Below are 72,089 nucleotides of genomic sequence, written 5' to 3'. Positions count from 1 at the left end.
CCACTCCAAGTACTATGATAGTTACGCGTGAAGTGAGAGAACTTGGACTTCATCGTCGAGTGAATGACTGCTCATAAGCCACACATCATGCCGGTAAATGGCAAACGCCGCCTCACTTGGTGCACGGTGGGTAAACATTGGATGATTGAACAGTGGAAAAACATTGTGTGAGTGACTAATCACGGTACACAATGTGGCTATCCGATGGCAGGGTGTGGGTATGGTTAATGTCTTGTGAACGTCATCTGCCAGCGTGTGTAGTGCCAACAGTAAAATTCGGAGGCGGTGGAGTGTTGGTGTGGTCGTGTTTCTCATGGAGGGGGCTTGCACCACTTGTTGTTTTGCGTGGCACTATCAAAGCACAAGCCTACATTGATGTTTTAAACACCTTATTGCTTCACACTGTAGTAGAGCAATTCGGGGATGGCGATTGCATCTTTCAACCTGATCATAATGCACTGCCTATGGTAGAGTGGTTACATGACAATAACAACACTATAATGGACTGGCCTGCACAGAGTCCTGACCTGAATCCTATAGAACACCCTTGGGATGTTTTGTAACGCCGACTTCGTGCCAGGCTCACCGACCGACATCGACTCCTCTCCTCAGTGCAGCACTTCGTGAAGAATGGGCTGCCATTCCCCAAGAAACCTTCCAGCACTTGATTGAACGTATGCCTGCGAGAGTGGAAGCACTCATCAAGACTAAGGGTGGGACTCACCATATTGAATTCCAGCATCACCGATAGAGGGCACCACGAACTAGTAAGTCGTTTTCTGCCAGGTGTCCGGACACTTTTGATCACATAATGTATACTGGCTACGCCGAACGATGCAGAACATCTTGACGCTGGAACAGTTTTAACGAGATGTCAATGAAATCGGGGATGAGAAAGATAAGTGCATCACAAGTAGCCTTGTACGTGAGGAGAAAAAAAAAAGCTCACGGAGACTAGGCGCTTGGTGCACAGCTCTAAACTCATCTTTATGCACTGCACAGACCAAGTGATTGTCTCTGGTGATTTTTCTGTCACAGCAGATGTGGCGCAGTGGCACCATCAGGAAGGATCGAATGTTATCTCTTTACGTCTAATTTTAGAAAATATCGTTCAGTAATCACAAATTTGTATCTGTAAGCTTTACACAGTTCTTCCACTCATAAAATACCGGAAGTCATGCGACAGAAGAGGTACTTTGGTTTGTTGTTAGTAGACAACAAATGTACATGTCATAGCAATGGATATAGTGATCCAGTAGTAATTTAAGTAAAGTGGAGTGGTCACAATACGTGAAAATGGCAGTTACACTTGATATAAACATGCTTCATTATCATTTTGAGATGAAAGAATCATTATATGAAGGGGCTCTGCCGCAGTAACCAGCTGCATGAAAAATGGATGGTTGCTATTGATGTCCAGTTACGAAGAGCTTCCAATAGTCTGGTTAAAAAAAATGGCTCTGAGCGCAATGGGACTTAACATCTTAGGTCATCAGCCCCTAGAACTTAGTCTGGTTCGAACAGTGATTATCAGAGCGCCATTGTACTTTCTGGTGTAATTCAAGCATACAAAGATTTCTTTGACATCTCTGTGATCCGATGTTTACAGTAGAAATTACAGATGTTCAAAATACATGCATTGAGATTACCGCATCAGTTAACAGGTAAGCAAATGTAGAAACCTCTAAAGTGTTTTATTTGTGTTTCTTACTGCAAATTATATGGGTTTACTACAATTACTTCCTGAGTTTATTTCTTGAAAGGAAATTACTTGTTTTGTCAGCCGGCATTACCACCGATCTGGGTTTTCAAATTTCAGGATTAGAATTTCTAGACGCGGATACAGGTAGATAAGTTTCGAAATAAAGAAATACTAGAGCTACAAGACGACGAAAGAAGTAAATCCAAAACATTTCAGGAAGCACCGATACTTGCAAGTCCAACTAAGTAATATTGACTATTTCCTGTTGTGAGGGACCAGCAGAAAGGATGGACTACGATGCCGAAAAACACATTACCAAGAATGATCTGTCTGGGAAAGCTTACACCCAATTGGAAGAGATGTACACTATCATGAATGAGTGGAAGGACTGATTACTTTGACTGAAATTATTGAACTGTTCTCTAGCCCCCACTTACTAACGTACACATACAATTTGTCGATAATTCATGATCATAGCAACTTTCCTCTACAGCTGGAAGCTTTCTTCGCCCGTCGCAGTTTACCTCCGAAATAATCATTAGCTGTAGTAAATAAAAACGCTTTCTTACTAAAAATCGCCATAACTGCCATATAGTGATCTACAGCTTTCCAAGTTAGTTGCTTGTTATCATTTTTGGAAATAGTATTAGTAATGAACTTTGTCACTTCCGTTGCCTTCTACGTTCAAGTACATTATCATAAATGCGGTACACTAAACCCTACCATCGTTATGCGTTCTTAAAACGAGACATTTGAATGATTACGTATTTCCTCAGTAGTCACGCAGTACTGAAAAAGGTCTGTCCATGTCGAGATAAAGTAGCAACATTCTTTCCTTTGCTGTGTAGATATCAAACAATGTTATTTGTTTCCAGTTAGACGGAGATTTAACTGAAAAGTTAACATTTCAAATGTAGTCATTGGCGGACCTTAGCCACACATTTGCATTTATGTGAGCCCTAGTGTACAAGAACGTTTTTGGTCATGTTACTGTATACATTCATTGTTTATCACAATAAACCACATAGTTCCCTAGATCAGACTATCGAAAACTATGATGTCGACTTCCAGCTTTTCCTCTATTTCTAATTGTTACACACGAAATCGTCTGTAATTCATTTTGTGCATTGTACTTTTGATCTACCATTACGATTTTCCCCTCAAATTTTTCTATTCTGTGTTATTTTATATCTATACACCTCCTTCCTTGCCCTTTCTTTTTAATACTTCTTTTGGCACCACATATCGATGCCACCCCACAGGTAACTTAGCAACGGAATTGAAGTTTCCATCTGACGCCGATAGCGGTTACACAGGACCTGGTGGACTCAGTCGTGCGCACCAGCTGCGCCACACCTCCAGTGGCTCTGTACCAGGAGTGACCTCTGCTGCCGCCATATTGGACGGCCGGTGGCAGCCGCTCAGCCTTGGAGCCCCTTTGCTATGACACCTCCGTCCTTGCCTCATCCTTGTGGACGTTGTGATAGTTGGGCACTCTTTCCTGCAGTATTAAATGTAATAAGGTTTCATGCCGTTTGGGCTATACCAGCTAAGTAAATCTTCTGTTTATTGTGTTACTTGTCAGCTAATCCATTCTGCTCCTGTCCCTCTGTTCTGCGACAACAGTTGTCGCACCACTGTGTGACCCACTTTACCTTATCATTGCGTACGCAGTATTACACATTATTTCTTAGACATAAAACTTAGATCTGAGATGTCAGATAGAAGATCAAATTCTTATGATAGCCAATCCAAGTAACTTTCATTAAACTAAGTTTTCTGCCCAAGAGAAGCTTATACATAAACCAGTGTTTGAACATGAAACAAATACTTCTTACAGAAGAAGAGAGAAGGTAAACTGTGATCCGCGAACGTCGACGACGATGTTATCATAGAGGACGGGAGACTACTAGCATCGATACGCCAGACAGTCAGGGACGTCTTTCTAAGTAAACGGTTATAGCAGCTGCCTTGCGTTATTTATATAAACCAGGGAAAATGAAATAAGGAGGGCCTGATGTTGATCTGAAACCTGTGTCTGCCGAGTGCGAGTCCAGTGCCGTAACTGCTGCTCCCCATAGACGGCTGTGAGGGTAGATTTTCGGCTTTACTTCATTGACTGAATGAGACATGTTCCGAATGGTATGCTAAGATTTTGATTATTGTTTTGATGTGAAGCAGAAGACTCCTAAAGTGAGAAGTACTTATACGATTTTAGCTAATCCACTTTAATTAGGGCCTGTTACCTAGAACAAGTTACATACACTCCTGGAAATTGAAATAAGAACACCGTGAATTCATTGTCCCAGGAAGGGGAAACTTTATTGACACATTCCTGGGGTCAGATACATCACATGATCACACTGACAGAACCACAGGCACATAGACACAGGCAACAGAGCATGCACAATGTCGGCACTAGTACAGTGTATATCCACCTTCCGCAGCAATGCAGGCTGCTATTCTCCCATGGAGACGATCGTAGAGATGCTGGATGTAGTCCTGTGGAACGGCTTGCCATGCCATTTCCACCTGGCGCCTCAGTTGGACCAGCGTTCGTGCTGGACGTGCAGACCGCGTGAGACGACGCTTCATCCAGTCCCAAACATGCTCAATGGGGGACAGATCCGGAGATCTTGCTGGCCAGGGTAGTTGACTTACACCTTCTAGAGCACGTTGGGTGGCACGGGATACATGCGGACGTGCATTGTCCTGTTGGAACAGCAAGTTCCCTTGCCGGTCTAGGAATGGTAGAACGATGGGTTCGTTGACGGTTTGGATGTACCGTGCACTATTCAGTGTCCCCTCGACGATCACCAGTGGTGTACGGCCAGTGTAGGAGATCGCTCCCCACACCATGATGCCGGGTGTTGGCCCTGTGTGCCTCGGTCGTATGCAGTCCTGATTATGGCGCTCACCTGCACGGCGCCAAACACGCATACGACCATCATTGGCACCAAGGCAGAAGCGACTCTCATCGCTGAAGACGACACGTCTCCATTCGTCCCTCCATTCACGCCTGTCGCGACACCACTGGAGGCGGGCTGCACGATGTTGGGGCGTGAGCGGAAGACGGCCTAACGGTGTGCGGGACCGTACCCCAGCTTCATGGAGACGGTTGCGAATGGTCCTCGCCGATTCCCCAGGAGCAACAGTGTCCCTAATTTGCTGGGTAGTGGCGGTGCGGTCCCCTACGGCACTGCGTAGGATCCTACGGTCTTGGCGTGCATCCGTGCGTCGCTGCGGTCCGGTCCCAGGTCGACGGGCACGTGCACCTTCCGCCGACCACTGGCGATAACATCGATGTACTGTGGAGACCTCACGCCCCACGTGTTGAGCAATTCGGCGGTACGTCCACCCGGCCTCCCGCATGCCCACTATACGCCCTCGCTCAAAGTCCGTCAGCTGCACATACGGTTCACGTCCACGCTGTCGCGGCATGCTACCAGTGTTAAAGACTGCGATGGAGTTCCGTATGCCACGCCAAACTGGCTGACACTGACGGCGGCGGTGCACAAATGCTGCGCAGCTAGCGCCATTCGACGGCCAACACCACGGTTCCTGGTGTGTCCGCTGTGCCGTGCGTGTGATCATTGCTTGTACAGCCCTCTCGCAGTGTCCGGAGCAAGTATGGTGGGTCTGACACACCGGTGTCAATGTGTTCTTTTTTCCATTTCCAGGAGTGTATGAAGTCAGGAGCATAGTATTCACACTATCTGTACTAGAACCATATCTGGATGAAGAGACTTTGTCTAATGGGTAATTACTTTGTACAATCGTATGTCATTTTTATGTTGTTAATGAGCTCTTTAAATCATGTAACAACTTCAGTTTCCATACAGAGTGGTTTCGTAAGAGCGTGAAAAAATGCAAAAGGACATAGAGAATGCTCCACTGAACAGTCCGAGGTACATAACTTGGGGTCGGATAAGCTAGCTTAAGGAGTTATGGAAGTAAACTTGTCTATCGCTTTGGCTCTCATTGCTACCTTTCAGGTTATTTACAAGTAACATGTGAAAAAGTTTACATGTACTGTGTGTACTGTGTTATTTTATTTATATGTACATCCTTTATTTTCTGCAAGGAAACAATGAGGACTAGCCTTGTTAGTAGGAAGTCATGATGCAGGTTTGTTTGCTTTACTTGTAGATAAATTTGAGCTGTTGTATCGTATTTACGTTGTCCCGCGACAGAACATGCTAAGAATCAGAAACATGTTGGTATACACCTCACTTCAGTCTGGATGTACGCAACCATCTAAATTCTGTATTTACTGATCGCAGGATTGGAAGGGGGCCCCAAGGAACACTGCATTGTACTTCTGAACAACACAGGCACTAAAACACTTCATTGTATTCGCTTGTACAATTTCTCCAAGATTATTAACTTCAACAGAACTTTCTATTTAATCTTTTTGTCTGGCCTGTAATCTGATTTTTCAGGTTAAAGTCTTAGATCTGTTGCGTCTACTTTCTTCTCTGACTGATTTCCTTGAGTTACTTCTTTCTTAGTTTTGCTGAACGTATGACAAATTCATCTGCCAAAGCTCGGCAATGGGCAGTTAACCTTAAGTCGATTTCATGTTCTTCCAAAAATAATTGAATCATTTATTCATTTCATTGTACTGCTTTATTTTTCACAACAACTTTTGTTTCAGCCTACACAGTCCGCGATATCTGTTGTAAGGGATTTTGAAGAAGAGACAGGAGGCTCCATACGTACGGGGGAAGTGCACACATAGACACAGTCCGGCCACAGAGGAAGGTCGTAGAATACTGAACACGACGCAGGGCGCCGTAATGTGCCAGTATCACTTGCGCCTACGCACTTTATGCTCCTCGGGTGGGGCTCTCCGCCCGCTTCTCCCATCTCGAGAGCGTCCCTGTCGTCATGCATTATGGACGACCGAGGTCGCATACCACTTTATGATCACATCATCGTGCGGCTACCTGAACTGTAGCGAAGCTCGTTGCTAAAACTATGCTTACCACAAATGTTACTGTCCTTTTACGATCCTTACGATTTTGAGACTAAATACCGAAATGCGACAGTTAAGATCTGTCTCTTGTACGGAAGCCTCTAGCCGATTACTTTATATAGCAAAATATATCATTTAATAACTCAAAAATAGAAATTTTAATAGAAGTTTTAAGACATGTTTATGAAATTAAATATTTTCTTCGTCGTTGAAGGCACTGTTAAGTTCAAGGCTCTGTAATAAACAAGAGTAACATCAGGTGAGAGATCGTAGTGCTTAGTTAGCTTGAACACTCTCTAATATTTGCAGTGCCGTTTAGAGCTTATAACTGTACACAATACTACCACTTGAGTTATAGTTAACGTAAGAAGTATACCGTCGCAGAGAAATGCTCTAGTTCGTACCAAAGTATCACTTAAAATTATTGTTCTTAATGAAATCAGTGATACCTTCGAATTTTATTTCGGGATCTGCACAAAATAAGGACGAAAGAAATATTATTCACAAGTGACAGTGCGCCATTGGTCGACTATAATCGATATTGTTTACAACCGTGTATTTTTAGACTTTTAAATTTTAGCTATTTGACTCTCGATGGTTCAAAACTGTCTATACCCAGTGACCTCCTAAATCAAAATTTAAAGCATTTTCAAAAATAAAATGTTAGTCGTGTAGGCTGTATATTCTGACAAGTATACGTAAAACTACTGTAAATGTATAAATAGTCTGTTTATTGAAGTTATTTATCAAGAGCCTGAAGTACCCATCGACGGGAATCTTACCGCATTTATAAGTGTCTTTTCCGTAAACTGGCCTATCGCTGCGAGGCTCTTGTATGAGGGGTGAACTTGTTCCATTCGTCGTTACATGGTAATCACCACATCGTCGAGTACTAGTCTGACACTAGTTATATCATTCTTAATTATTGAGACCCCCATGAACCATGGACCTTGCCGTTGGTGGGGAGGCTTGCGTGCCTCAGCGATACAGATAGCCGTACCGTAGGTACAACCACAACGGAGGGGTATCTGTTGAGAGGCCAGACAAACGTGTGGTTCCTGAAGAGGGGCAGCAGCCTTTTCAGTAGTTGCAAGGGCAACAGTCTGGATGATTGACTGATCTGGCCTTGTAACAATAACCAAAACGGCCTTGCTGTGCTGGTACTGCGAACGGCTGAAAGCAAGGGGTTGGTTGGTTTGGGGAAGGAGACCAGACAGCGTGGTCATCGGTCTCATCGGAATAGGGAAGGATGGGGAAGGAAGTCGGCCGTGCCCTTTCAGAGGAACCATCCCGGCATTTGCCTGGAGTGATTTAGGGAAATCACGGAAAACCTAAATCAGGATGGCCGGACGCGGGATTGAACCGTCGTCCTTCCGAATGCGAGTCCAGTGTCTAACCACTGCGCCACCTCGCTCGGTAAAGCAAGGGGAAACTACGGCCGTAATTTTTCCCGAGGGCATGCAGCTTTACTGTATGATTAAATGATGATGGCGTCCTCTTGGGTAAAATATTCCGGAGGTAAAATAGTCCCCCATTCGGATCTCCGCGCGGGGACTACTCAAGAGAATGTCGTTATCAGGAGAAAGAAAACTGGCGTTCTACGGATCAGAGCGTGGAATGTCAGATCCCTTAATCGGGCAGGTAGGTTAGAAAATTTAAAAAGGGAAATGGATAGGTTAAAGTTAGATATAGTGGGAATTAGTGAAGTTCGGTGGCAGGAGGAACAAGACTTCTGGTCAGATGACTACAGGGTTATAAACAGAAAGTCAAATAGGGGTAATGCAAGAGTAGGTTTAATAATGAATAGGAAAATAGGAATGCGGGTAAGCTACTACAAACAGTATAGTGAACGCATTATTGTGGCCAAGATAGATACGAAGCCCACACCTACTACAGTAGTACAAGTTTATATGCCAACTAGCTCTGCAGATGACGAAAAAATTGAAGAAATGTGTGATGAAATAAAAGAAATTATTCAGATAGTGAAGGGAGACGAAAATTTAATAGTCATGGGTGACTGGAATTCGAGTGTAGGAAAAGGGAGAGAAGGAAACGTAGAAGGTGAATATGGATTGGGGCTAAGAAATGAAAGAGGAAGCCGCCTGATAGAATTTTGCACAGAGCACAACTTAATCATAGCTAACACTTGGTTTAAGAATCATGATAGAAGGTTGTATACATGGAAGAACCCTGGAGAGACTAAAAGGTATCAGATAGATTATATAATGGTAAGACAGAGATTTAGGAACCAGGTTTTAAATTGTAAGACATTTCCAGGGGCAGATGTGGACTCTGACCACAATCTATTGGTTATGACCTGTAGATTAAAACTGAAGAAACTGCAAAAAGGTGGGAATTTAAGGAGATGGGACCTGGATACACTGAAAGAACCAGAGGTTGTACAGAGTTTCAGGGAGAGCATAAGGGAACAATTGAAAGGAATGGGGGAAAGAAATACAGTAGAAGAAGAATGGGTAGCTCTGAGGGATGAAGTAGTGAAGGCAGCAGACGATCAAGTAGGTAAAAAGAAGAGGGTTAGTAGAAATCCTTGGGTAACAGAAGAAATATTGAATTTAATTGATGAAAGGAGAAAATATAAAAATGCAGTAAATGAAGCAGGCAAAAAGGAATACAAAAGTCTGAAAAATGAGATCGACAGGAAGTGCAAAATGGCTAAGCAGGGATGGCTAGAGGACAAATGTAAGGATGTAGAGGCTTATCTCACTAGGGGTAAGATAGATACTGCCTACAGGAAAATTAAAGAGACCTTTGGAGATAAGAGAACCAAATGTATGAACATCAAGAGCTCAGATGGAAACCCAGTTCTAAGCAAAGAAGGGAAAGCAGAAAGGTGGAAGGAGTATATAGAGGGTCTATACAAGGGCGATGCACTTGAGGACAATATTATGGAAATGGAAGAGGATGTGGATGAAGATGAAATGGGAGATACGATACTGCGTGAAGAGTTTGACAGAGCACTGAAGGACCTGAGTCGAAACAAGGCCCCCGGAGTAGACAAAATTCCATTGGAACTACTGACGGCCTTGGGACAGCCAGTCCTGACAAAACTCTACCATCTGGTGAGCAAGATGTATGAAACAGGCGAAATACCCTCAGACTTCAAGAAGAATTTAATAATTCCAATCCCAAAGAAAGCAGGTGTTGACAGATGTGAAAATTACCGAACCATCAGTTTAATAAGCCACAGCTGCAAAGTACTAACACGAATTCTTTACAGACGAATGGAAAAACTAGTAGAAGCCGATCTCGGGGAAGATCAGTTTGGATTCCGTAGAAATACTGGAACACGTGAGGCAATACTGACCTTACGACTTATCTTAGAAGAAAGATTAAGGAAAGGCAAACCTACGTTTCTAGCATTTGTAGACTTAGAGAAAGCTTTTGACAATGTTGACTGGAATACTCTCTTTCAAATTCTAAAGGTGGCAGGGGTAAAATACAGGGAGCGAAAGGCTATTTACAACTTGTAAAGAAACCAGATGGCAGTTATAAGAGTTGAGGGACATGAAAGGGAAGCAGTGGTTGGGAAGGGAGTAAGAGAGGGTTGTAGCCTCTCCCCGATGTTATTCAATCTCTATATTGAGCAAGCAGTAAAGGAAACAAAAGAAAAATTTGGAGTAGGTATTAAAATCCATGGAGAAAAAATAAAAACTTTGAGGTTCGCCGATGACATTGTAATTCTGTCAGAGACAGCAAAGGACTTGGAAGAGCAGTTGAACGGAACGGATGGTGTCTTGAAGGGAGGATATAAGATGAACATCAACAAAAGCAAAACGAGGATAATGAAATGTAGTCGAGTTAAGTCGGGTGATGCTGAGGGTATTAGATTAGGAAATGAGACATTTAACGTAGTAAAGGAGTTTTGCTATTTGGGGAGCAAAATAACTGATGATGGACGAGGTAGAGGGGATATAAAATGTAGACTGGCAATGGCAAGGAAAGCGTTTCTGAAGAAGAGAAATTTGTTAACATCGAGTATAGATTTAAGTGTCAGGAAGTTATTTTTGAAAGTATTTGTATGGAGTGTAGCCATGTATGGAAGTGAAACATGGACGATAAATAGTTTGGACAAGAAGAGAATAGAAGCTTTTGAAATGTGGTGCTACAGAAGAATGCTGAAGATTAGACGGGTAGATCACATAACTAATGATGAAGTACTGAATAGGATTGGGGAGAAGAGAAGTTTGTGGCACAACTTGACCAGAAGAAGGGATCGGTTGGTAGGACATGTTCTGAGGCATCAAGGGATCACCAATTTAGTATTGGAGGGCAGCGTGGAGGGTAAAAATCATAGGGGGAGACCAAGAGATGAATACACTAAGCAGATTCAGAAGGATGTATGTTGCAGTAGGTACTGGGAGATGAAGAAGCTTGCACAGATAGAGTAGCATGGAGAGCTGCATCAAACCAGTCTCAGGACTGAAGACCACAACAACAACAACAACAATTTTTGAGATGTTGCAACGTTGAGTCTTTAAGGATATACAGTTGTTTCTGCAGAACGTTGACTTTACCATTCAGTTTTAATACTGTCTATCGCTTAAAAACTTTTTTTTTTCCAGAGCTCGAATTCGCAACCTTAGTACTTCTCGGGAAAATGCTCTATCTCCCGAATTCCACCTCCTCAGCACTTCTCTCCTAATTTCCTAACATCGAAAGGTACTACATACTTCCGCTTCTGCGGTTAATTCATAACAGTCGTTGCTGATTCCCAACAATCGTATATTGAGAATGAAACTCACTCATACTCTCATAACTATTAAATAAAGGGACAGAAAAACTAATAGAAAATATTTTGAGTTTTAATGGGGAATGTGGTTACGTTATTATTGAAAAAATGGAATAATATCTTTCTATTTTAGCTTCTGCAGAGCTTATATGAGGCACCAGAACGTATTCTCTTTTCGATTAGGAATTGTCACAGCTTTAACGTGGTTCAAATTCGATGGAACTCATGTGAGTCTTCTGATATCTTCTTCCGTACTTACAACAATCCTACATACGAAGCTGTGTTGTAATATTTTTCTATTCGCGTTATCTAATTCTGAGGCATGTGGAAATATAGCACGCTAGTTCGACAAAATTTTGTGTCTACTAAAAAATCACCTCAAGTCAATCTAGCATCCGTGCGCAATCAAGTGAGTGACTTCGATTCGAAATGAAAAGGTGGATGTGAGTAACAGATTCTGAAAACATGAGGTTGTCATTTTACCGTGCTAAGAGACCATGTGCCACATATCAAAACACGAGAATTACGAGATCCACACTGTATACTTTGACCGCCGAAAGACTGTACGGTAAAATAAAACGGATATCCTGATCCAGCAAAGGACTGCAGAGCTCCCAATCTCCTAGAGTCCAATCAGCGGCCCTTTTCAGTGCCCCAGCGCCAAAAGCAATACCGTCTCGCTACAAAAAGACGAGGCTTTAGGTGCGGGGTTGTGGAATTGGAAAGAAAGAGTCTTTATTTCACACGGTCCGCCTAACTTCAAAGACACAGTGTCTGTAATAGGAGAGCCTACCATCAGTCTCTGATGGACAATCTCCAGCTCGCTCCTGAAATGCTGCTGCAAGCTGTGCAGGTGGGCTTCGCAGAAATTCCATCATATGCTGTCGGGGTAAACACCACTTTATCAGTGCCCTCTCAGATGAATATAATATACGTTTCAGCTTTTTGAAAACCACGAGTCTGATATTCTGGAAGCATTCTTTATGCGATAAAAGCCCAGTTAATATTGCGAGATCAGAATTTTTGTCTTACTCGTTTCATAGTTGCACAATAATGTATACAGAATGCAGGTAGCTTCCTCTTTGCAATATTATTTCATTCCTTGAACAGATTTCTGAAGAGTTTATTGTGTCTGGTTACAAGCGTTTGAGTTCCTATAAAGTAGCACATACTGTAGGAATCATAATATACGACGTTAAAAGTGTAATTTGACTTCAGTGATGATAGGTGAAATACACAGAGAGATCCATAACTCGTAGGTCTCGAAATGATTCAGCTGATCTAGTTAAATGCAGGAGTACTTAATAAATCGAAAGGTTATTACATTCTTCGTTTACTGTCATAACGAGTGACAAATGCGGCGCAAGAATTATCAGGATTGTAACACTGTAACTGTAACAGTAATTTTTATACCGATTTATGACACGTTTGTTACGCCAATGTCTTGCTCCTAACCGTGTATGAATTAACATATCCTCACCTTAATGACGTAGTGAGCCTCCGGCCCACTCCGCAGATGCTCTGCACTTCTACATCTACATCTATACTCCGCGAGCCACCTTACGGTGTGTGGCGGAGGGTACTTATTCTGCTACATCGCCAGGATTGCGAGGTGTGGCCTACGCCACCCTGTCATGGGTAGACGGGTCTTTTGATGAGATCGGCACACCAATGCCTTAGCGCCCGTCGGCTGCACATGCAGTAGTAGACTTGATATTTCATCAGTAGAGGCGGCAGTAAGGCACTAATGCTCTGTGAAAACATTGAAGGCACACTTGTCCAGTAGAAGATACGTGCCTCACAACAGCGAAGATTAACAATTGCTTATAGCCCTTAAGATACGCACTTTAGGGGCCATGCTTATAGAACATTTTGTTGTTATTTTCGTTCATACTACCACCTTTCAAAATATGGAAATCGAAGAGCTTGCAGCAGAAGTGATGTGCTTCACAGTACCGAAGTCATGTTTACCTGATATTTTGGCTTTGAATGACCGTTTCTCTCATACGCCTGAATATTGACCACTCGTCCTACTACGTATACAGCAAGAAACAGGTAATCCAAAGAGAAATTCTAAAGGTAATTCAGAGTGACTGAAATGAAATCGTTATCTTAAACTTCTTAAAAATACTGTGGCATAGGTCCCATTAGAGACATTTTCCAGTATTTTATTCTACATGAATCTGTAGATTATTAACATCTGCCTTTGTCGTAATTCCAGCAGAGACGGCGTAGGACTTTGAAGATCAGTTGAATATAACTGATGATATCTTGAAAGGACCTATGATGAGCATCGACGAAAGTAAACCAACGGTATTTCATTGTAATCGAATTCAGCCAGATGGTGCTGAGGAAATGTGACGTTATATGTAGAATACGACTCTTCCTACACGAACAGCAAAGTAACTGTGTCCGAAGAAGAGTTGATATATAAAGCCGATTCGTGATAGGAAGGAAAGATTTGCTGAAAAAGAGAAATATGTTAACACCTGGTGCCGCCTGGTATAGAAGTGAAACGAGGACAAGAACAGTATAGACAAGAGGAGAGTATAAGGTTTAGAACCGTGGAACATGAGAAAAGCTGAATATTAGGTGAGTTGTTTGAATATTTAATGATGAGATATTAAATGGAAATGAAGAATGAGCGGAAATAAGAGAAGGAATAGCTTGATGTGAGACAACCAGAGGATTCAAGGAACATATAATTTGGTAATGAACTGTAGTGTGGTTGGAAATAAACTATAGAAAGAGGTTAGGAGGTCAGCAGAGTAAGATGTTTAAAGTGGAAAAAGCTGTGGTAGTTTCACTGGGACTTGTAGAAGACGGACTGGAGTGGGCAGCTGCAATAAATCAGCCTTTGAAATGAAGGCCACAACAAAAATAACAACAACATTCACTCGAAAATACTCTCCCAACAAACCAGGCTCATAACTAATAGGAGCTCAGTAACTTCGTTAGAGTATGAGTGGTATCTCCATTAGCGTGCTGTAGAGATCGGGGATCAGTTCCCGAACTAATTCAAAGTGCCGCAGCCTTCTGCAGGGTGAGTGATCAGTGACTCAGAAGAAGGTCAGTCTCCCTCCAGTGACATCAGTGAGTAGGACGAAGATTCTAGGAGAGGCTGTTGCAACAATGTCCCCTTCAATATTCTGAGCTAGACGCTATGACACGAAACAAGCGGCAGAAAAATACGCTATAGACGAAGTGTTTCTTTGTATGCCTCACTGTTGTAAGCAGCTTTTGTCAACCTTGGAAAGAATAACAAGCAAGGAAAGAATAGTCCATCATAACGCTGCATTAGTACAGAAAACACTTATCAGCTCTTATTTCTGATGGTTCGAAACAGCTTTAAGAAGCCGTTGTTCCAGCCCGCCCGACACTTCACCGTGAGAGGTAATAATCTGTGGAGTAGATGCACTTGGCAGCTCTCTTGAAAACAAACCGTTTAGTGGGAAGTGACTCAGGAACACAAAGCTCTTTACAATTTTTGCTCACTGGCTTATTCTGTTACTGTCAGCTGCTCACTACACTTCTGCTTCCCTGCTGCTCACTGCTTCTCTCTCCCCTATTGTTTCATCACTTTGCTGCCACTCACTGCTTCCAACTCACTCACTGATTCTAAACGCAGTACTTTCAGCTCGTTTGCTGATTCAGCTCACTGTTCAACTTGATTCTTTCTTGACCTAGCGCTCTCCACCTTAGTTCTACTCGCTATGCATATTGTTCTTTATGACGATAATGGTATTTATATTACAGTATTAAACTTCACATATATATTAGTGCATCAGCATTTTGTAGAAAAATTTGTGTGTAACATAGTTCTCCCTTTAATATGTGCATGTTAATAGTAAGTGTTCTACTTTTTCCATGCAACTTGATTTCCACTGCTGAAGGATATAAGTTGCACTCAGCTCAAAGATCTTGAAGTGACGCATGCATAATTTTATCAGACTAGGTTCAAAATAGTTCATATGGCTCTGAGCACTATGGGACTTAACTGCAGTGGCCATCAGTCCCCTAGAACTTAGAACTACTTAAACCTAACTAACCTAAGGACATCACACACATCCATGCCCGAGGCAGGAATCGAACCTGCGACCGTAGCGGTCGCGCGGCTCCAGACTGTAGCGCCTAGAACCGTCAGACTAGGGAAAAAACAGGAAAATACCATTACAGTCAGCAGAAAAGCTCATGTTTTCCTGGCTGCTAATAAATCCCGAAGAGACATCTAAATAAAACACACAACAGTTCTCGATTGGTGTGCGTCAGGAGGTCAATCAAGAGCGCAGTCATCTAACGATTCTCCTGCCGAAGTTCGAGAAATTGTTTCTCATGACGCAAGCTTCCACTTTAGATGAAATTTTGCTTCCAGGAAGTGAAAGTGTGTCTTGGTCAATATCCACTCACCCAGCCTCATTTGGTTCCAAAGCAGATCCTAATTAATTTTCTTTTGTGACACTGTCTCCCCAACCGATTTTCGTTTGCAGCAACCTATAAGTACCCATAAATCCATCAGTGTTATCAGCTCAACCAAATTAAATAAAATTATGATATTAGAGCTACAGAATTATAAAAATATCAAAAACATTAATTACACAAATTATAATTAACTAATTTGAAAAACGTTACTAAACTTCCTTACACCCAGTTATCTGATAAAATTAAAAATGACTTGGCTGCTACAATGGTAATGACAGATGGAAAACTATAAATAGTATTAGTATCTATACACTCACTTCATATTCTATAAATGGGAAGGCTATCATCGTACTTTATAGAGTGCTTCCAATCTGAAGAAAGATACAATGCAGAATATACCACCAAATATAACATTAAGCTTAAAATCTCTACTGTAATAATGGATAATAACACATACATGAATTCAGGTGGCATGCTTCTGAACACACCACATTGCTGGTGCGTTGCACATTTTCTAAAAGCCGTTGTGCAACACACAATTCAAAAGACAATACGGAAAACTGATTGTGAGGTCTAGTGACCAGTTATGTTTTCAAAACAGTCAGTTTGCCCTTAGAAAAATTTCTGAAATGAAAGGAGATTAAAGAAAAGACCAATCACCAACAAATTACTACCGTAATGCAGAGGAATTATTTAATTTGCGAGGAGTAGGAAGACACCATCATTTCGTTCCAATGAAGTGATGACGCAAAGAGTTTGCCCAGCTAGAATCATTACTTTCATTATCAGACATATGTTATCACAATCAATTAAAAGAAGAGGACAACGGCAATAAATAGAGGCCCCAAGTTATGAGAAACTATTTACTCTTAAGGGTTAGAATTTTCTGGCAATATCAGTCAATTTCATTTATATGTACTTTTTTTCTACATAGTCTCCATAACGCTCTACTGGCCTTCACTAGCTTTCTGTACAGACCTGTATTTCCTGTTGATTGAAGCACTTGTCCTAGCCATGTTTTCACACCATGAATTACGCTCTTATCACCTTATTACCTCATATAGCCAAAGAAGATGGAAGTTTGAAGGCGGCAGGTCTGTGCTGTAGGGTGCATGAGGCTGAAACATGTCCAGATCGTGGCCGACTGCGGAGCTCAATTTCTGCACTCTCGACGCTTTCTTTGACTCTCTTTACCCATCGCCCAATAGTGGTGTCAATAGTATCATCACCATACACTGTATGCGTATGTTAATGGATGTTCATTGTGGTTTCTTTCTCCGCAACCAAGAATTCAATAAGAGCAAGCTGCTCGTGACGACAGTCTTGCGTAGACGCCCCTTTGGTGTTTCACTATATCTGTGTTATCTCTCGGAATTGTTCGAATTTTCGCGAGTGCACTTCAGAGGACTTTTTCTATATACACTGCTGTGAAAATAAATTTTGGAATGTATGTATTGAACGATCATCGTAAATAATTTCAGGAAGCAGGAAATTAATTACAAATACATTGTAATGTTGGTATTATTTACCCTGAGACATAAAAAACTGTGAAACACGAAGGAATCATCCGTAGATGTGATGTACATGCACAGACGAAAAACCGGATGATTTATTCAAGAGAAACAGCTACTCTAATTTAGCCAGTCAGTAAGTCGCTGATCCATATCTGGCGCTTATGCAGGCAGTTATTCGGATTGTCATTGATTTATAAGGTTGTTGCATGACTCCCAGAGGGATATCGTGCCAAATTCTTTACAGCTGGCGCGTTACCTCGTCAAAATCCCGAGCTGATAGAAGGGCCCTGCTCATAATGCTCCAAACGTTTTCAATTGGCGAGAGATCCGGCGACCTTGATGGCCAAGGTAGGATTTGTCAAGCAGGAAAACCAGCCCTGTGCGGGCGGGCATTATCTTACTGAAATGTAAGCTCAGGATGGCTTGCCACGAAGGGCTACAAACGGGGCCTAGGGTATCGTCGACACACCGCTGAGCTGTGAGGGTGCTGCGGATGACCAACAAAGGGGTCCTGCTATGGAATGAAATGTCACCCCAGACCATCACTACTGGTTGTCGGGCCATATGGCGAGCTGTAGTCAGGTTCGTATCCCATCGCTATCCGGGGCATCTCCAAACACATCTTTGCTGGTCATTGGAGCTCAGATCGGTGCAGGCCTCATCACTGAAGACACTTCTACGGCATGAAGTGAGTTTTCAGGACGAATGTGCTCCATACCACTGCAAACAGGCTTGTTGCTGCATAGATTTCAACGGTGATAGGCTCAATGTGCATCATGAACACACCCCCTTTCTGTGAGCCGCCTATTAATAGTCCTTGTGGTCCTTCAAGCAGCAGTTGTACATCGAATTCATGTTAACTGTTGTGACTTGGCAAGACAGCCGAGCCACTAGGAGGCGAAGCCGAAAGGCACGCGTTTAAACTCACGCAGGCTGGCGTGAGGTCTGGAACAGGTCATGGATATGAGACTAGCAAAAATAGTACGTATCTGTTGGAATACTTAACTTTAATCCATAATTGGCGAACATCGGTCTGACGGTACATGCATCACAAGATAAATAGCAATTGATAATGGCGCCTTGCTAGGTCCTAGCAAATGACGTAGCTGAAGGCTATGCTAACTATCGTCTCAGCAAATGGGAGCGTAATTTGTCAGTGAACCATCGCTAGCAAAGTCGGCTGTACAACTGGAGCAAGTGCTAGGACGTCTCTAGACCTGCCGTGTGGCGGTGCTCGGTCTGCAATCACTGATAGTGGCGACACGCGGGTCCGACGTATACCACCGGACCACGGCCGATTTAAAGGCTACCACCTAGCAAGTGTGGTGTCTGGCGGTGACACCACATTAACGATGGGTCCGGGTCTGTGACCGCCGCTCTGACAGTTCTGATGTTCTGTCGTCCCTCTAGATCGACCACTTCCTTCTAGACACAATATTCTGCCATGGTTTAACCAGTCCTGTCAACAGCATCGAATTGTGACATCGCTCTTATTGAAATGTCGTGTAATTCGCCAATTACTCCAATCGGCTTCTTTGAGCATAAGTATACATCCTCTCAGAAAAACTGACATCTGCGTACATTGTTCACGCACCTGTCTGCAAAGCATAGCTACTGTCCAACTGAGTACATGGAATGAAATTCACAAAGGCGTAATGCCCCGGAATCGGCTTGTACCTGTTCAGTACCATTGCTAGCGCGCAGTGAAACTGCACTGCAGCATCACACATTCATCCATCGGACGCAAAAGTTTACAGTGTTGCATTTCCTGTCGATACTGTATGAATGTTTTCAGTAAAATTGTGAAAAAAATCTAAAATGAGTTTAATTTTGGTAATTTGGAATTTGATAAATGTATTCAGAATTTTCTTTTGATAGTTTTAATTTTAAGGACTTTATGGTAATCCCATGTTGTTCCAAAAAAGGTAAAATAAGGTAAAATTATAGTTACAGTGAACTTGAATTCAAGGAGCAAAGCGCCTTCCCTTCATTTATTTTAGTAATTAAGTGGTGCTTGTTGAGTCATAAAAATGGGTAAGTTCATTCTATTGAGTGAGTCGTACTCATCCGATGGCTGAGAACAGCGGTTTTTCTCAACCGTAGTCCACCGCTCCATTACTTACCTACACCGTTTTTGAGTGCTCTACAGCAGTGATTTTTCTACGATCTGCTTCCAGTGCACCCGTAATAAGATAAAAATATGTCGTCCATTAGGAGCCTCGGGATGACGCCATTCTGTTGCTACCATTTCACCGTTCTCTTCCGGTGAGGTGTGTCGGAAACAGCACGAACCGCCCTAAAAGTGTTGCAAGGTAGATGTGCTGAGAAATAATTGTTCAGAAAAATTTTTCTATACGTTGTGCTGTTCCGGGTTTATTAGCATTGAAATTGGGCAGTCAGGTCGTTCCGCGAGCAAATCAGAACGGCCCGTCATATACGGTTAGTTTAGTTGTTCTCCTGGAGCAGAAGATAGCGCTCGTGATTGCCCAGCCTTTGGCTCGGGTTCGATCCTTACTATCGTCCCAATTCCAATTTTTGTACCATTCTCCTTAGATTTTATGAAGCCAAACGAAGAACACATTTGGCGACACCGTCTCTGCGAGCGCAACGTCCTGATTGGCTAACTTTAATGGCAATTATCTGAGAAACGGCGCAAGTATCTAATTTTTTCTTAACAATTTCTCCTCAGCATAACCTATCCTGCAACACTCTTAGCTTTTCAGAGTTTTTCTGACCTTCGTGCTCAGAGTGTAAACGATAACTGTTTAAAATGTATGAGTACTTCAGTTTTGTCGAGGAAGAACGGAACCAAGACTCTGTTACAGGACACTTGCGCTTAATCAGTTCGGGAAACTAATTCAAACTGGCCTACAAAAGTCCCTAAGCTATATCGCTGGTGCGCTGCGCAATATTTTGAATATCTTCCCTCTTTCTTTCGCCATTGTTATTGTTCATGCACTGCTACAGAATTTTATCATTCTTTTCTCGCAACGGAATGTCGCAGGATACGAGGGGCCCTCTAGCGGTCACGTTCCTGTAACCACTTCTGGCTTATGCGTAACACTGGCTTTAGCGCTAACAGAGGGAACTGATTATGTGCAGCTCTATGTTTTCTATCATTGGGGGCTTCCTTAGTTATTTCTTATATAGTTTTTATATTATTTTCTGCACTATAAACAATGTTTATTACTTATGTCATTATCTAGAATATTGGCACCTGAGCGTATGTCAATTACTGTCTCGTAACTCTTCCCCTTTTTAAAAGTCTAATTTTTGTCATGTTCTATTTTATTGCTTTTTATTACTGTGTTGCCTTTTATACCTTATAAGCTCATTACATATTACGCTGTTCAATTAATCACTGACAACTAGTGTATGCCTGCAGTAGCGACATCTGGTGAACTTTCAACACAAACATCTTGTGGCTACTGTACGGCAGCTTGTTTTGAACAGTAGTTCTACTGACAACAAGACTCGTACATTTGCTGTTACATATATTTGACGATGCTGGTGCTGACTCCGCATTTGACATTGGACGATGCCACTATGGATGCAGTACATTAGGACATTGTTTTTATAAAGCACAGGTATGTCTCTTCATACGTAAAGCGCACAAATGCATATATATGTCACTCGTACTTTTCATTATGGTCTGCTTATTGTTTTTAAGCTGTAGACTATCTGCGAGTGTATTTATGTTTTTCCCATGTTTTTTGCTGCAGATCTGAAGATGGTAATTATAGACCGAAACCGGTAACCTTTGGACAAAAAGTTTGTGACCATAGACGTAAATTAAAGGACATTTCTTGGCTTAGTCGTTCAGATTTTTGAAATTTCTTATTTCGTTAACGTTAGTGATTTAAATTGACCTGTGACGGTAATGGAAAAAATTCAGACTTTTGTAAACGTTATGAACCCTTACAAGAAAAGTAGCTTCGTTGTTAGCAAACAAGAGAAATGAAATTATTTAACTGTTAATTTACGCTGTGAAAATTTATAGAATTTTGAGGTGTAGTTTACGCGATCTCCCTTTTCGCAATTTGAATGTGGAGGAACAGAGTGCGTTTAATATTTAGGCATGATTTTAGCCTGAAATGGAAATAAGCTTCAAACGGTTAACGCTGATTAGGCCTCTGGCGTAAAAGGGCGAGAAGGTACAGAAAACTCCCTCGGCACGCTTGCGCTATAGCTTATTTCGCTTTCGTAGCCAATTCGGGGTTGTTTCCCAGGTTGACAGAAGATAAGTATTCATTATCGTCTAGTTTCCTCTACACCACTGTGGTACGTTTCAAACATTACAGGCTGCGCCCTGTATATTGTATGTACACTTATGTTGCGTATAGTTGTATTGTGGTGGCTGAATCAAAACACGATGCTTGTGTTCTTCACATGGCAACTTCAGCGTGTGCAGCGTACGGATAACGTATTGCAGGAGCAGTCGACTGGCACAGCTGCGGTCGAAGGCCGCAGGGGACCATTCTGCTGCTCTGCTGTTCAGATACACGGCGGCTTTTATTGGCGACGGGACAGCACGGCCATTTGCGGTAGCCCCGGCGCTGTGTGCAGAGTGGTGGCGGCTAACCGCGCGGCATTCGCTCGTGAACAGGCGTACACAAAGCGACGGCAATAGCTGTCAGGTACTCTGTATTAGCACGTCAGCCATTGAAATGCGTGTAGAGCTACTGTCATAACAATACCTCTCACTTTCTTGCACCCCTACAGGCGATCACTGGAAGAAATCACAACGAAGAGAAGGATACTGAAAGTGTAATAAGGAAACCAAATGCTAAAGGACTAGCTCGGGCGTTAATGTCAGAGGACGCTTCTTTGTTTATATTCTGTTCGACCAACAATTTGAGAAATAATGTCATGAAAGATCCATATATCTCTTGTTTCCCTATATACAGGGTAAGGCAGCTATGAAAAGCCACTTTAAAAGTATCCAGAATGAATATATACTTCGAGGTGCGGTTTTCGCCAAGTTATAGCAGGTAATATGACGAATTAATACTGTTCGTAAATAATTTTTGTCGTTTGTGGTCAACGAATTAGCACGTCAACTTTGTTTTGTTGCAACGGAACTGCGAATTTTATTCTGTGGCATCTGATCGAAGCTTTTAAGAGAATTTCGATGATATAACTTGAATGATGAGACTATACCAAATAGTATAGTATAGTAAGATAACAGCACAGCAAACCACTCTCCAGTCGTTAGCATAAGGGGTTCAACAAACGACTAACATGTTATACAAAATGTAAGCAAACAAAAAAATGGTTCTAATGACTCTGAGCACTATGGGACTTAACATCTGAAGTCATCAGTCCCCCAGAACTTAGAACTACTAAAACCTAACTAACCTAAGGACATCACACACATCCATGCCTGAGGCAGGATTCGGACCTGCAATCGTAGCGGTCATCCGGTTCCAGACTGAAGCCCACAGAACCGCTCGGCCACATCAGCCGGCATAAGCTAACAGGTAACTCAGTTACGATTCGTATGCTTATTATCACTGCCGTCGAACTAAGTGCTCAAAATTCTGCCTTCGAGTATGACTAAACTCTATCAAGTAATTATGAAGAAACAATACTGCACGTTGGATTTCATATGGAGTTAATGGCAGCACAGGCTCATGTTGTAAAGCATTTCATGCCATCGGGAATCCTCGATGTTTCTTAACAGACCTCATCTGCTGTTAAGCCACGTTAAGCCCACGTTACAAAGCACTTCATGCAATCGAGAATCTTCGGTGTGTTGCTAATAGACCTTCCCTGAACACACCCATTCATTCGTTTTATAATTCCGAGAAGGAAAAAGAAGAACACATATAATGGTATATGCACTGAGGCATTGTAAATATGCGTGTGGTTCTCACAGAAGTAGCCAAACCTAATGGCTTTTTCACAAGTGTATCTGAATTAGGGAATTAGTAGAAAATGTTAGTATAAAATATGAAAAGCATGTAAACTGTGGCTGATATTAAAGCACGCAGCTGTTCACTATTTTTGTACCGGAAGAAATTCGCCAATTGCGCCGTAAATTCAGGTTCCAGAGATACTAAGATGAGGTTACTGCAAATAAAAGCTAATGAAGAGGCTCGCATAGAGACCCTTCAACTGCGTGCCTAGTGTTAAAGAATATCCTGAGAATATTTTCTTCCTCCGAACTTTGAACTGACTTACTCATTCAGTTATCAGGGGCCGGTAGCAGTCGCCGATCGGTTCTAGGCGCTTCAGTCTTAAACCGCGCGACCGCTACGGTCGCAGGTCGCAGGTTCGATTCCTGCCTCGGGCATGGATGTGTGTGATGTCCTTAGGTTAGTTAAGTTTAAGTAGTTTTAAGTTCTAGGGGACTGATGACCTCAGATGTTGAGTCCCATACTCTTCAAAGCCATTTGAAATTTATTTTTTTTTTTGGTCAGTTATCAGGGATCTGATACCTCACCAAGCCCTAAAAACATCGCAGCTTGGCACTTTTCACAGTACCAAACATTACCAGAAGTGAAAAAGGTGAAGAGTGATAGATAAACGTTCTAGGAGTGGCTGGAGATTGTAGATTATTATTCGCAGTAGCTCTGTTATTAAGACACTCATAAAATCTGCTCAATTAACAGCTTACATTTTACGCACATGCGTTTACTCATATTAAGTCTAGAGCTTTAATAACATCAGCATGATTATACATAAATATATGTGTGTATAAACTGTGAGAAATACGTCAAAACATCGCACACAAACAAAGTTGAATTTTACAATCTACACAGAATAGTATAGTACGACACTATTTAATTGTTATTAGTTCTGTGTTTACCGAACTATTTATTTTACTTCACTAGACGACATATGATTACTATTGGGTGTTGAGTTTTTGTTATGGCTATGAATTAACTTAACCATATTTTTTTAAGACAGTAAACATTACAAAGAATTGCATAAATCTCGGAGTCATACAACTTAGCCAAAAAGAACATCATAAATAAATAGTTGTGATATTACTATTTTATACAGTTTTTGTTACTTTTAGAAATAATGAATTTGAAGTACTTAGAAATTGTTAATAAAACAGTAAATAAAAAAGTACGAACACACTGGAGCCCTACTGGTCGAAGACTACTGCGGGATTGTAATGGGACATTGGAATACTGTGATAACGGAAGGTAGTGAAAAAAGTAGTGTAGTAAAATATGTAGAGGGAAGACGAAACGAGAGAGGTGAAAGGTTAACTGAATTTGGTCGGGGGAAAAGAAATGTTGACTGAAAATACATGGTTTGCAGACCACGAAACACAGCTTTATACATAGATCGCACCAGCAGATAGACGTAAATGCCAAACAGATTATATTTTGATGGATAATGTACCTGGTCTACCAGAAGCTGCCATTAATAACGCTCACGTATTAGTCATGTTGGAAGTACATGTAATATCAATAATAATGGAGAAAGATTACAAAGTGAAACATGTAACTTAGAAAGAAGGAGCAATTTAAAGACTGGGAGAGAAGATAGCTGAAACCACAAAATAAGGACGGATGAAGTAGAGAATAGGGAGACTAAAATGAAAAAGATCTATAGGCAAAACAGCAGAAGAATGAACAGGATACTTCTAAGTAAACGTAGCAAAAAAACCAAGCATAACAACAGAGACGATAAAGAAAATAGGTGAAAGACGAAAACAAAGCCAGAGGAAACCAGAATAATTAAAAGAGAAAGTAGACAGAGAAAGCGAGGAAACATCGGTTAGAAGAAGCATGCGGTGGCATACAAGCCCAGGATAGTAATGGGAAATATGACCTACTTTATAAGAAAGTGCGAAGGGTTAATTTGGGTGTACGGACCACGAATTGTATGGGTTGAGAATTTTAGCAGCAATGTGGTAAGATACTGCACAGGGAGGAAGAAACAAGAAAGAGATGGAAGGGGTACATGGAAGGCCTACATAGAGCAAACGAGAAACCATACATGACCGATGAACTTCTTAAGTACGGGGAGATACAAGAAGAGGAAAAATTAGCTTGAGTTCTGACATTCGAAGTAGAAAAGGTCATAAAGGATATGAAGAGAGGTACATGTGCTGGATTGGATGTCCTTCTCATACAATAATTTAACTGTCTGGAGGGAAATGGGATAACAGTAATGAAATATTTGTGCGATCTGCTATTCAAAATTGGTAAATGATCAGAAGACATCGTGAAGGTAGTGATGGCTCCATCGCCAAAGAATTGGGTACTAAGAAATGCACTGGATACAGAACCATAAATATAACGTCTTACGCCGCCACAATTTGTTTAAGGTTTTGAATCCTAGATTGGTACGTACCTTGAAAGATAACGTGGGAAAGGGAATTTATTCAAAGAAAAAATAGATACAACGGATGCTATCGGACTAATAAGACTGATTGACGAAAGAATTATAGAAAAGAGAAAAGGAATAAGTTTGTACTTTATAGATCTAAAAAGAGCCTATGACCGAGTGCAAATGGACAAGACGATGCTAATTCTGAAACTGTGGAAAATGAACTGAAAGAGCAAAGGGCTAATCAAGGAGTTACATGGAAGGCAGAAAGCAACAATGAAGATGAGAACAGGTATGGCCGACTTGTTTGAAGAGTGAGATGGGTGAAGATCGGTACAAGCGAAAACTGTTTATTTAGTAACAAATGCTCTCTCTGCTCATGGTGGAACGTTAGTTATAATAAATAACATAATACCTTTCAGTATGCTTTCTCCTCTGTGGAAATCAGTTATAATAATCAATGTCTCCAGGACAAACGTTTTTAAGAACAGTTTGCAGATGACCTGGGATGAAATTAATAGTGAACCAAAGGATAACAAAATATGTAATCTATATCATGAAGTGCTGATATCATTATTGAAAATAGCTTTCCACAAAATCTAATCAGAAAGGCCATTAAACAGCCATGTAAAATCTATTGTTACCAAAGGATTAAAATGCCTTGTGAAAAGGAAAGGGAAATGTATCTATTGGCAAAAAGAAGCAGAGATCATGCAGTAGTTGTACACTACAAAAGCTACTCAAAACTTCTAAGAAACGTTATTATAAAATGAAGGAACATTCACATTATGTCAGAAATTTCTAATTCCGGTAACTGACTTAAGGCTACGTGGAATACAGTGGAACGAGAGACAGGGCTATAAATGATAAATCACAGGAAGCAAACATATTCACCATCATTTCGTATACAGAGTAGAAAGTTTATGTTCAAAGTATTCAAAGGAAAAATCACAGAACTATGTTTAAAAAACAGCAAATCAGCCAAATGAATGTATCACCAGCTTCTCCTTCTGCTCTTTCTCAAATAAAAGGTCATCTAGTTCTGATAATTTTTTGGCTCGAGCACTCAAGTCTTGTTCTTTTGTAATAAGCGCTATCCTACCTGAAATACACTCCTGGAAATTGAAATAAGAACACCGTGAATTCATTGTCCCAGGAAGGGGAAACTTTATTGACACATTCCTGGGGTCAGATACATCACATGATCACACTGACAGAACCACAGGCACATAGACACAGGCAACAGAGCATGCACAATGTCGGCACTAGTACAGTGTATATCCACCTTTCGCAGCAAAGCAGGCTGCTATTCTCCCATGGAGACGACCGTAGAGATGCTGGATGTAGTCCTGTGGAACGGCTTGCCATGCCATTTCCACCTGGCGCCTCAGTTGGACCAGCGTTCGTGCTGGACGTGCAGACCGCGTGAGACGACGCTTCATCCAGTCCCAAACATGCTCAATGGGGGACAGATCCGGAGATCTTGCTGGCCAGGGTAGTTGACTTACACCTTCTAGAGCACGTTGGGTGGCACGGGATACATGCGGACGTGCATTGTCCTGTTGGAACAGCAAGTTCCCTTGCCGGTCTAGGAATGGTAGAACGATGGGTTCGATGACGGTTTGGATGTACCGTGCACTATTCAGTGTCCCCTCGACGATCACCAGTGGTGTACGGCCAGTGTAGGAGATCGCTCCCCACACCATGATGCCGGATGTTGGCCCTGTGTGCCTCGGTCGTATGCAGTCCTGATTGTGGCGCTCACCTGCACGGCGCCAAACACGCATACGACCATCATTGGCACCAAGGCAGAAGCGACTCTCATCGCTGAAGACGACACGTCTCCATTCGTCCCTCCATTCACGCCTGTCGCGACACCACTGGAGGCGGGCTGCACGATGTTGGGGCGTGAGCGGAAGACGGCCTAACGGTGTGCGGGACCGTAGCCCAGCTTCATGGAGACGGTTGCGAATGGTCCTCGCCGATACCCCAGGAGCAACAGTGTCCATAATTTGCTGGGAAGTGGCGGTGCGGTCCCCTACGGCACTGCGTAGGATCCTACGGTCTTGGCGTGCATCCGTGCGTCACTCCGGTCCGGTCCCAGGTCGATGGGCACGTGCACCTTCCGCCGACCACTGGCGACAACATCGATGTACTGTGGAGACCTCACGCCCCACGTGTTGAGCAATTCGGCGGTACGTCCACCCGGCCTCCCGCATGCCCACTATACGCCCTCGCTCAAAGTCCGTCAACTGCACATACGGTTCACGTCCACGCTGTCGCGGCATGCTACCAGTGTTCAAGACTGTGATGGAGCTCCGTATGCCACGGCAAACTGGCTGACACTGACGGCGGCGGTGCACAAATGCTGCGCAGCTAGCGCCATTCGACGGCCAACACCGCGGATCCTGGTGTGTCCGCTGTGCCGTGCGTGTGATCATTACTTGTACAGCCCTCTCGCAGTGTCCGGAGCAAGTATGGTGGGTCTGACACACCGGTGTCAATGTGTTCTTTTTTCCATTTCCAGGAGTGTATGTACTGACTCACTAACTCAAGGTATTTTTCCTGAGAAGCTGAAATATTCTCAAACCCCACCATAAGAAAGGTGATAGAAGACTAGTCAATACCTACTGAACTGTTTTACTCCTGACATCATTCTTCAAAATATTTTAGAAAGTTATGTATTCCAGAATAGTATCTCACATCAGAAACAATAATATCTTTAGAAAATCACAGATGGTATTTCAGAAGAGTTGTTCTACTGAGAATGCCTTTTATATGTTCTCACCAAATTTTAAAGCACTAGCTAATAAAATAGCGGCAGTTGGTATTTTCGGGGACCTGTCTAAAGCACTAGGCTGTATGAATCAAATATTATCTTGATGAATTGAAGTTTATGTAATTGATGGTATAGTCAGCCAGTGGATAATGGCTTATCAGACCAGAAGAATGTAGGAAATTGTGTTCAGTAATTCATAAGATGTAGTCTAGAGATATTATTCTGACTGGGGAGAAATCACAAATAGGGTTCCCCAAAGCTCAATCCTAGATCCATTATGGTTCCTCATGTATTGTTCCTCATGTACACAACAAGCAGAATTAGTTCCTTTTGCATACGATACTAGCATAGTAATCAAGCCAAGCATATATACAGAATCAGAAGAAATAGTAAAGCGTTATTAAAAGTATCATTGACAGGTTTTCTGTAAATGGTCTCGCTCTCAACTTCAAAAAGATACAATATATTCAGTTCTGCGCTTCTATGGGTACTACATCAGTGATAAGTGGAGCACATGACAAGGAGACAAAAACAGCGTGGGAACTTCAAAATTCTTATATGTTCATATTGATAAGAATTTAAACTGGAATGAGTCCATTTTGTATCTTCTCAAAACAACAATGTCACAAATTTCCAGCAAACCGGTTGCAAATATAATTTAAAATTCTTTAACTAGTTTTCATCGCCAACTAGGGGCGCCTGTTGAGAAGAAACTGCCCCCTTACCTAACAATATCACAGGAAGGTACATTAATAGTAAAATAGGCATTAGAGCAAACATTTAATTTTTACAAATTTAATTTCATAAAAATACTCACATGTTGCTAAAAGGAAATTTTAGCAACATCGCCCTAGTCAAAACATTAAAACTACAATTAAAACATATTCCACCTGAATACATAACAGGTATAGTCAAAATATTAGAAAAATATACAAACATGCAGCTAAGGGCACTACTGTAGAATTGGACACGAGTAAGTTACAGCGACTGCGCGAGCGGGCCGTAGCAAATGACGACGTGAACATCATACAGCTTATATTCGTTATTAACTGCAATGGTTTTTAACAGATTTATCTCAGTTGCAATATTTTCGGCGGACAGTGGTGTGGAAACAGCTCTATGGATAGCTGAGTGAAAAAAGGCTTTTTTATTGGTTTCAGGATGCGCTAAAGAGGCTGGAACAATCTGATATGATTCTTTGTGAAAAAAGTTAAAGGATATTCTATCGTCAGTTATCGTGTATGTTAAATCCAAGTAGTTTAACTGACGATGTTCATTTTCGCGCTCACATCTGAACCTAATTTTTTCGTGCAGTTCATTGAAGATTTTAAACAAATAGTCAATACCAGATTCAGGCCCTTTGTAAATAATCAAAATGGCATCAACGTATCGGCAATAAGATAAAAAACCTGATGTTGAAGCTGAAAAACTTTTAAAGAAATTTTCTTCTAAGGAATTTATGAAGATATCGGCTAAGACACTTGCTAAAGGATAGCCCATAGCGAGTCCGTCATGTTGTTGGTATAACTGTCCATTAAATTCGAAAGGATTATATTTCAACGCGATATGTAGTAAATTTATGACAACGGTAATGTGAGTATTTTTATGCAATTTAATTTGTAAAAATTGGTGTTGGTTCTAATGCCTATTTTGCTATGAATTTCCTGTGATATTGTTAGGTAAGGTAACAGTTTCTTCTGAAGAAGGCGCCCCTAGTTGACGTTGAAAAATAGTTAAAAAAATTTAAATTATATTTGCAACCGGTTGGCAGGAGATTTTTTGACACAGTGATTAATTACGGTTGCTGATCACAGCTATGTTCAAAACATTGAAATTCTCAAAACAACTTAGTGTAGCCACCTTTGCACTTAGAATCACTGAAACTCTTAGGGAGAGACAAATCACGACTCACTAAACTGATATATTGTCCTTATTTTCATTCAATAATGTCATACAGAATAGTGCTCTGGGATAGTTCATCATTAAGAAAGAAAGTCCTAATTTCTCAAAAACGTGCTGTGAGAATAATATGCACTGAACACCCACGATCATTTTGTGAACATCTTATACGAACGCATGATGTCGTGGTGTTATCTCAATGGGCTATGAATCTACCTTCTGCGCGAATGCACAATCGCGTTCGACCTCCTGTGGGAGTCCCAAACGAACGAACAAGAAGGACATGGACGGGGATCAAATGGTTCAAATGGCTGTGAGTACTATGGGACTTAAATTTTGAGGTCATCAGTCCCCTAGAACTTAGAACTACTCAAACCTAACTAACCTAAGGACATTACAAACATCCATGTCCGAAGCAGAATTCGAACCTGCGACCGTAGCGGTGTCGCGGTTCCAGACTGTAGCGCCTAGAACCGCTCGGCCACCCCGGATGGCGGACGGGGATCCCCCTGATAGGTGGTTCAAGGCGGGAGTGTGGGTCGGCCGAGGAGGCTACCGGGAAGTCCGCTCATATGCGATAAACACTGTCTTCAGATGGTCAGTGGTTAACGCAGCTGTCAAGTAAGCAGGAGAGCCCGATTAGAAATCACGGTCTGACGCTCGGAGCCGCTGACTCCGCGTAAGGTCCCGATGCAGCTGCAGTCATCAGTTCCTTCCTTTCGCTCTCCTTTCTACCGCCTCCATTAACAGTTTACGTAATTGTAGACGTCTGTTTAAGGAGTGCGCACTCTCACTACTGCTTCACAGTAAGTTTACTCTCTCATGTAGTTTGTTGGAAATATTCTGCTGCGATCCAAAGGGAATAATAATGTGCATATTACAATGGCAGAAGGAAAAATGACATTCATTATTCTACACTGATGTTATCTTTAGCGCCAAAGGGGAGGGGGGGGGGTGGTTACAGGGTACAATGCTGCAGCTTTTACTGTAAAAGTAGTAACCACTAACACACATCTGTAGATAATTGAAAATACTTTTATAAATGTTCAGCGTGTAGCCATATTTAAGAATGCAACATAACTTGGTCCGCATCACTACCACACCTATGGTCAGAAAAAAGAGCTCGTTGACCGATTAGAGGTAAGAAATTCATATTTACAGGACATGCACATTATTATGTTCTGCAGAAATGATTAGCGTTTGAACCATGTCGGCCCGAAGGTTCAAGGTCAATATCAATATCGTGGCGCAACACCACCTACTAGTAAAATGTGCGTGCGACTGTAGTTATTGCTACAAACCGAAGATAAAGCTTCAGTGTGACTTGAGCGGACTTCCTGAATACCTCGAAGACGTGTGCGCGAACCGTACAGTCAAATCAGCAAGTTTGAGAAAGGCCCATTATTGGCATGAAATGATGTGCTGCATCCAGTCCTGATATTGCTGCTCACGTGGGATGAAATGTTTCGGCAGTGCAACGGGTGTGTGCAGAATGGTTCACAGAAGGCCGTAGAACACAACGAGATGTCGGGTCGTACGAACCACACCACCCCCGAGAAGATCGACATCACATCCGAATGGCATTGCACGGCAGATCTGTGTGCTTCTCTGATCTAGTGGAACAGTGCCATTCTAAGTACACTATCAGTGGTGACCGTCCATCGCAATTTATTAGAGCATGGGTTATGTGCACGTCGTCCACTTCTTTGCTTATCTTTGAAGAATGTACAGAGACTTGCTAGACGGCAGTGGTGCATGGAATGACGTCACTGGGGACAGGAATAACATCAGAAATGTTTTGAGACGAAACCAGGTTCTGTTTCTTTGAAAATTATGACCACATTTTTGTTCGCCGCAGGCAGATGGCATGGCATCGCAGTGACTGCATTCACAAAAGACATACAGTGCTAACTCAGGGTGTTATGGTGTGGAATGCTATTGGTACAACCTAAAATCACAGTTTTTTCGTGTCCAGGACATCGTGAACAGTGTGACCTGCGTGAATGACATCCTGCGACCCGTAGCCATACTCCTTCTGCACAATATCTCAGACGCCATTTTTGAGCAAGGTAACACACTACCACATGATCGTGTTACAATAACATACACGGGCAAATGTACGGTATTGGAGGCCATTACGCCCACGCAACATTATACTTTCACACACCTTAACTCATGGGCTAATAAATCGATCATGTTCGATATGATTATGAAAGTTCAATTATATAGCGAGAGAGGATAATGGCGATGACGTTTGGTTTGTGGGGTGCTCAACTGCGCGGTTACCTGCACCCATACAAATTCCCAATCTTTACACCGTCCTATCTGGCCATTTTCACGAATGATGATGAAATGATAAGGACAACACAAACACCCAGTGCCGGGCTGGGGAAAATCCCCAACCCGGCCGGGAATCGAATCCGATACCCCGTGATCCAGAGGCAGCAACGCTAACCACACCGCGAGAGTTGGAAACATTTAACGCGCTCAGGAACACTGTAGAAGATGATCGTTTTGATAGTTCAGCCGACATGATGAAGTATAAACGTACTGAACTTCAAATCATTCGATGGATTAGAATCAGTCAGCCTTATAGTGACACTGTAATCTTTCCCTACGTTCACCGTTTCAGGGGTGCATTCGGTCATTTATGTAGATGACAATCTGCGACAGCTTCGAAGTGCACAGTAGAGGAGTTCTTGAAATGAAAATATGCAACGAATGGGCTGGCTTACGCTTTCCGCTGCTTAAATCCCTTCGAGCACGTGAGGGATGCTTTGGGGAGACGAGCTGCAGACACGTCCACATCCACGAGTTGTCAGCTGCGACGGTACAGGAATGGGAAGTACTTCCACAAGAACTCCTTTCCACACTTGTGGCCAGCGCAAGAGTGCGTTGAAGGGCGAGCTTTGTTGCCTGTGTTGCTCACATACCCTATCAAGTGCCATGTCCTGCCTTTTCTCTATCATAAATCGTGATGACTGCAATATAGTTATTCTGTTTGAGCGTTAGTGTCGTTTCTTTTCATCTCATTGTATATTTCTTTGACTTACCTTCGGAACTATACTGTGGCAATTATTTCCCTGTATGACCCAAGTTTCATCCAGCTACACCGACAAAAAAATCGCAACATCAACGAGGAGTTGTGCGACGTAAACGAAAGTGTTTCACATCTGAAAAATTATATTCAAATTTCACGCCAATCGCGTAAGAACGGCGGCAGTAGCGCCACTATGAGAATGCACATCAGGTTTGCCTTAAATACACCTTTGAGACTGGACGTGAGTCAAGAATGCCTTAAGGCGACAACAACGCCTTTATCAACAGCTCACTGAGTTTGAGAGAGATCATGTATTAGGGCTACGAGAAGCAGCATGTTCCTCCTGCGATACTTCAGAAAGACTTAGTGGGAATGTACCACTGTACAAGACTACTGGCAGCGGCAGACACGGGAATGTACGCTCGCAAGAAGACTGTGCTCCATACGGCCATGTGGCATTACCGAGAGCGAAGAGTCTCGTGTTGGCCGTATGACTCTGGCGAAACTAACTGTATTTGCAACAGCAATACGAGCAGCAGTTAACATCACAGTAATATAACGAACTGTACAAATCAATCAAACGATAGCCCCGAGCTAACGCACTTAGCTTTCATTCCACTGACCCCCAAACCATCACCATTTACAAATTCGGTGGTGTCAAGCGAGAGCTCATTGAAGGGCAGAGTGGAAATCTGTTGTGTTTTTATGACGAAAGGTGCCCTGCATCGATGACAGTGATGGGCGTGTGTTGGATAGATGAACGCCAATTGGGGTCCTGCTACCAACCTGTTGGCGTGCTAGGAACATTGGCCTACACCTCGAGCTATGGCTCTGAGCACTATGGGACTTAACTTCTGCGGTCATCAGTCCCCTAGGACTTAGAACTAATTAAACCTAACTAACCTAAGGACATCACACAGATCCATACTCTGGGCAGGATTCGAACCCGCGACCGTAACGGTCGTGCGGTTCCAGACTGTAGCGCCTAGAACCGCTCGGCCACCCCGGCCGGCGGAGTTATGGTCTGGGGTGCGATTTCGTGCGACATCAGGAGCACTCTCGTGGTTATGCCACGCACCCAGATAGCAAATTTGTACGTTACTCTGGTGATTGGACCTGTTGTGCTGCCAATCATGAACAGCATTCCAGTGGGTGTTTTCCAATAGGATAACGCTTGACCATATACTGCTATTGTAGCCCAACATGTTGTACAGAGTGTCACCTTGTTGCCTTGGTCCGTTGAACACCATATCTGTCTAAGATAGGATGGAAATGGGACGTCATCGGACGACAACACCAGCGTCAGCCACAACCTGCGTAATCCGTCGCTGTATAGATCGACTAAGTGCCACAGGCATGGAGCTCCACCCCACAAAGTGACATCCGTCACTGTTCAACACAATTCATGCCCGTTTGCATGCTTGCATTCAACATTCTGGCGGCTATACCGGTTATTAATGTACCAGCATTTCGCATTTGCAATGAATAATTTCGCGCTTACATTGACTTGTAAACTTACTATGATAATAACTTGAATACGCTTCCTAGACAAACGTATTCCCGAAATTTCGTTACTATGAATTAATTAGTTTTTGATGTTGCAATTTTTTTCCTTCAGTGTATTAACTTGTCCATGACACATCAAGCGGCGGAAGTTACCTTCGGCCTTAAAGGGGAGGTTTACTATCTTTGGCCCAAAAAAAGCATGCTCTTTGCCTTTTTTTTCTCTTGGTGTGTTATAGTTACTACTCTCATATTTGGTCTAAATGTTTATTGATATTTCCTCTACAAACTGAATTTTTTTCGACCGGAAATGTCGAAGAGCACAGGCGGAAGTGGCGTCGGAACGAAACAAAATTGGGATTTAGACCTCCACGCGCGATATGTCACAGGTCAGCCGCCTCGTCTGAAATCAAAATTGAGTTGACGTTAGCGAATTTTATAAGATTCTTTTAGGAGCTGTACGGCGCTCAAGTTATTTGGACCATAGGAAACATAATGGTGGCCGTTTGAAAAAACAAAAAATAGGGTCTTCTCATCGATTTTTCGACGTCGTCGGTGAAGTAAAAATATTTATAGTTGATGGATCGGAATAAAAGTGGTACAACTCTTAGACAATTTAATTAGCTTCGTCGGAAACAACGATTCATGCCAATCGGTTCAGTAGATTTGAAGTTACCATACCGAGCGATTAAAAAAAAAAAGTCATCTCGAGAAAAGGTCGTTTGAAGCTTTGACTACATATAAATGCAATATAATGTAACATACGTTCAATACGATATTCCAGGTCCATAAACTAGTCCTTCTACTTCCTCACAGAGGGCGTTCTGTTCGATCTGTGCCATCTTGCGCTGCTCCAGAGCCGATCATAAGGCCGGTGACAAGCAGTTTTCGGCTGCTTGAATCCGGTGGTCGCCCTAATCCTTGGCGAAGTGCGTCGAATAGAGTCTCAGGGTGTTTTCCATAGTTGTCATGGCCTTCAGAATTGCTGAATACCCTTCGTTGAAGCTGCGCACTTCCAGGAAAGTCGCAACATCCACTGTCTTCGCACCAGAATGCAAATACTTAGGGGCTAACTTCCAAACACAGCTTTCAGACTTTCGTTTGAATTTTGTGTGTTTCCTCCCAAGCACCGATACAATAACTCATCCTCCGAAAGAAAAAGCTAGTGCGTGAAAAAGACCGATTTCAGGCAGGTGCAGTTTTTGTTTAACCACGAGTTACAAACATTTCCGTTCCGTATTCGGAAAAACCGTAACAGGGGTGGATTCTAAACACTTGTGTAAATGAATATATGATCGTTTCCAAACATAGGACATCATCGTCAAATGTTACGGTATATCATACCATCTGTGATACTCATATGTTTGTAAGCTCTTTTTATGTATCAAAACATGTGGTGCGTGGTAGAAATGATCTCAACGACAAATCTAAAGTGTTCCGTGAGAACTATTTACGTGTGCAACAACGAGGATGCAGTGGGAATGCATTTACATCTGTTGGACGAATGTTAAGAAAACAAACACTCGAAACCGACGTTTCACGTAAGTCACATGCAACGAAAATCTGTAACGCAGCCATCTGTGTGTGGCGTGTTTATAATTATGTATTATTTATATTTTAGGACAATTAATCTGTAAAAACACACCACATATCATAAAGAAAGCGTGTATACCGTCTGAGGATGAATCACAACGATTCTAAACCGGTAACGGATCCTGTGAATAAAGGAACTGAAAGTAAATTTGCGGCTGGTTGCTCTCCTAACACCATCAACATTTGTCTTCAAACAACAGCCACAGTCTCCATCATGTCATCATATGACAAAATTGCAATATGTAATACCTACTGTCTTACCAGAAAATTAGAAAATTTATCTCTTGTCTATAAAACGAAAGTCTTTCACCATTGCGACATTCAGTAATAATTTCGGTGGGAAGTTTTGTCATAGTCACTACATAAAGCTCTTGTTATGAGTGACTGCAAGTGTTCCCACAGCGGCTAGAAGTAAGTATCACCTTTTAGAAGGGCTCTCCTTACCCGGTGACTGCCAGAGAGACGGCTCTGTGAGACTGAAGCCCTACTCTGGTCTGCTGTTAGCACTGCCGCGGCGTGTTTCCACAAGTGGTGCGACGCCTTACTCTCGATGGTCAACACTGCGAAGGAGAACTTGCCGTAGGCGTGGCTAGCTACAGCACCACCGTTTGGCCACGACTGTTCCTAATCTCCCGGCTTACATTCTGCTGCACTCCCACGGCGGAGTTGCAGAAAGTGCTTCCTGCTAGCTCTGTCGATGTTCTGAATAGTTCACTACTAGTGCTGTTAGTTTCCGCGGCTGCCACTGTAACCTCTGGTTTACAAATGTAAGTCTCCTAGCCTCGTGCGCCTTGCTTTAAAAATCGCTGATATCCTTTTCCACATTGTGGTACGCTTAACTTTCCTTTTGAATAATGCCATAGTTATAAAGGTCGCTAAGGCAACAGGAAATGAATAACTCTATACACAGTACATATTAAAATAATACAGCTTTAAAGGGTCATCGTTTTGGTCCCTAAGGTATCACTACTTCTCTGTTGAGGTGACATACCACAAGAACGTTGTTTGGTCCACAAACACGTAGTACGTGCTCAGGAGAAGGGAAGCTTAGGTATCTCAACGCCGGAGTTCAAATTGTCGAGAAAGTTTCTCATATTTATGATTTTTCGTATACACGTCATTCGTTGTAGCTGTTCCATGCTATCGGGTGGCATGGTAACAAATGAGCTAAGAATTCGAAAGTTGTATAGCTTTGCAACTCATTATTCTTAGGGGGGGGGGGTGTTTGTTTTGGGGAAGGAGACCAGACAGCGAGGTCATCGGTCTCATCAGATTAGTGAAGGACGGGGAAGGAAGTCGGCCGTGCCCTTTGAAAGGAACCATCCCGGCATTTGCCTGGAGCGATTTAGGGAAATCACGGAAAACCTAAATCAGGATGGCCGGACGGGGGATTGAACCGTCGTCCTCCCGAATGCGAGTCCAGTGTCTATTATTCTTAGGTCAAAAGGAAAGAGCGTAAAAGGAATATGTAAAATAGGCATCCATATACATTGTTTCTTTTTCTCATCGTTAAAACCATTGCAGAGTTCAGAGAGTATTATTTCATGCTTCTGTCAATATTTTTTCGGAGCTGTATCGAATATGGACTGAGTGTATGAAAGATTATATTCCAGGTCTTCTTACACCACTTCACAAAAAGCGTTGTAAGAACTTCAGTCGCACTCTTTGACACCAAGTGACAGAGCCGTATCACGGTATCGTGTAGTACCATGTGTAAAGCAGAGGAAACTTCCATTTCACACTGCATCAAAGCTGGAGTGTAATTGGAAGAGCAAATCTAGATTACGGCTTCAGGAGCTTCCGTGGACCGTCCCCACAACATAAAATAAACGAGACTGCTCACATTATTAACGGACTGCTTCCCGTGAAATACTGGAGTGCACAAGATTCATAAAAATCGTTTGACATAGTGGTACTGGACTACTAGCATTTTACCGAGAGATTCTTACGCTCCCCTGGAAGGCAAATAAATGGCATAATGCTTGGATAATGACATTCAGAAAAGCAGTGATCGGGGAGCACATTTCATGAAACAGCTGTCCCCTTCTGTGACACGGCTGATCCATCGATGCGGCGCTGACTATCGGCAAATTACCAAATTTCGCTGTGGCGGTATACATGAAAAAAGACTTTCAGGGTTTCTCTTCATAATGACATATGTATGATATCTGTAAAATATTTGGTTCTTGTGCAATGAATAAATGAAAGTGTTCAAATGGCTCTGAGCACTATGGGACTTAACATCTGAGGTCATCAGTCCCATAGAACTTAGAACTACATAAACCTAACTAACCTAAGGATATCACACACATCCATGCCCGAGGCAGGATTCGAACCTGTGACCGTAGCGGTCGCGCGGTTACAGACTGAAGCGCCTAGAACCCCTCAGCAACAACGGCCAGCAATGAAAGTGTTCCCGAACTTAATGTACACCCTGTATACCTAAAAATACTTAACAAACTCTAGCTGAAACTAAGTACATGCCAACCTGTATTGTCCTGATTGCCTATAAATTCTAACTAAAAACGTGTAAAACAATTTACGTACATATACTTTGACTTAAATACATGGTGACGTGTATGGGCCCAATTTGCCTATAAATTCTATTTGGAACCCTTAAGACACCCTTGATACTGATAACGTATGCAGCCAACGGATGTAAATTGGTAGTACCTCACATGACTGTGAACTGGTTATAGTAAACGAGCACACCTGTTATAGCTGAATGGTTACGTATGTATAAGGGTGTTTCACAATTCCTGTTACAAATTTCTATGGGTTGTAGAGGGGTCTTCGCAGCAAATATTTTTATGAGGAATATACATCCGGAAATATACCATTAGGATGTAAAATAAATTCGAAGTTTATTTGCTTATTGTGATGTTCCATTTGCACGATAAATGCATTCATGTTTAGAAAAAGCAGAAAACCTTGAACCACTAGAGATAGGACGTTCATATTCGTAGGAAATGTATATTAGTATGTTCTGCAGAAATGATTAGTATTTCAATCACCTCGTCTCAGCATGTGTCCCATTGCCTAGTGGGCACAGGGTCTGCATGGTCCCTAATAACCTGTTCCCTGTGTGATGGCATCGACGCGTACAAGGGGCGAATGGCATCTTGTGGTACAACCATCCATACTGCATTCACCTGGTTCCAAAGTTTACATCTGGTGGTTGGCATTGGGTCGCAGCGATGCACCCATCGTTTCACCATAGCTGAGTGCTAATGTGTTTGCCTCACACGCAGCGGGCCCAGGTTCGATTCCCGGGTACGTTGGAGATTTTTCTCCGCTCTGGGACTGGGTGACGTGCTGTTGTCGTCCTCCTCTCATCATCACCTATACGCAAGTCGCCCAGTAAGGTGTCAACTGAAATAAGACTTGCAACGCGGTGGCCGCACTTCCCCGTATGGTGTTTCCCAGACATGAATGCCACACGTTCATTTCATTTACTGCTTCCCTCACGTGCGTCTTTTCAGTAGTGCACTCGGAACTGACCTAATTTTTATGGACCACACTGCACGACCACATCGAACAGCGCTGTTGGACGAGGTCTTGTAGTGAACGGATTGCTGTTTCGTGGGATTACACCTACTCCCCCAACAACACATATTATAGCCACGTTACAGGAGGAGCCGGCCTTCTATCAGACGACAGCGCTTCAGACGGCCATGAGGCGGTGACCTAATTGCCACCGACATCACTGGCACAACAGATCTCTTCCTTATACCGGCCACGTGACAGAAAGTAAGACCGACACTATCCTGGGCAGGGGGCTGCACTTGGGCCAACGGACGATCCTGAGAGACCACTCAGAGTGAGCTCGTTGGCAGGTGTCAAATGCTTTTCATCTATCAGGAACTCACTCAGAGCCAGCACGACACTGGTCATCGCCTCGCATGGTGGCCGCGTGGTTTGAGGCACCATGCCAGGGATCACGCAGCTACCCCCGTCGGAGGTTCGAGTCCTCCATCGGGCATTGATGTGTGAGTTGTCACTAGTGTAAGTCAGTTTAAGTCAGATTAATTAGTGTGTAAGCCTAGGGACCGATGACCTCAGCAGTTTGGTCCCAAGGAACCTTACCATAGAACCTTACACCACCGGTCACTACTATCTGTGCTAATCTCTGATAACCTGGACCTATGATGTGGCCTTCCCGGTAGAAGATGCGGACACCATCGCTGTCACCAGCGATCGGGCTCCACAATATTTTGTCAGACTTAGACTTTGTCATACCTTCCACACATTGACTATGGCTCAACTTCTCCATCTTTAAAAAAGCATATGTTTCTTACTGACTATGGTAGTGTCATAATTACCTGAATTCCTTGAATGCAAAGTTCCATTGATCAAAGATACTGTGACTGTCTCAGTCATAGTAACATTGTATTTTTCAGTCACATGAGAAGTCGTTTTGGTTTCATAAATGTTTCGCCACAAATTTACATGAAGGTAACTGCTGGCCTTCAGCCTTATGTTCTTTTGTGAAGAACAATACCTTAAGAACATTTGGCGTATAGACTGGCCTACCTGTTTCCATGAAGCACGTGTGGGATCTGTTGGAAACACGAATTTCAACACGTCCACATGCTACAATGACCATGCAATAGATGTCAACTGCGCTCATGAAGGAATGAAAGGCCTTACGACGGGAACCCCATGCTAACCTCATGGCAAGGACGGGAACACGTTGCGCAGCGTGCATTGCCGTCCATGTTCATCACACACTGTTATAAGAACCACGTTCCCCCTTCTATACTGTCCAAGGCACCATCTAAATCGCGGTAAGGTCAGTTTAATTATTCTCTTTCCATAAAAATGTCATTTCTGAACGCCTGACAGCGCATTTTTTTCAGTTACCTTGTGTACAATACTATAGCAGTTCCGTCTTTGTATGGTCGCAAATTGCATTCAGCTATGTCACTTGCCCGTGACACACCTTCTGAAATTCCTGTCATCCCTAAGTTTTGCACACCAGTGTATTTTTTCTTATTTTTCTTTTGGACATAAAGTTATTTTAGATGGATAAGGTAAATTGCGAACTCTACATATGTCTGTTTCTGTGATGATTGATTCAGTTACGTCAATATGAAATTTTCTTTTGACAGGAAAAGAGAAGTACTAGCCGTTCCCCTAACCCTACTATGGTGTTCGCATCCAAAAAGTGGTTCAAATGGCTCTGACCACTATGGGACTTAACATCTGAGGTCATCAGTCCCCTAGAACTTAGAACTACTTAAACCTAACTAACCTAAGGACATCACACACATCCATACCCGAGGCAGGATTCGAACCTGCGACCGTAGCGATCGCGTGGTTCCAGACTGTAGCGCCTAGAACCGCCCGGTCACCCCGGACGTCCTGTTCGCATCCAACATACACACAAGATGTTCGGGTCGAAAAAGACCCGTGTTCTTCTGCTTTCTGTAGGTATGCTTTTACTCATTTGCGTACTGAGATCATAACTAAAGTTATAATATGGGTAGTTTAATGTATTATTGATTCAAACTCCATAATGGAATAGTGCAACAATACAATTTTAGAATATTATTATTTTGTGTGTGTTTATGGTACTTCACTATGTGTAACTTCAACGAAAAGTTTTTACATGTGTGTAAGATGTATCTTCCAAGTGAATTTTTTTACACTTAACGCATTTCACTGAACTTTTGTTGTCAGTGTTTCCAACATATATGACATCTTCCTCTCTTCTTTCTCCTAGGACCATTTCCTCCCGATTTGAAGGTCGTGGATTCAGATGGTATTCTCCTCACTACACCTTCTCTTACAGCATTTTCTCTCGGAAAATGTCCTAGTCTCTTTATATCCCTATCAATTAGCTGCTCGCCAAGAGTTTCTAGGAATAGCTGTAGGGTACCTGGTTCCAATGTGCGTAAGTTGTCTTGTGTAAAACATTAGAGTTACATACAGATACGTCGATGATATTTGAGAACACAACAATAAGCCTGAACCGTTGCCCGATCGATAGGTCGCGCCACGGTCTCTAATAGAACATCTTTGCTTTAGGAGGGTGGAGATCGGATGCGTGAGGGCAGTGACAGGGAGACCGGGGTGAGACGGTCGAGTTCGAACATGGCAGCGAGGCGAGTAGCCTGCCGGCAGTTGATGGCTATTAGAGGTTTGGCAGTTGACAGTTACTGGCTCTGAGCATAGTAGCAATACGAGAAAGAGACGGTCAGGCGGGATCCTACTTGGTGAGCCATTATTACCTCGGTTGTGGCTGGCTGCAAACCTTAGTACATGTGAGGCGCGTAGAGAGGGAAGAAATTGTTGGGTACTTCAGCGACCAACTGGTCCTGGAGGCTTGTTGAAGTTGTGTGTTGGCTACACGCTGTCCTTCCCGGATGGTTGTACCGATATGCCTGGTTTATTGGATATGAGTGAGCCGATCATCGGCAGTAACCATAGCTATAATTACCATTTCTCGTAGCAATACTGTGACCGTCTAGTTCGGTAGTTTTCTCGTTGTTTGTTCGAGGTTCACGTCCGGTTCCATACCATACTTCTGATAAATGAGCCCGCTTCTTTCTCTAGACAGGAAAGCTGCGTGTGTATTCCTATAAAACCGCTGAAATTGTTTCTTTATTTAATGTTACATTGTGAGTATTTGCGATACTGGGACTCAACTTCCTAGTTGGCTGCATAAGGCGTCGGATTTGTGGCGGCTTGCATTTTTATACAGGGAGATTATAATTAATGTTAATCTTTCATACCGCTGTAGAAATAACACCACTGCTCAGAACGACGTCAAATGGCTACGGAATATTATCGGAGAAGGGGGAAAAATTATGGCAGAAGGAAAATAAATATTTACAAAATGTAGTAATAGATGGAGCTGTAAGCATCATAATTTAATAGTGGTCTACTACAAATGACTAAAATATAGCATACTACAATGCCTAAGGCGTACGTTTGACGTTAAACAAACTGTACTACTCAATGTACATGGGTGTACAGGTGTGATACTGTTAGTCACGTACGCCGATCCACCACGGCATGTCACATCGTATGGGAAAAATCGGTTATTAATTGTCCTAAGGGCAAAAACTGCATAAAAAGCATCACTGAAATTGGTTTTTGGTTGTTCTGAGGCCAAAAACCGAATAAAAAGCATTTATCGAAATCAGATCGGGTATTAATTTCCGTGTGACTGGCGCAAAACATGTTCAGGATGCTCTCCACCGTTTTCTGCAACAGGTTGAAATCGAGAAACAGTATTTTCCACAACTGATCGAAGCTTTTCCAGGGTCACGTTCAGAATGTGTTGCGCAATGCGTGCAGCTAAGTTTGCAATCGGAACACTGAAAACAACTTCTCTCACACAGCCCCACAGCCAGAAGTCACAAGGATTAAGATAAGGTGATCGTGACGGCCAGGCTGTAGGGAAATGGCGTCTAATAATTCTATCATTTCCTAAATGGTGCTTCTGCAGCTGCTTAATTGGATTCGCAATGTGCGGAGGTGCGCCATCTTGCAAAAAAATGATCCCATCCACACATCCACGCTGTTGGAGAGCTGGAATGACGTAGTTGCGCAAAAGACACTCATAGGTTTTACCAGTGGCGGTACAGGTAACAGGACTGGAAGAACGTGTCTCTTCGAAAAAATATAGCCTATGATAAATGATGCCGTAAACCCGCACCACACACAGATTTTTTCAGGATTAAGTGGTAGTGTTTGATTTGCGTGTGGATTTTTCGTTGCCCATATTCGACAGTTCTGTGGATTGACATATGCTGTCAGATGGAAGTGGGTTTCGTCTGTCCACAAAATCTTCCAGTGCCAGTCATTGTCCACTTCCATGCGAGCAAGAAATTCTAAACCAAAGGTCTCTCTTGCTGGCAGGTCAACAAGAAGCAACCCGTGCACATGGGTAATTTTGAATGGATAGCAAAGAAAGATGTTTCTTAAGATTTACGCACCATGCTCACGGGTATGTCCAATGTTGGGGCACTTCTCCGTGCATTACGTCTCCTCCTGCATTGGTGTGGCCACTACCTCCACTGACGTCGAATCAATTCGTTTCCTCTCTCTACCAGGTTGCACACCAAAAGAACCTTCCTTTTCGAATTTCCCAATCATTTTCTCCAGACCCACAGCAGACATCGGACCAACGCCTTTTTTTTCAAACCCTTCAGTGTCCGCAACTTCTGCAGAGCGACATGTGCACAGTCATCATTCTTGACATACCAACTTCAGTGGGTTGTGCTCAATATAGATGTTTTCTTTTACGTATTATGACACATACAGTGCCATCTATTGATCAATTTTCATACTATTTTATTCTTCTGCCAAACGTTTTCCCCATTTTTCGATAATATTCCGTTGCAATATGACGTCATTCTGACCAGTGATGTTATTCCTACAGCGTTGTGAAAGTTTAGTATTAATTATAATCACCCCGTATTAAGTGGCTGCATTTCAAGTTCCACGCCCTGCATGTCGTACTATTGGAGAGCACAGTTTCATTAACAGTCTTATTGGGTGTTTATACTACCAAGTTTGACTGTGTTTTTGCTATTGTTTGTCTATCTTAAATATTAAGTCTCCCTCAGTGAGGACATTATTTTGCGTTTGTTACTACTGCTTTATATGTGGCTGTAAAGTTATTCAAAATACTGTGTTCCATCTGCAGGTGTTTTGAGGTTAGTTAGCCAACCGAATGCGTTTTCGTGGGGTTTAGTGCTTCGCTTCGCATGGCGCTTATTTGCTTACCGCTTGCCCACGCGTCGCGAGTTTCGTACAATTTGTGGTTGGTAGTGGAACTTCCTACTCGGTAACTGTATTTTGAAATGTGTTTAGATTTCGGCCGTCTTACAAATTTCATTGAATTGACTCCGTGAACTCACTGAAAAATTATTTACTTGTTTCACTTGTTGCTGTAATTTTGACTGTCATGTGGCTGCGTTAGACCCATAGTAGCCCCTGATCTAATTTCTGTACTGAATTCTGTACTCGTCTGTTAATTAGGCTACCATTTGTGTTTCATTTGGTGGGACTTCGGCGCAATCTGCCTCGTATATAGAACAGGCGCAGCGTCCGAAAACAGAGCCAAGTCCGCGCTCGACCGGACGAACAGCGGAATGAGGTGGTCCTGCACCACTTAATCTTTCTGAGCCAACTAGGACTTGCAAAGACTCGGTCGTACAGCACGTCGATGTATTTATTTGTGCCCTAATCATTGCCTGCCTGATACAGCTCTTCTTTTAACTTTTTGGTGGTTCATGTAAATTGTTGAGGTGTTAACTGCTAATTTGCCAACTGAATAATTACCAGATTTATCCACTTAAATGTATTTATGCGAGAGGCGTTGAGTCACATGAATGTGTGTGAATCTTACACCTTGTATTCACTGCTGGTTTTCGAAGTAGCCAAACACTGGCAGATATAAGATACGCTAATTTCATGCAGGTTCTCATTGACTATTTGTACCACTCAGGACGCAGTATTTAGCATAAAATTTGTCCCGATATTTCTCTTGTGCACCTTGCGCATCTCCGCTATCCGGCGGTATGGTAATTTTCTTATATGGTTCTTATTTCGGGAGTACACTTCTATTTTGTATTGTTTCTTTCGAGAAACAATTTTTAGCACTTTTATTGTACTGCTACAAGTTTTATTGTTATATTTAATCGTTAATCAGTCTGGTGCAGTTTTACGATTATAAATTATCCTGTTTCTTTGTAGTCAGCACCACTGGAGGTTTTTTTCAGTAGATTAATAAATCGAACTTAGTGTGTTCCGTTAAATAAAGAGATAGATCATAATAAGAATGATGTTCAGTCTCCCTTTCGAACTGTGCTTCCTGCCAAAAACAGCCTGATGCCGGTACTGCGTATAAGGGCCATCTGTTTCTCATCCTATTTTCTGAATAATTCACCACCAACTTGCCTAGTGGGTTCACGGCTACTTTGTCAGGTTCGTAGTCTAAAATAAGTAGATATTTTCTCTTGGTGACATCACTTACTTTTGCATCGTGAGGCAGGGTGCTCAGCTCAGTAACGCTGGTTCTTTCATTGTGATGTACGATACAAGCCATGTGTCCTTTGTGAAAGCAAATGTTGATCTGTAACTGACAAACCACCTGGTCAGCGATCGTTTTGGTGGGATGGAAGGTTTCGTTTTTCGTACTGTTCCAATGATTGTGATACTTCTCTTCATTAGCATTTGTCTTATCTCATAGGAGGTGAAAAAGTTGCAGCCGGTAATGTTACGCACTTTCAAGCAGGAAGACAAGTCAGTTACAACTTCCGATCTTGGTTCTTTTCAGGGCACTACCTGATCGTTCGGCAGTATTTTGCTGAATATTCCATACTTAGCCGGCCGATATGGCCGAGCGGTTCTAGGCACTTCAGTCTGGAACAGAGCTGCTGCAACGGTTGCAGGTTCGAAACCTGGCACGGGCATGGATGTGTTTGATGTCTTTAGGTTAGTTAGGTTTAAGTACTTCTAAGTTCTACGGGACTGAAGACCTCAGATGATAAGTCCCATAGTGCTCAGAGCCATTTGAACCATTTGAACCATCTCGTAAACTTTCATAGACTCATTACGTGACTTACAACCTCCTGATAATAACAACAGACTTATTAAGCATGTATTTCAAGAACATCAATTTTTTTCCAATTATCTCGATGTAAATTAGAACACATTTGGTTTTCAGCCTTGGGAATAAATAATTTTCTCTAATGTGAGAAGTGGCATACCTCGTTGGTCCTGGATTCGGGTGAACTAAATTACACGTTTCTTGGCGTCCCAGTTAACGATGGAGTTCCCTCTTCGTCAATTGATTTATCCTTTGACATCATAACTGCACAGTTTACCATTTGCTGTTCTAGTGTATCATCTGCGCCTTATAGTGAAGATAAAATGGGTCAAATGGCTCTGAGCACTATGAGATTGAACTTCTGAGGTTATCAGTCCCATAGAACTTAGAACTAGTTAAACCTAACTAACCTAAGGACATCACAAACATCCATGCCCGAGGCAGGATTCGAACATGCGACCGTAGCGGTCGCGAGGTTCCAGACTGTAGCGCCTAGAACCGCTCGGCCACACCGGCCGGCCGTAAAGATAAAGATCATCATTCCGGAACATGATCTTCATACTCCGGAAGTACTTCAACACTATCAGGTATGTTCATAAGTATGTGTACTATCTCATCATCTTACAAAAACGCCATTATCTTGAAGGAAAAAACTTACAAATTTTATCTATTATGAACATAGAAACCTAGTGGCCTGAATAGAAGAGAACCCCTTTACAAACTGATTTGGTTACAGGAAAATACCGTCTCACACTCTTCCTTCCTTTCATTCGACAGAAATATAAGTTCCATTGTTCAAAGCAAAGCGACTTCACTTCTTTGCACCACCTTACGGCATCCACACACGTTCCAATCCTGGCAAATTTAATATGGCGAGAATTCGCTGTAATAATGTAGGTTAAAATACACAGGGTCTGAAATGACCTGAACAGCTTGAGAAGTACTATTTCTGTTATCGCCTAACTGTAGCTCCAAAATAATTCTTGTCTCTGTTAGAATGTACTTCACTCAGGGGTAAACAGATTCAATGAAGACAATTTATTAAAACCAAATATTTTCAAACTTGTAGATCATTGAAAATCCTTGTGGGTCAAAATAGACACGAACGTCTTAAGGCCTTAGGAACTTCAGTCTCAATACGCCCTTTTTATTACTACCCCTTTGATATTGGAAATTTTATGACTTTATACCTACTACATATATTCGCTCCATAATCCCGACAATATATCTTTCAATGAAACGAATACCCCTAGCTGCATACACGCGTTGAAATAAGTCAATGGGGACAGTTGAAAATGTGTGCCTCGAGCGGTACTCGAACCCGTGATCTCCTACTTACATGGCAGACGCTCTATCCATCTGAGCCACCGAGGACACAAAACATAGAGCGACTGCAGGGATTTATCTCTGACTCGCCTCCCGTAAAACCCACTTTCCCAACTTATGGTCCCGCACTATATTCATAGTGTCGCTGCTTATTATACTTATTACTCGCGGCTTTTTGCCGATTCCCGTAAGAACTGATACCATCTTCATATAGAGTGAAATTTGTCAGGGTATTGTGCCAAAGGATGAAGAGTGGTGCGGAGCGAGTTCTGGATTACATGAATGCAGGGAGTGGCGGATTTAGTAATTTGCAGCCACTAGGTAGAAAAGAATACTTCCGCCCCTCACTTTGACATAAATATACCAACAAACAACTTACATCTCTATGTAACTGAGTACTATGGCTGCTGCTGCTAAAAATAATAATAATTAATAGATGCAAATCTAATTCATCACACACAAATCAGGCAAAGGTGTTTACGAAATGTTTTCTTTCTTCGTAGCAAATTCGTCCATGAGGTCTTCATAGTCTAGTTGCTGTGTTACATCAAAATTCATTGAGAGGGTGACAAGACTGTTGGCTTGATCCTACGACTTCAGTGGCCCATTAATTCTTGAGTCTCTTGAGGAGTGAGAAACAGCACTCAGCAGAGCAGTTGGTTGCAGCGGTTGACAGAAATATTCCTAGTACACTCACCAAATTAGGAAATAGCTCTTCAACGTGGTTGTCATGCAACACTATGCGAATTACTTAGGGAAGAGGTTTTTATTGCGTTGCTTTTCACGTATACTTTCAAATAAATAACTTCATCACTAAAAAATACTTCCAAGTTGTCTTCGTAAGCATGATACAGTTCTCCAGCACATTTCATAAGTTCAGTGCTCTCTCTCTCGCACAGGAAAATTTCTTTGGAACCCAACGTACCTACAACACTGTTCAGACGATGTTGTTCATTTCTCCATTTCAGATACAAATCTGTCAATAATACTGAGAAATGTATTCACCTGAAAATCTTCCTTTTCTTACAAAGTAGTGTAAAACCGGGCTGTTTTGTCCACTTTAAATTTTCTTGACTTTTTCCTTTTGTTGCTGTTTTGTAAATATTTACCTTACTCTTTTGGGTTACAACGTTTTCATATGTATTTTACATAGGAAGAATATATCTAACGTATTCAAGTAAAAGAATCATGTAACTTTATTCTAGACTCAATATCGGTATCAACACTTTGCACCAATTTTTGAAGCATTAGGTCTCTTATCGCAGTTTCCAGACTTTGCAGGCTGTTCAGCATTCCAACCACCTTACATCTTAGCGAAGCCTTGTGGGTTTCATCACCCTGAATAACTTCCACAGGTCATATTATTTCTACCCAATAACAATGAAACTACTCCAACAGGTATCGTGTTTCTGAAGGTCGTTTTACGGTGACTAAGCTGCTCAATTTTAACTGTTAAATATGCCAACCGTTCGTCGGAGCAGAGAAGAAAGTGGATATTTGTTACAACAAACGGGAAAAAAAACTGAAGCCGCTTGAGGACAACACTTTGCTGGACACGATCTCAAAGAGAGGGAGAGTACGCAGAATACATACAGCAAGAGGGTTGATTTTGTTTAATTGTAGCTCCGGGACGAGAGAAAGGCATATTGTCAGCTTTGTCGTATGACTGACCCCTGCATACATGAATATGTGTATCATAACTATTTAATGAATTTACTAATTAATCAACAAATTCTTCTCATTTGTGCCTAGAATTTCATTCAAAACAGATAAGTCTTTCAACAGAAAATAATCCTTTTGATAAGTACCTCATTAAAAAAGGACACCTTATCCACATCTGAAATATCAGATGTGGAGTCAAATATGGTGGAAAAACATATAGCTCCCTCCACTTCATCTACAATAATCTTCACCACCCTTTTTTCTATAACTGAAACGAGTTCTTATGTTTTAAAAGAAAGAAATGAGGTTCTCCTTTCCCATTTATTCCCATAAAGTTCTACATGTCAAAGCAGAAAGAGATCGAATTCTGCTATAAACTGTAATGCTGTCGCGAAATTTCCGCGGTGTGTGAACACAAGCCCATAGTAGTGATCCCCGAAAGACAGGCGTTGTATTCAAAAGATTTGGACCACAGCTACAACTCGTCTTGACGCGTCACTCAGATATGTTACTTCTGTCTCATGCTGAGATCTTAGTTTCTCATCTGTTCTCCCTGTGACTTGTCCTCTAACTTTAGAAGTTAACACGATTCCTGCTGAATTTTCATGGGCAGTTATTCCGTACTGGCCTTTTCCAATAACTGAATCGCCCATTCGGTTATGCAGAAAAAAATGGTTCAAATGGCTCTGAGCACTATGGGACTTAACTACTGAGGTCATCAGTCCCCTAGAACTTAGAACTACTTAAACCTAACTAACCTAAGGACATCACACACATCCATGCCCGAGGCAGGATTCGAACCTGCGACCGTAGCGGTCACGCGGTTCCAAACTGACGCGCTTAGAACCGCACGGCCACACCGGCCGGCCGGTTATGCAGACTGCAATGTTCTACTGAACAATAAAAATAGCTAACATAATAAACTGCCCTTGCTTTAAGAGTACATTAAAAATAGTCTTTGTTGTTTCTCTGCATTCCTCATGGTTCTGATAAACAAACCTTTATTTAAGTACCTCGGAGAGGCAGTATATTGGTTTCATGATTTACTGAAACCGCAATCCACATTATGTCCTACATGACCTTGTTTAGCAATGTGATCGCGAAGGAATTCGTTTATTATCCATTTCGAGGGGGCGCTAGAAACTGAATCACTACCATCATTCGCTTTATATGCGTCATTTGAGTCAATTGAAATATTGTTTCCGCGCCATTATCCTGGTTCCTAGTATCTGAAAGCCTGACACAAATAAACGACACGCTGCACTATTTTCGATACTGCACCACAGTATTACACTCCACATTATTACACTCTGATGTTTCTAGGCTCGAGCTCGAGCTACAACTAGCTGACTGTGTTTGATTTTTAAATAGCACGTCGATTTGCGCACCTCTATTCACAGTTTCCTCTTTCTTTACTGCCTTAAGTTTCGCGAGTTCCCGGTACCTACAACCTCGTATTCAGAGTGCCACTCATTTTATTTAATACTAAAATACAAATCACAAACGAATCACACTGCACTCCTTACAACTTTAAATTAAGCTAAAGGAAGATGATTGGATTTAACGTGTCGCCGACACGGAGGTTATTAGTGACGGACCGTCCCAGAATTTGCCTGGCGCGATTTAGGGAAATCACAAAAAACCTGGATCTAGATGGCCGGACGCGGATTTGAACCGCAGTCCGGCCGAAAGCGAGTTCATTTAGCTAACCATTGCACCACCTAATTTGGTCGAATTCAACTTAACTACCAGTTAGGCTGCCGGCTGTTAGAATAACAGGCGGTATTTTATTCGCATTTGAAGTTTGAATGGTCATTGTTGAGTGTCGACACTGGCTACTCGTATGACAGCATTAGCAGCGCCTCCCATCACAAAGCTTAACTGCGAGCAAGGAGATTTTCCTCCCTTACACAATGCCACACGAGAATGTACATTGTCACGATGTGATGTCGTTCCTTAAATAAAACCTGCCCGTTTTCCGTTGCCTGAGTAGACCGTCCGTTCATGAATTTGAGCTGATTGTTGCCAGTGCTACTCATATCGATTGCGTTCTGAGTCACGTTCGCATTCTCTTTTAGTGAGTTGCGAATGGAATGTGCTGAAGAACAGTAACAAATTATAAGTCACTCTTGCGAATCCGACGACCCTTAAAATCTGCCGCTGTAGGCAGTTGCCTGGCCTGCGTTGGCCTAAATAAACTTCTATTTGCACGGTAAAACATTCATACATTTATTAATTAAATTCATACAAAATATACATTGAATGAACCAGTAGATAATACTTTCACGTAGTCAGTCAATTGATAAGTAGCATTTAACAACCAAACCTTTAAAGAAAATTTTTTTTCGTTAGGTGAGAGGCTAACCTGATGATGTCGCAAACATTCCAGTAGGCAGCTCAGCACTCTTGCAAACAATGGTTTGGAGCGAGGTCGTTACTACCGCGGGATATCACTTTAGCTCCAGGTAGGCCACCACACACAAGTTACCTACGAATCGATTCTGCTTATCTGAAAAGAGAACAATATTAGCATTTGGGAATACAACAAATTACACTGCCTCGCACTAGATCCCTCGAACAACCTTCATTTTGTCGCTGTATGGCCTTCGAAAGCAACACATGTAGGGTTACATGAATGTAAATTCCGCAATAATCGTAAATAAATGATAAACTAATTACACAAGAACTCTTTACACAGTGGCGCATGCGCCATATAACAAAACTCAGTTAGGAACCAAGTGCTTAATTTAAAATCCCTTAACTAAAAGACGTAAAACAATTACGTGAGTCAACAACTGTAAAAACTATTCTTATGAGATAAATCCGATACACGCGAGACATCCAGCGAACCCAGCAAATATTACAAAACACTTAGTGGACAAAAGAAAACCTACAGAATTAAAACTATACAACAACCTTTGGTTCAATGGCAATATACGTATAACCACGCAAGAGTACTGTCCCTGACCACAAGTAGAGGGTAGAATATTCAAGCAGGAAATGCAACTGACAGCAAGGTTACTAATATAAAAGTTCCAGTGATACACTCCGGGAAGGCACCGTGTTACCAAAATCCGACAAAGTGGTACTCGCACACTTCAGATCAAGTCAGTTTTTCTCTAGTAGAAAATTGGAAATTTGTGGTATGGTCTTATGGGGCAAAACTGCTTAGGTCATCGGTTCCTAACCTTACACACTACTTAATCTAACTTACGCTAAGGACGACACACACACCCATGCCCGAGAGAGGACTCGAACCTCCGACGGGGGAGTCGCCTGGGCCGTGACAAGACGCTTCATTCCGCGCGGCAACCCCGCACGGCATCTCTCTAGCAGCCTTCTCACTAGAACGACTAGTTCAAGTCACTTCCACGAGCTGTGACATATTATTCTGATTAAGCGAGCCACATCGATTGTCACGTTGCAAGAAGAGTTAACATGGAACTTCACTACTATATTCCAACCCATTCTGGTTTTATCCAAATCACTTTAGTTAGACAAATGAGATATAGTTCAATTTAATCTTGGAGTTCTATTCAGTATGAAAAAATATTTATGCTTTGACACTTCATCATTCAGGCTCGATTTCCATTTCTCGCTAACGAATGCAATCCATTCGAGATGGGAGTTAATACAAATTTCAGTGCCACTAGCATCTGGAGTTCTTCTCAAACCTGGCGTCCACTACTGCACATCGGTAGACAAAGCAGCCAACCACAGGCGACGGTAATTGTGTCCTCGCAACAGTACTTGTTCACTCGCTCACAACGACTGATTGCTTTACACACTCTGTGCCTAGCACTCCGTTACCACTCACATATGGTGCTCGCGTAACGATGCACCGACAGTGTCATAGCGGCCCCTTATCAGTTACAGGGCCCGCACAATAGACAAGCAAGGTAGGCGGCCGACCTCCCTTCAAGAGCTCATATCAAAATAATCGCAGGTGAATGTAAACATCAACAGACTTTCCGGATACACACGGCACTACTTTGTGAAAAGCCAAGTGACAGAGATCCACCAAACGGAACTAATGCGACTAAGAGTCAGACCGGCAGTGTGTACCTACAGCTAGGACAGCTTCGGCCAATACCTACGCCGGTTCTAGCCCAGTAGAGACTCGCCGTAGTCTTCCGCAGAAATTTGTATCTCGTTGTGCGTAACGCCACTTGGGAACTGTGTTGCGCAGTATTTTGGTTCTTATTTCTTTTCATTGTCTTGTAACTATTATCTGGCTTTTGACACTACCAGAATAATTGTGTTTCTTGTTGTTCTTGAGTTTGGAAAGAAGTGCACGCCAAGAGGGCGTTTTAGTTAAATAAAGTGTGTTCAGACTTCATCGTTAGTTCTTTCCTGCCGACCGCAGGACACTACAGACAGCAAAACGTGCCGTTTGTAAAAAAAATTCTTCAAATGGCTCTGAGCACTAGGGGACTTAACATCTGAGGTCACCAGTACCCTAGAACTTAGAACTACTCAAACCTAACTAACCTAAGGACATCACACACATCCATGCCCGAGGCAGGATTCGAACCTTCGAACGTAGCGGTTGGGCAGTTCCAGGCTGAAGCGCCTAGAACCGAACGGCCACACCGGCTGGCGTGCCGTTTATATCCAGTCATAAATTTACAGTCTCAGATACTGATTATTAGTGACAGTTCAGGTAAGCAGCAGCCTTATCTGGAGATGTCTGTGCCTATTTGAATATTTGTAACAAAAATAGATACTTTAAACTCAAACAAAGGCTTCACAAACTACCTCGCCAGTGCGGCTTAAGGTGATATTTATTACTACATTTAGGTTTAACAACATTTGTATACATTTGAATAGCTGATATAAGTGATAGGACTTCTTAAGCTTGACTATACCCGACGTATTCGTCCAAAGAGAAATTCTACTGATTTTTTAATTAATCTCATTTAACATTTAGTCAAAATTGCTCATTTCAATTAGTTAACATGTTTCGTTCAGTCTAGGTGATCTTCATATTTACAAAAAAAAAAAAAAAAAAAAAAAAAAAAAAAATAAAGCTAAACATGTACTCTCAAATATTTTTCAATACGTAAAACAGAATAGCGCATAAATGTAGAATTTACCTAAGTAATTGCGTAAGCAATCCATCTTATGTGATCAGAACTTCATACCAGATAACTGCGATTTGCAACTGCGGTCAGTGCTTTAAATTAGTATCTGTTGATGTAAGGGGAGAAGCCGGAAGGGGACGGCTGGAGGGGTAAGACGTAAGAGCCTGGCAACACATTAAATTAACAGAACGATTTTATTAACACTACATCCTTTAGACACATTTAAGGCCTCTTCCAGTCGTCAACCCTAACGCAGCGCACGTACGAACAACAGCCCCTCACACTGAGAAAAGATCGACAACTCGTCGGCTCACACACCGTTCTAGCAGCAAGCTAATGAAGACTGTTTTCTGTACTAAAGACAAAACGGCCTGCCGTACAACGCCAAATAGGCTGAAGTGAAAGGAATTAACAGTATGTCACACCTTGTTCACTGTAACTTAAGTTGTTGTACATAGTTTCACTTTTAAAATTTATTATTTTATGATTTTCGTGGATTTATACCTTTTAAATTTTAATATCTACTGACACTTAATTGAGTTCTAGATTCTCTACATAATTCCATTTCTATAATGTTACATTATTTATATCTTTTAACTAGTTACTAATTAATAATAGTTAATAGTTAATAGTTAATAATTTTATACTTTCAGTATTATGTCGACAGTTTTTGTATGTTTTACGTTTTATATTTTCAGAGCAAGACTTCATGGTATTATACTTTCAGTGCTTCACGATTTTAACATCTTAAGACACTAATTCTGTTTGTGTTACATTTTGCCACTTCTATAATTTACTATTTTATTTATTTTACACCTTTATATATCCAGTGGTCTTTTCTTTTAATATTATATTGGAACATATTTATGTTTTTTTCCAATTTTAGTATAAGGCCTTCTCTGGTTAAACCCGTGACATCTTATCACTATCCCTTCGCATCCTCCATCTTCAACTTCTGTACTCATTGTCCCTTTTTATACTTTTACAGATTACACACCCATTGTTCTACAATGTTAATACTTTAAAATGATTTTTCACATAATTATTTATATTATAACTCCAGCATGTCTTTCTTGTTGAGATCGTGACAACCCTAAAAGTGCCCCTCCCTGCTTTCTTTCGGCTCTTTTAACCCCGTGTCCTTTTTCCACTTCCCCATATTCTCCCCTTCACCATTCCTCTCTCCAAAATGGTTCAAATGGCTCTAAGCACTATGGGACTTAACTTCTGAGGTCATCAGTCCCCTAGACTTAGAACTCCTTAATCCTAACTAACCTAAGGACAACACACACATCCATGCCCGAGACAGGACTCGAACCTGCGACCGTAGCTGCAGCGCGGTTCCGGACTGGAGCGCCTAGAACCGCTTGGCTACAGCGGCCGACATTCCTCTCTCCCCTGCTTCCACCAGACACCTGTTCAAATCATTGACCGCAGTTGAAAACACAGTACTCTGATATGGGGTTATGGAGAGGCAAGACGGTTTGATGATGCACCTATTTAAGTAAATTCTATTTTTATGTACAATAATTTTCTGCTTTTGTAAAATATTAGACAAGACATATTTAGTTTAACTTTAATACAAATCTGACGATGATCAAGAGTGCTCGAAACATGTTATGTAAGTAAAAATGTGCAACTGAGTCTGAAGGGTAAATAAACATTGTTTTAAATTTATAGCTTAATTTCTTTAATATATTTCATACCTACTATTTTCACACATCGTTTTACGGCTAATTAGTCTGAAAAGTAGACACTTAGAGAAAATTTATGAGAATACTGCTAGTAATGAGTGAGAAATATTGAGAATAAGGTAAGTGTGAATATTTCACGTTAATATGAACGGAGGATGCTAGATACTAAGGCTCTTACCGGAAAGCTTTTGCATACGCTCGTCAAACACTTTTACACCCTATCTTTACAATCCATATTGTTTTTGTGAATTTAAGCCTTGCACGACTCTTTCAGTAAGAGTCGTCTATTTCCACGTGGCTATAGAGATCGTCGACTCTGAGTGTAATCATCTAACAATTAGTTAAAAAACTCATTTTCCGTGACTGTTGCTGTGTAACAGGCTAACGTTTTATATTGAACGAGGAGCTTTCGTGATTCAAAGACGTACCACATATTCACGGAGGATCAGTAACTTTAGCGTAATTTCATGTTTTCCTTATAAGAAGAGATGTTAAGAGAAATGCTGAAGCTGAGAAATTCGATCCGTCCTCCTGAGGTCGAGACTGCAGGTCAATACAGTAGACGAGAACGAAAAACACCCTTCGTAATTTTCTTGCAAATTGTGCTTCCCTTTACGTCTGTAGTAGGAAGTGTAGGGGATTCCATTCGAAGTATTACGGTATGAAGTCAGAGAACAGCCAGGGAAGCGGCAGCGTGGCTAAATTGCTTCCGCAGGGACCAATCAGATGTCGTTACTGCTCTTCGCTTCTTTCCTTTGTGCAGAGGGCCTCGAGATAGTCGTCCACTTCTCCAAGGCTTTCATTTCCTTTAGTTGCGCGGGACGGCATCCAACACCACTCTGACGAAACTTGACCACGGTCCGATATTCAAAGAAGGACGTCACTCCGTTGTGAAAAGTGACTGACAAAATTGCGATGGGTAACACTTAAGGGGTGTCACACCGCCCAAAATGACAAAATTTGACATTTTTACTTTTATGCAAATATGGATGTTTATGCTTAATTTGGTGTTGGTTTTATTGAAATATTCGATTATTTACTATTTTAGATAAATATTTGAAAATAGTCAAGCAATGACATTTCCGAGAATATTGTTTTCCATCATTTCGCATATCGTCATTTTTCTCTGGAACTATGTAGTCTAGAAGGCTATGGTTTTCTTTTGTTTTGTAGAGAACGGTCCGTTTCATAAGTTGCCTACGCTGGCGGTACTTCGCAGTAAACTCTTTAAACTGTACATGTGTTTGTGTTTGTTAACAACAGTTATCCACTAGCCGCGGTTTAGTTCCTGTGTTTCCTATCATAGTTTTCGTCATGACTAAACCAAAAGGAGTGTTTAAAAAAATACGAAGCAGAGGAAACAGATACTGCAGAACAAATATAGCAGCAGTAAAAAGAGTGGTTAGCGCCGAAGGGCGTGATAATTTGGTTACAAGTAGTGACATTCCTTCAACTCCTCCGAATGCTTCCAAGAAAAAACTGCTGCGTAATGATGTAAAATACAACGCAGCTTCAGACAGTGAAACAAACTTCAGTATCATTATTAATCTCCATGTACTTATTTTAGTTTTGTGTGAAACAGTGGGTTGTCGTATATGTGGAGAGGAAATTGAAATTTCTGAAAAGCTATCTCAACGCAATGGTCTGGTGTGCACTTTACAAACAATATGTTTGAACTGTAAAAGCAAAAAGATATTCCAGACTTCAGAAGTAAGTGTAAAGAATTGACTTTTTGACACTAAGATACTTGTATGGACTTAGATGCATAGGAAACAGCCATTACGCTGGTAAGGTTCTTTGTGGCTTGCTGAACCTCCCTAGTCCCCCAACAAAATCTATCAAACACAACTCCATAGTAAGAAGTAGTGTCAAGGCGTGTGCTATGGAGTCAATGACTACAGCAGCAGAGCAGGCTGTAGAAGAAAATGGTAGTTCTGACATAGCAATATCATTCGACGGATCCTGGAAAAAAAGAGGTTTCCGGTCAAAGAATTTATGTGTATCTATTATCAGCATGGACAATGGGAAAGTGTTGGATGTTGATATGTTGACCATGTACTGGCGGGGTTGTAGGCAAACAGGCGAGAGTACTGAAAAGTGAACTAAGCATGAAATGAATTGTCTGAGAAACTATGAAGGAAGCAGTGGAGGGATGGCGGTTGCTTCTGCAGTGAAAATGTTCCAACGTTCGCAGCATGACCGTGCTGTTCGCTACATGAGATTTCTTGGGGATGGAGACACGATCGTATAAGGCAGTGGTGGAGAGTAAACCCAATGGTGATTGGCCAATTATAAAACTGTTACAAAACTAGAGTGCATTAATCATGTGCAAAAGAGGATGGGCACGAGACTACGTAGGCTCAAACAGCAGTTGGGAACTACCAAGTTATCTGATGGTCTAAGACGTCGTCTGACTGATAAACAAATTGATCAGATTACACAATATTATGGTATGGCTATCAGAAGTAACAGAGATAATTTAGATGGTGTTTGGGCAATTTATTTTCACAAGCTGTCTACAGATGCTGAACCAATACACAACCTGTGTTCCATTGAGTGGTGTAAATACTTGATGGCAAAAGAGGATGGTAAAGTAGACACCTTCTGGGACAAAATTACTATACCAAATGATGTTATGCTTGCCATGAAACCCGTGTTTCAGGATCTTGCCGAACCAGAGCTGTTGAAGATATGTCTCAAGGGCAAAACACAAAATACGAATGAATCATTTAGCAATGTTGTATGGTCAAGTATACCAAAAAATGTGTTTGTTGAAAGGTCAGTCTTTGAACTTGGTGTTTTGGATGCTGTTCTTACTTTTAATGATGGCTATTCTGGAAGACTACAGGTTTTGGAATATCTTGGCATTCATAAAGGTTACAACACCACTAAAAGTGTGATGGACTTGGACCAACTGCGAAGCATGAAGGCAGAGATTGCAACAAACAGTATGCCAAAAGAAGCCAGATCCAAGAGAAGGAGGGCAGCACTGGGTGAGGAAGATGAAGGAGGAGATGAGAACTAACATCCAGGAGGATTCTAACATTTTTTATGTATCAGTTGGCTGTATGTTAAAATTCTTTCTTGAAACGCAATTTTCTCAACATGACATTTTTCAGTATAAAAGCCTCTTTTATTCAGACACTTCTGAATCTTCATCAATGAATTATTTACCACGTAACATAGACAGTAAAATGATATTGTAGCTCTACTTTAGTAGTATTAACTGTAACAATTAAAATTCAAGAAATTAAAATTGTGAAAATTTACACCAAAAATTTACATGTTTATGGAAAAGATCATAACTTTATTTCCAGATGTTATTTTAAAGTGATTGTAGACCAGTACAGTCACAAAACATGGGAGAACATGTGAGAAAAACACCACATGTATATACTCAACAGTTCCTGAGAAAACGTGACATTTATATACCCAATTTAACATTGTCGAGATAGGGCGGTACGACTCCCCTTAAGAACAAGTCTGAAATCATTCATCTGCTCTCCAAGTTTCTTCGACATGGGTGGGCAGCAGTGCACACTGTTTATAACGACCTGTTTTCCTTGATGTGATCTTGAATCAGGCATCGTGAAAAGCGACGTATTTAGTAACAGCATTCGTTTCGTTAAGAAAAGTGTGTGCAGCATAGATGCGCTGAATAAAGTCAAAACCGAGAACATTTCTCGTGCAGCTTTAGGCATTGACAATGGCTTCCATAATGTGGCTAGATCTTCTGTTCTTCCATAACGTGCCTAGATCTTCTGTTAAATACAGTACACATGGGTGTTGAAAGGTCCCCTTAGAAAAATTATGAATGACTGTGCTTGTAAACTTCTAAGTTATTCGATTTTCAAACAGCTGAGCAAAACTCAACATAGTCAAACAGTTTTCCTTTACTTATTCCGATCATCACTAAACTGATACACAATATATATATTTTTAAGCTCAACGCAATTTGACTTTCAATAATCTCTACAAAAGAATGGCCCTGGCTAACAATAACCTATGCCTTTCATGAATCACCTACAAAAATCTTCGTTACTCGAACTACTGCAATACAGCGATCGCCAATACTGCCAGCTAAATAAAAGATTCCAACTACTGAAGGCACTAACTACTGATAGGCATAGTTAGCAAATGAAACATTTTGAGAGACAACAAACAATGTATTTACTTTAATAGTGTTCAAAAGTCATATATATATCAATTCATGACGCCCATCTTCACAAACTTTCTTTTTCTGGCGGACACACGTCCAGATAGTCCGCTTATAGCAACCTCTCAAAACTCAGGCATCTCTCTTCCCATATCCACCACTGTTGGCGGCTCACCTCCAACTGCACAACGTTACGCACTGTTCACATCGCCCAACGCTACAATAGCGAATATTCCAGCAATGCCAACTAGCCACAGACTGTACACAGCACAGTCAGTGATTTTCATACAGAGCGCTACGTGGCATTACCAACATAAAAACCTTAACAACCTACTTACAGTTAGTTAAATCTACTGGGCTGGGTCTATTCACTGAAGATTTACCCATAACTGCGGGAGAATCTTCATTAATAAATCGACAGCCGTTTCGAAATTTCTGGGTGGCTTTCGATGCTATACCGATTTATTTCTGAAGATGTCTCCTGCAGATGGGACCGAAGCTTCTGTAAATAGTTTTATACTTCGTCCACCGCCTCTCAGTCCGTTGGCAACAACTAGAGACTAAGAATAAAATTCATTACAATTTATGACGCAGTGCTCCTAACTAGTCAATCGATAGATTGTGGATGAAGTTGGTTGAAAGGCCCTAATCTTCTAATACAACCTTCTCGGTTTCAGTTTAGGATTATGCTGGGACATTGTCCTTTTCTCCCCATAAGAACTGCAGTTCAGTTTCTTCCCCCGTCCTGTCCCTTTAAGCTAGTGTTCTGTCTTTGACAAAGTCGGCTTTAAATCAAACTGTAAACTTATATTTGAACTTGAGCATTGCTGACCGTTGTGGTGCGCCGTGGCAGCTATTTCTCCAGACTTGTGGCCGATTTCTACCGAGAAATAATTCCTCTAGTGTCACCGAATAGAGTAGAAAAGGTCGTCAGTCGGTATCAACACTCCAAGTTTGCGGAAAACTGTACTTTCCCAGTTAATTAACTGATGTGAAGTGCGGCATGTACGTATATCGGGCTGATTGTCTCCCTGGTGTCGTTGGTATTAGAAGAGTACCATGGTGGACTTAGTAAGACGCTAAGCCAAAGTCAGCAGTGCTTGCGTGCCTAGTGATCTGTTGGTGGTTGCGGACGCTTTGAGTCACATGCATCAGGAAAAGTAGGCCACTTTGTTTCGACCTTACCTCTACTCTAAGAACTGACTCTATGGAATGGCTGTCGATATATGAGTGAGTACGTTTTCAGTGCACATTGATATCACGTCTAGGGAAAACGCATTTGGCTTGGTGATGCTGTATTAGTTGGATGTTTTGGACATGTATCTATATTACCACAAGCAAACCTGGAGGCTCAGTCAACAATTGCATATATCGGTTCTCGTGTTCTCTGTGCTGTTAATCGATGTCGTTGAATTACGGTAAGTGGCATTAGAGCTTGTTAGTAAACCTCTATCCGGTGCAGGCAGTAAATCGATGAAGAGGTATTCTGCACGTAGGACACGGTAACGTCGTAACTGAGTTTGTTGTTGTTTGTTTGGAAAGGTAGCAGCGTAGTGAGTGTGGTCACAGCATCGTTGGCTAAACAGTTTTACGGTCAAGTGTCGTTTAGTCCTTTGTCTGGGCGAGGCTCACGGTGACAGTTACGTCTGGGAGACTTGAAGTTGCTTAAATCAGATTTTTTTATGTGTTACTTGGTTGGTTCGATTTTTTTTTTGCTTAATTTCGTCTGCATGAGAATTCTTAAGAGTGGCTGCACACCTGTGGGTGAGATATTAGTTGTTGTCGTTTGTCTCGCTGTGACGGCTTGGTCTATTGCCATTTTTCGTCTTGGTGGATATTTTGTCATTCAGTGGGGGTTGGCTGTTAAGTACGGTCTATATTAGTTAGTGCGGTACATTCGTCATTTATAGATCTAACAGGATATTAAAGAATAGGCGCAGCAGCACAAGTTGTTTGTCAGGGGCAAATAGAGTTAGTTCGTGCCCACCATCTAAGCCAAATTAAGGTTCTACTTTAATAATACTGTGGCGTTTTGCATGAACCTACTAATACATGTTGATTATTTTTTATTTTTTTAATGAGTTAATAGAACTGAGTGACTGGTAATGCCATCTGTTAACGTATGCTAAATAGTGAAATTTGTAACTAAGCATTTCTTACTGTAAAAACTTGATAATCTTTAGGAAATGGCTTGTATATGGAGAGCCGTACTAGTAATGTAAAGAACGAACCACTTTCACCTTCGTCAAACCCATTTTCATAACAGAATGTAATTTACATTTTGGTGAATCCAGTTTGGACACACATTAACAATGTGACTTGGTGGAAACGACTGTAAGAAGTACTAAATTGGAAACAGTGAAAAGGAGCAGCCTAAGAGACAATGAATTGCAGCTTCGGAAAGCTGAAGACACCAGAAGGCAAATGAAAAATTATGTTGAGAATGATGCTGCAATTTAAACACTTTTCACAATAGCATTTGATATACCGCGAAGACCACCATCTCCATACATACACACATACCAGTGTCACATTCCAAATACTTGTGGACACAAAATCTTGGAGTCTATGACTTTAAAGGTGAATAGTACACGCCTATGTGGGCCAGAGGATGTTGCTGGGCGGGGGTCACAAGAAGTACTATAATGTTTGCAATTATGGTTATAGTAACTAGAAGGGTAAACAGAAGCCAGGCACTCGATCGCTTGGTCAAACTCATGTGGAGATCAAAACAAACATCTAAATTAGGTATCCTTCTCGTAATATGTTGCCTGTATACGGAAATTCCTCCATATAGTGGAACATGAAGTTCCTGTACATGGGCATGCATAATAATTTACGACCATAACTTCGGTGTTCCAGAAAAGAAGAAAAGAAAAGTCCCTGCTGTGTATACACCAGAAGGTTGATACAGATTAGTAGAAAATTGCAAGAAGAAATAGCCTTTTCATGTGAAACGGATGTCCCACGAAGACTTTGTGTCACTTGAAAATATGAGAAACTACCCTATATTTTGAAAGAAAGACACAGAAAAATTTGTGAGAATACTAAAGGCTGCACACATCATGATTACATAACATTAACCAGTAAAATAATGCAGTGCAGTCCAGAAATGTAACAAAACAAATAAGTAAATATTGCAAAGAGAGACAAGATACCCAGAACATGCCTAACAACTTCCTGTAAATACCGCCTATCAGTCAATGGAGCTAAAATAAACGATCTGAGGCATCTGCGTCAATTTATACCTGAAGAATATCGAGGATTTGATGCGTGACTGAGGAGCGAAGCGCCTACCCCATGCTACTTGAGGGGTTGACAAGCAACTGATGAACAAACGTAAGAGCAGCAGCAACGACAACAAAAATGGCGCCAACAAAAACACACTCAGACTGAAAGTGAGAAAATTGATGGGATAGTGAAGATGATGGTTAAGATCAAAGAAGGTATTTTTAATTACTAGGTTCATGCATTGATATAGTTAATTTTTGTTTCATGCATTTCTTTATGTTCATTTTTTATTGGGCAAATACTGAGGTATATTGCCAAATATTTGTGAATTACTCCCTCACATTATCGAGTCTGAAAACGGAGATATAAACAGAATGTAATTTACACTGAGGTGGCAAAAGCCATGGGATATCTCCTAACATCGTGTAGGACCTTCGCTTGCCTGGCGTAGAGCAGCATCTTCGCCCTGGGCTCGCCAAGCCGTTGGAAGTCCTCTGCAGAGATGCTGACTCATACTGCCTCTATAGCCATACAAAACGGCGAAAGTGTTGCCGATGCAACTCGATTATATCTCCCACACACGTTCGATGGGATTTACGTCGAGCGATCTGGGTGGCCAATACATTCCCTGGAACTAACCAGAATATTTTTCAAACCAATCGAGAACAATAGTGGCCCATTAACACGACGCATATTCATCCATAAGAGTTCCATCGTTGTACGGGATCATGAAGCTCATGAATAGCTGCAAATTGTCTACAATTAGACGAATATAACCACTTCCAGTCAATAACCGATTCTGTTTGATCAGAGCAGTCAGTTCCATGTATACACAGACCATCACCATCTTGCTCAATGACTTGTGACAACATGGGACCATGGCATCGTAGGGTGTGCCCCACACTCCAACCATACCAATGAGAGAGAAGAAAACTAATTGAGTTCTGTAAAAAATTTCAGCTAGTAATAGCGAATGTTCAAGAATCACAAGAAGAGGAGGTATATTTTATAATGGCCGACTGATACGGGGAGATTTCAGTTAGATTACATTGTGGTCAAACAGAGATTACGAGATCAGATACTGGATTATACGGCGTACGCAGGAGCCGCTATAGACTCAGATCACAATTTAGTAGTGGTGAAGAGTAGGTTGACGCTTAAGAGATTAGTCAGAAAGTATCAATACACAAAGATGTGGTTTACAGAAGTACCATGGAATGACGAGATACGCTTGAAATTTTCTATGGATACAGCAACAAGGAATAGCCCAGTAGGCAGTACAGTTTAAGAGGAATGGACATCTCTAAAACAGGAAATCAGAGAAGTTGAAAAAAATAAAACATAGATACAAGGAACAAGAAACCAAGGATAACAGAAGAAATGCCTCAGTTGGCCGATGAAAGAATGCAGAATACAGAAATACAAATCGCTGAGAAATGAAATAAACAGAAAGTGCAGGGAAGTAAGATCATATGGCTATCTGAAAAATGTGAAGAAATCGGAAACCAAATGGCTGTCGGAAGAACTGACTCAATATAAAGGAAAGTCAAAACAACCTCCGGTGAAAGTATTAAAAGCAGGGGTGGTAACATTAGGAGTGCGACGGAAATTCCACTCTTAAATGCAGAGGAGAAAGTGGATGGGTGAAAAAGCGTCTAAAAGGGCGAAAATTTGTCTGATGTCATAGAATAAGAAACAGGAGGCGATTTAGAAGAGACAGAGGATCCAGTATTAGACTCAGAATTTAAGAGAGCTTTGGAGGACTTAAGATCAAATAAGACATAAGGTGTTGTGTCTAGGAATCCTACGTACTCGGTTCGCGAGACAAACAATCGAACAACTAGTATTAATGATATGAAGATGGTATCTGTTCCCGAAACAACAGATACCATTGATGACCGTGCAGCTTCTCCAGAATGAGATGATAATTGTATCGAAACCCTTAGCTGCCGACAGCTGTTGTTGATAGATATCAATGGGGACAGCTGAAAATGTGTGTCCCGACCGGGACTCGAACCCGGAATCTCCCGCTTACATGGAAGACGCTCCATCCATCTATTTTTTTGGATTGAGATTCTTTTTAATTATTTTTTAAGGAAGGTAGGGAAGCCAGAAACCTTTATTATTCACAAGATAATCATAGTACGTCCTTTCACATTATAACTGTCCTGGAAGGAACCTCACTGCTGTCCTATGCAGCAACAACAAAGTCAAAGTGTGGCCACCTCCGGCATCCCACAGAAAAGTATTTATAGATATGAAAACAAAATTCGAAGTACATCCCATTGCTAACTGTGCAAGTGTTAGTTCTTCCTAGGTCGCATACTCGCGTAGTTGTCCTTAGCTGATCACTTTACTTGGTCGGTTTCACAACGACAACACCTCCGTTCCTCTTGGCCCACCCGGCACACCCCAAGTATATGGCGGGTCCGCAAAAACCGTTACTAGGAAATTGGCATATCAATCCTTGTACTTTTGTAGCCATAACAGTTTTTTGTGTCCATCTTGCAAGTATTGCCAGTAATCCAGCACGTCCAGTACGTTCAGACTTGTGTCTATAGATGCAATGGACAGTCATACCTTTGATCCACGTCACTGCGTTCGTCTTATGACGCGGAAAATACGTTTCCTATGGAAAAATACTATGTCAGAAGAGACAGTTCGCCGCATAAACGCTGTTATCTTCCTTGCGAGAGTCCAGACAGGCAATGCCTCGCCGCACACCAGCCGATGGTCGTCCGTATCCAGCACGCCGCATTCCTAACACATGGGCGAATCCGCCAAGTGTATCGCGTCCTTTTTATCATTAGTAGGGTATTTTTGGTTCACTACAATCTAACATGTTCTTCTGACTGTTGTAGGTAGGTGGGGTTGGTGTACCGTGATCCACAACACATGCCAATTAACGGCTGGATGTTTCCGTTCCACCCTATTCCGGGCGATCTGTCAAAGAAGCAGATGGTACACGTCTTTCGACGTCGACTGTCGGGACGTCGGTAAACGTAACTGCGTTCCACGTTGAACGTGCGCACATTCGTTAACGGGTGAGATATAAGACCGACACTGACTGGAGGAAGATGCGATGTTGGTACTAGTTCTGCAATGATCGTCCCCGTAAGGGAGTGATTCCTGTTGCGCCACTGATTGAGAACAGTATTAATATGCATGGCACGCGCCGTCTCGTGCACGTTCACTGAACCAACGCCCCCCTCTCGCGCTGGGAGGGTAGGTGTGTTGTACTGTACCTTAAAGAGCTGTTCCAGGCTTCCATACTACCCAAAAGCCGCCTGAATCCTCATAGCCATCGTGCGCGTCAAGGGGAGAAGATGTGTCAGGTGGCATATCATGGGCGCGAGATAAAGGTAGACGAGTAACACTCGCTGCAGCATATCCATCGACCGTAGGGCATTTAGTCGCACTGCCGTGCGGACTCTAACAGTCTTCGGTAGTTGTCCGCAGCCGTTCCCACTGTCTCTTTATGAAAGGTGATACCCAAACAGTTCTAGTCCACGCCCCACATGCATGAATTGTGATTATCGGAAGTTGACCTCGCTGCCAGCTGCCATTCCATACGTCTATAGCCAACTCAGTGCTGATTTTGTCTCCCCCCTATTTCGTACGAGGAACACAATGTCATCCACGTATGCCCTGAATTTGAGTGATAGATGCCGTAGGGAGATCACGGTAAGACGGCGGCGAAGGTCTACGAGGCACGGTTCTAAGGCGATCGCATATAGGATGATCGACAAGGGGCAACCTTGTCTGACTGATCTTAAGATCTTAAAACACTGTTCTCCCTCCGTTGATCGCCATCGCTGATCTGGCGGCGTGCAACAGCTGCATCACAGTAGTGGTCAGTAATGGCGAGACACCCATCCTGTTCATCACCGCCCGAGGTACACATAATCCACGCGATCAAAAGCATGATCGAAATCTACAGCAACCAGCGCCCCCCAGAGGCGTCATGCAGCCGCGAAGGCGACGACGTCACGATAGTCTCCCAAGGCTGTGTGGATATTACTGATGACGCCAAGATAAGTCTGGTCGGCATGTATTCGATTTTCCAGCGACGTTTTGATGCGACTTCCCAGTATGCGCAAAAAGATCTTGTAGTCACTAGTAAGGAGGGTCAAAGGGCGATAATCACAAGGCCGTTTTGCCACCACGGGGCTTCAATATCGGTATCATGAGCCCTTCTGTGAATTTAATGTGAACCGGTACTTCTTGCCGCAAGGGTCATAAAACATGCATAGCCACACCGGTGTCATAATGGTCACAAAGGCACGGTAAAATTCCAACGGGAATCCGTCTGGACCTGGGGACTTGTTGCAGGCACCTCATGTAATCGCTTCCTCCAGCTCTTCACACGTAATTTCATATACCCCGTCCGCTTCCCCGTTCACACTCGTCGCGTAGGGGTTCTCTTCCAGGACGTTCCCCAGCTCCCTCTGCCCCTCCCCGTCACTAGCATAGAATCTGCTAAAATGATCCGTGAACGCCTGTGCTGTGCCCCTTTTTGTTGTAAAACGACGGCCATCGCAGAGGTCGATCTCATGTATTAATGTCCTTCTTCCTTTATCACATATTGCATCGAGGGAACCTCGTTGGGCAGGCAAACACGCGATCTCGCGCGTATCATCGTACCCGCCATCCTCAGCGTCGCAAGTTGTACCAGCTTCGCCTTGACTCGGTGGACGGACTTCTGGCATTCTGGTGTAGGTGGTTGAGTTAACAGTTCCCCGAGAGCCGTAAAGTAGAACTCAGTGGTCGTGCGCTGCCATTGAGAAACCTCCCTCCCGTAACCTAGTAACATCCTCCGCAAAGCTGGCTTCGCGCACTCGATCCACTATTGCAGGACAGAACCGAAAGAATTTCGTCGACGAAGGCAGCCATGCCACGCGTCCTCCATCATGCGTCGGCACTCTGCATCACTCAGGTGGGAGACGTTCATCTTCCAATTACCTCTCCGTCTCCATTCCTGCTGTCTATCAAGGTTAACCGTACAAATATGTGCCTCGTGGTCTGTAAGCCCCGTCGGCCATATTTCTGCGTACACCGTCGACATTGCGAACGCCCTTGAAACGTAGGCTCGCGGAGTGGCTCGTACAAGAAGTATATCCTGGTTGGTTGCGATACTTCAGGTCCCATGTATCGACTAGTTACATCCCGTTGACCAGCTCCCGAAGTTCTGGGCTAGAGGTATAGTTGCGATGTTTGTCCTTTCTGTCGAGCACACAATTAAAATCTCCGTCGACTATGCAAGCATCGTATCGTCCCTGGAACAACAGTGTAACCTCATAGGCGTAAAAATCTGCTCTGTACCTTCTCTTATCCGAGCCTGACGGTGCGTGTATATTGATCAAACGTATTCCACCTATGGTCACGGCCGTTCCAAAGGCAGAGGGCAAATACTCTACTTCGTCTACACGTATCCCTTCCTTTAATAATATCGCTGTGGCAACGCCTTTCTCGTCACACAGGGAACAGTAGATGTCGTAACAGTAAAAGTCCGAGGGGGGAAGTGCCCGAACTCCGAACTTCCTGTAATAGTGCTATGTCTAAATCTGCAGCCTGTATCATATCACTGAGCATCTTGATTTTTACCGGCGTCCCAATGCTATTGATGTTAACAGACCTTATCCGATAAGCTTGTTGCTTGGCTGTCAACGTAGACAGGGCACCTCAGGTCGCTAATTCTTCCGTACACAGGCTGCTTTCGTACTAACGTCCCCCGCCGTCCCCTCACATGGTATGCCGTTATTCCGTACACTCTTCCGGTCTTACACCGGGAGAGTGCGTGGGAGCAGTTCCTCCGGCATCATCTGTTCCCCACGGGGGTGGCTTTTCTGACCAGTCCCCTTGCGTCCAATCGTTGCCGTGCGTTGTAGGCGTCGTAGCCTCCTCAGTAGCCTGTTGCCGTCGATCGAACTCTTTCGCTGTTTCTGGAGCATCGCCAGCGTAAGGTCGTGTCGCCGTCCCGCTGGCCACCCTTGCATCCGCGCTAGGCAGTTATTTTGTATCCATGGTCGTCTGCTCTGTGCCCGAAAACGTCTCAGATTTGCCTGCTAGATCAGATTGGTCGTTCTCCACCGTGAGGCGACGCTTCTTCCGGCGTTTTGGTGATCGCTGTTTTCGTTGCAGGGCCTCGGAATCAGATGTCAGCATGGTCTCCGGTTGTTCGTGGTGGACGTCGGAATCGTGCGTCGTCGTTATTATCGACGTCTCCAAGTGTCTTGTCTGAAGGGGCCGCAAGCGGCACCGATGAGAAGGAGTTCTGTGACTGCTGCAGGCGATCCAGCGCAACGTCGTCCATCCATGGCTCGCCACGATCTGCCTCTGTCTGTGTGTTCTGATACGCTTCTTGTCTCGCGGCCCACTCTCACACCCAGAGAACGTCCTTGGTTGTCCGTAGTAGATGACAATTGCCCTATAACCAGCGATGTACAGGTATGACGGAACGTGTTTTTGGAGGTCGATCCGCATTTTTCTGACGCCATTGAGGGCAGGATACGTCTTGAAACTCGCCCATTTTTAAGCCACGTGGGATAGGACCGTTCCGTAAGGACGCAGGGCGTCTCTCACAAATTCTTCTGGCACTTAGAATGGGAGCTCAAAGACGCGGATCGTTCGGAGTCCCATGCCGGCGTGATCTACTGTTACCGCTCAAACAATCCCGTCCGAATGACAGAAACGAAGTCCTTGTCGGTGTCAGAGTAGTAGTTCGTCACATGCCGCTTCATTTATGAGCTTGACATAGACCACGCTGCTGACTATAGATAAGTGTATTCCAACTAGAACGTCTGGTTCAATTTTCATCCCGTCCTGTAAATAACGTTCGATCTCGTAAGCCTTAGGTCGAGCATATTCGTTAACAACATTAAGTTTCAGTGTCGATTTTTGGAACGACAAGGCCACGATGCGCTCTATGTATACCGCAGCACACCGCTACACACTAACGTAAACACCTCTCACGCAGACGTGAGGCAGGACGTACACGGTCCGAACCGCTGCGCCGCTGAAGGCTGACTATATGAGCCACCGAGGGCAAGAGGATAGTGCGACTGCAGGGATTTATCCCTTGCACGCTTCCCGTGAGACCCACATTCCCAACTGTTCACAACCTGCATACGTAGTGTTCCTAATACATATTTGCCAATTCATTCTTTACTCGCGCCAGGCTAAGCTGACGAATCCCGTAAGAGTTGGGCAAAGCGTGCGCATTCGCACAGAAGAAGTTCAATGGCCGGGTAGCCTTTAACTATATGAAGAGTGTATCTGTTCCCGAAAGAACAGATACCATTGATGACCGTGCAGCTTCTCTAGAATGAAATGTCGGCAGCTAGGGGTTTCGATTTAATTATCATTTCATTCTAGAGAAGCAGCACGGTCATCAATGATATGAGCACGGGCAAATATCTGTTAGGAACACTACGAATATAGGTTGTGGACAGTAGGGAATGTGGGTCTCACGAAGCGTGCAAGGGATAAGTCCCTGCAGTCGCACTATCTTCTGTGCCCTCGGTGGCTCAGCGCCGGCACGGTAGCTCAGCGTGTTCGGTCAGAGGGTTAGCTGCCCTCTGTCATAAAAAAAAACTGAGTTAATGGATCAACAACGAACTTCAACGGATGTCTTACGACGTCCGCCCCGAGCAGATGCAACGAACGAAAGCGAACAAAATAGGATTTAAAAAAAAAAAAAAAAGATGGATAGAGCGTCTGCCATGTAAGCAGGAGATCCCGGGTTCGAGTCCCGGTTGGGGCATACATTTTCAGCTGTCCCCATTGATGTATATCAACAACACCTGTCGGTAGCTAAGGGTTTTGGTTTAATTATCATTTCATTTTAGTATTAAGGAGTTTTGTTACGAAATACAATAACAATTGCTTAACTTTGATATGC

Source organism: Schistocerca americana, chromosome 5 (assembly GCF_021461395.2).
Source record: "Schistocerca americana isolate TAMUIC-IGC-003095 chromosome 5, iqSchAmer2.1, whole genome shotgun sequence".
Lineage (NCBI taxonomy): Eukaryota > Metazoa > Arthropoda > Insecta > Orthoptera > Acrididae > Schistocerca > Schistocerca americana.
The sequence above is the reverse complement of the archived record's forward strand: the minus strand, read 5'-3'. Positions refer to the sequence as shown.